This window comes from Musa acuminata, chromosome BXJ1-9 (genome assembly GCF_036884655.1).
Source record: "Musa acuminata AAA Group cultivar baxijiao chromosome BXJ1-9, Cavendish_Baxijiao_AAA, whole genome shotgun sequence".
Lineage (NCBI taxonomy): Eukaryota > Viridiplantae > Streptophyta > Magnoliopsida > Zingiberales > Musaceae > Musa > Musa acuminata.
Window position 1 is genome coordinate 14,860,456 of NC_088335.1, and position 71,597 is coordinate 14,932,052.

Consider the following 71,597-nt stretch of genomic DNA (forward strand, 5'->3'; position numbering starts at 1 on the left):
ACAAGCCTATGCCACTCAACTTCAGACTCCCAACATTAGAAACATACGACGGTGGCTCCAACCCCACGGAGCATGTCGTCACGTTTCAGGCTCAAATGGCCCTTTACGGCACTTCCGATGCCCTGATGTGTCGGGCATTCCCGACCACCTTCAGAGGACCGGAACGGGTGTGGTTCAACCGATTATGGCCATCCTCGATCTCTTCCTTTGATCAACTCGCAAGGGAGTTTGAGCAAAACTTCTGGCTAGCGTACAACCTTGGCCTTCCATGGCCACATTGCTCGCGTTATCCCAACGTGAGGACGAATCACTTTCATAATTTGTGGCACACTCTACCGCTGAAATCCGAGGGTTCCCAAATGCTCATCCCTCTTTGATCATGCAGGCATTTTTGATGGTCCTGAGTGTTAGAACCCTTGCAGATTCTAAACTTGGGGTTGATCTCTTTAGGGGATCGGCCTCCTTGGAACTCTATAGGGGTTTCTCCCTCCAAGTTGCTGCTCAAAGGCTGCAGAAAAGATTCATCTATTGCTTATGAAAATAAGAGGAATACATGGCTATTTATAGGGCTTCTAAACCCTAACTCCTAATATGACTCCTATTCCTTTACAACTCCTAATTCTTCTCTAAGAAACAAAATCCTAACCCTAGTCGGTTGTTAGGACCCTTTTTTTAAGCTTTTGAATAATGTTTATTGAGTCGGTTTAGTCCAGTTGTTTATTAAGTCGGTTTGGTTCAGTTAGAGTCAAGTAGATGTTTATTTAATATTTATTTATTATTAGAGTTCAAGTCTGTCTTTGGACAAACCCTAGGAGGCCAATCCCCTCGAAGTGATCAAGGAGGATCGATCCCCTCGAAGTGATCAAGGGTCGATCCCCTCGAAGTGATCAAGGGCCGATCCCCTCGAAGCGATCAAGGAGGCCGATCCCCTCGAAGCGATCATTATCATCCCCATTTCTCCCCTTTCTTCCACAATAAGACTTTAGGGTCTTATCATTTGGTATCAGAGCAGTGATCCTTACGTTCTCGCTGCAACGAAGCTACAACCGCAACCACGCACCCCTGCTTCCCCTACTTCTGGCCAGCCCACCCGCCGCCCGTCGCTGCTCTCCGGCCAGCAACCGACTCTGCCCCACTTCCGGCTAGAGTCCACCGCCGCGTCCCACCCGAGCCACCATCGCTGCCAGGAGACGATGCTGCCAGCATCCCACTCCGTCGCAGCCCTGCTCCTCTTCTCTCCGCCGCTGCAGGGCAACTCCTTCTCCACCGCCGCCGCTGCTTCCCGGCCGATCGATCACCGCCGCCCGCCTCCCAACCGCAACCCTAGCTGTGCCCCGCCCCTTGTGTCGCAGTCGTAGTCGCTGGTTGCCACAACCCTTAGTCGCAACGGTTGCAGAAACAGAGTTCCTCTGTTGCTGCAACCCCTCGTCGATTGCAATCGCGCCGCCTCCAGCACTCCTCTTCCCCTCCAGTGTCGTTGCCGCCCAGCTGACCCATCACCGCTGCGGGCCACCGTGCGACAATCGCCGCACGCCTCCCAGCAGCCGATCCTCCTTGCTCTACATCCGTAGTGCCAGAAACAGGGCAACTCACCGGTTGCCCTAGTTCCCAACCGTGACACCGCCGACTCCTCCTTCTCCACTGTTGCCGGTGCTTCTCGGCCGCACGATCGCAGCCGCAGCCGCCGGTTGCCACAGCCATCGTTGCAACGGTTGCAGAAACAAAGCTTCCTTGTTGCTGCAGCCCCCGTCGATCCCGACTGCGACCCTCGCTGCTGCCTTCTCCACTGCCAACGCTGCGCTCCGGCCAGTGACCACCGCTGCTGCCAGCCACTGCAGCCTTCTCCTCAACCGCTCGTGATCCTTCCGGCCAACTCCTTTGGTGGTGCAACAAAAACATAGTACACAGCAACCACCATGCAGCAACAAAAACAGTGGCACCCTCTGCTGCCGCAACCGCCGATTGTAACCACCGTCGTCACTCTCGGCCAACGACCAACCCCACGTTCTGCAGCAGCCGCCCTCTAACAGTGAATGCAGCAACCGCAGCAAGTACGCTGCCTTGCCTCTCACCAGCGCCTCCTTCAGTAGTGTGACAGAAACAGAGCAACGCTACCTTCCATCCGCGCCGTCGCAGCCATCGCAGCAGTGAGCCCTTGGCGGTGCTGCCCCAGCTGCACCACCATCGCTGCCTCCAAGCCCTCAGCAACAGTGATCCCTCTACGTAGCGACCGCAACAAGCATCGCTGCCTCCCACGCGACGACCGCGGCTACATCCTCGCATCCTCACAGCAACCTTTCATTCCCAAAGTGTTGCCACCGACTGCGTCACAACAATAGCACCGAATAGGGCAGTGATTGATGCCCTTGACCAACACCAAAAATAGGAGTGGGGATCAGGATCCAATCAGCGTCTTAGTGTAACCTCGAGAGACTCGACCAATCACACTAAGCCTAAAAGGTAGGTAACTCTTGCTAATCACAACTCCTTGTGATTCCTGTCCTGTTCGGCCTCCGAATCACCATGGTTTCGAGGGACTCGACCAACCATGATGCTCGGTTAAGTCAACACTTTCGTTACAAGATGAGTCTGATTTGATGATATACCCTCGAGGGACTCGACCAAGCATACCATGTCCTCAGGTCACCGGTGACATCTCTATGTCGTAAGCAAGATAGCGAATCGCGATATAGGTGAGTCTCGAGGGACTCGACCAACTCAACCTACACCGGGAATCGATTCCTACTTATAACGATGGAAGGCCACATGGGTCAATCTAATTGCCTCACATTTACCGACTTAATATTATCGAGAGAGATGTTTCTATGATTTGGTCTCCTAATATGGCATGTCACACATATACATATTTAATATATATCTACATCGCATGGAAATATATATACATATCTAGTATGTATATAAGCAATCACACCAGATGATCATGGACCACAACCTAATGTGATTAGGCCCGAGCCAGTAGGCCAAATCACTCACATCAAGATCTATGTGTGCAACGGTGCATCTCTATGCCCTGTGATCGTCCATCTCGTCCTCGTCGGTTCTGTCGATATCTCGATGCATCTTCATGCATCACGATCGTTCGTCTCATGGGTCCCGCTATCGCATCCACGCTCTCGCTACGCCTCCTCATGTGATTACAACTTAATCATAGGCACGCAGGCCCGACAATAAACAAGAAATATAATGGAGGCTCGCAGACCCCAATAATAATAATCACAAGTACACACATCACATGGTCCATGATCATCCGTCCACACAGCATACATCACATGTATAAATAATCATCATCATGTAGGACTACTAGATAATAATAAAAATAATAATCAACTAAACTTTTTATTTAATTAGTATTTTATGAAATCAGGGACATATAAGGAATTTCTTAATTCTTAGGGGTATTTTTGTAATTTAGATAAAAGACAGAAACTGAAATTTCTCAAATTTCAAGGGGTAAAATTATCTTTTGCCCAGAAAACCCTAATGCCCTCATCCTCACCTACTGCTGCCGCCACCGCCGCCATCCTGCCGGCGGCGGGCTGTGCGGTGGAGGGCGGAGTCGCTGCCCTCGCTTGCAGGCGGCACGCCCGCTGGCGGCGCTAGCCCTGCAGTTGGGCACCCCCGCGGGCGGTTTTGCTCGGGAGGCAGCACCCGCAGGCGGTGCTGCCTCGCCGGGCGGCCGCCCCTGCGGGGTTTTTGCCCGTGCGGGCGTAGTGCCCGCGCAAGTGGCCACTGTGCCTACGGCCCTACTTGCGAGCGCCGCTGCAGGGGGCTGCTTGCACGCGCGCGGCCTTGCGGCTGCTGTTGCAGGCTGCCTGCCTGCATGCAGATGGCAGTGCTGCCATCTACGACGGTAGCGAGGGCAGCAACAGTTGCTACCCTTTTTCGCTTTTGCATCAACGATTTTGACGTCAAAAGCTTCTCCAAAACATAACACACGCAGTTCAAAACCAATCTATCACACGAACAACCTGGCTCTGATACCACTATTGGGAAATCTTGGGGGCGACATCACATGCGCAACGGAAGAATAAGAAAACAAAATCCCCGATTCCCAAAGAGATGTTCGTCGTCGTGCGAAGATTGGTGCGCAAAATTCGCGAAACTGAAAAACTAAATATAGAGTAGATTGTATTACCTAGGGAGATCGTATATCCCTATTTCCTTGCAGATCTTTAGGAGAGAGTGAAGGAGGTCAAGCGTCCTCCTCTCTAGCGGTGATCCACACTGCAGGACAGCGACGACGCTCCTCAAAACTCCAGGCCTGCTTTGAGATGGAGAGGGGAAGGAGAATAGGAGAGGCAAGCAAAGGCTCTAGCCTATAAGACTCTGAATCCCTCCTATTTATAGAGGTCCCCTATCAAACCCTAATGGATCCTCCCCTAGTGGGTATTGGATCTGCATCCAATAACCCAAGCCTTTTAGATTAGTGGATCTCTATCCAATAATCTAAAATGGGCTCTTATTGGATCTCGTTCATGGGATCCAATAATTCAAGGGGTTATTGGATATCCAATAAGACAAGGGCTCCGTCGGATATCTCATATCCAAACCTCTACTCATCGCAATGCCTACCATATGTGTGTGACCCTCTAGGCCCAATATCGAGCTGGCCGTGAGTTATACCTGTCAGAACTCCTTTTAACTTAATGAATTATTATCTCTGTAATAATTCACTCGACTCATCGACTACGGATGTACTAGGCCACTACGCCATAGTCCCCAAACGATACAGGGGAATCCAATCCATTGGACCTATCTGTCCTCAGTTACCGTGTACCTATAGTCCCTCATCCATCTAATATCCCAGAGACCGTATATCGAGCATGGTGCTGTCAGACCCATACGGTTTCTACTCGAGTCTCGCTCTAATCGGATTCTCCCGGAGAACTCTTTCTCTCTCAACCCGAATGACCCTGGCCAGGGATTTGTCTAAGCAAGAACACATGGGATATTCCTCTCATGACGCTGAGAGTGGATGATCCTCTATCGACACTCAATAGCCCTCGTAAGGTCGACTACCACTCCCAATGACCAGTTGTACTAGATCTGGGACAACCAAACCTATAAGTCTGGTATCAAAGAGTGGAGCACTCATACAAGACATCCTTGGTGTCTCAAATTTAAAGACCAGATACACCACTAGAACTATGAAATCGCTGTCTGACAATAAGGCATCATCAACCATCCAGCATTCCGTAAGCGGATCAATCAGTGAACTCATTCTCCAATGAGCACCTATACTATATCCCTAATGTCCCTACATGAGCAGCTATGAGACCAACTGCATCCATCATATGGATGGGTATACAGCACACCAGTCTGTCCGGTTATCACAATGTCCCTCTCGAGTAACCTATGACCGGGATTATTTAGGATCTGTGTTTAAAGGTGAATCGATCTCATTATCATGATCTCATCACGATCCGATTCCCATTGCACAAATCCAAGGACATCACAATATATATATATGCATATATGCAATAGTTATAAAGTGATATATGCCAAATATAATAAGCAAAAAGATTCTGTATTAAGTCACACGTGCCATCACTCACACGATTGGCTTGCTAGGCACCTATGACTAGCAGCTCAGTCCCCCGACCAATGACTCGTCAGTCCCAAACCTGAGCCCGAGTTCAGTCACTCGGCCAACAGGTTCAATATTTGCCCGAGTCGCGTCGGTCCCTCGACCAGCGGCTCGTCGGTCTCGAACCTGACCCCGAGCTCAGTCGCCTAGCCAATAGGTCCAATCCCTCCCTGAGACACGAAGCACGACTCGCCAGGCAGCCCCACGACAAACCAGCTTGACTACCCCTCACGAGTAACCAATCCACACGTGGCACTCTTATAAGCCAAACGTGCCCCTTGCCCTCTTGCAACCTCGCCCTCTTGCAAGGACCCGTGGCACACTTCGGTGGGGGGGAGAAGTGATAAGGTATATTTTGGGCCCCAGCCACATCACAACCAACATCGCATCATGCCCCTACCAAGTCAGCACGAGGAGTATTTCTATGCACCAAGACAAGATCCGTACCGAGGCACCTCTCGGTACATCTCGTCCCGGAAAGCTTAGGATGGCGCCGTATGGCACCGTTCTATGCATTCCGGGATGGCGGTCGCACGAAGGTACCATCTCGCCACTCGGGGAATGGTCGTCACGCCAAACCCGTGTATAGCCGATCCTCACACAATAGTATAAAAGTTCTTGACCGACATCCGGCCAGGGAGAGAAAAAAAAAAAGAAAGGAGGAAACCAATCACTAATTTAATCGTCGAGGGGCCAAAGTCGGGAAGTTCCCGACGAGGGCCTTCTGTGCAGGAGCGTTGCCACACCTGAAAGTGTGACTACCCTGATCGAGAGATGCTCTTCCCGACGACGACGCCCGTGTCCCGACCAAGAGGCGTTTCCTCTCAGACGGCATCGATATCCCGACTTGTGGACGTAATCAGTCTCGGCGTCTCGTCCAACCAATCGTGAACTCTCGACATCGACCCGTGGACCAAGCCGTGCTGACGCATCGACCACGATACACTCGTTCATCAACAAATTGTTCTCAACTCCAGCTTGAGTTATATAAACGAAAGGATCTTCTTTTTCTTTTTTCTTCTTGCTTATAAGAATTTAGCTCCGGCTAAGAAAGAGGGGATAAAAAACAAATTGACTATCACCCGCCAATGTCTCTGTCACCGTCGGCAGATTTTTCGAAGACATGCAGCGATTTGGAGCCACACACATACTAAGATAGCTCTTTTTCTTTTATCACCCTCCTCCACCTTGTTGTTCTTCAACTTCGTCCTCCACCTTTTATCTCTTCTTCTGTTTCCTACCTCACTTCTCCTTTACAAAAGTCACAAAAGATGGCCAAGAGATGACGGTCGTATACAAATAAGTTTGACCCTCTTCTGGTGTCTGACCTCCACTTGCATGCAGCGCCTGCAGGGTTCTTCCGCTCACTCATGTCTCGGCCGGGCGAGCCACAGAGAGCTCAGTGCACGGAGGCGGTGGAAGTATTCCGCAATGGCTAACAAGCATCGCGCCATCTGCCGGGTCGTCAAGATCTGGTAGAGCCGGTGAAGCGTATGCTGCCTCAGGTTATCTGCCTGAAACCATTGATTCGCAGTGTTATATGCTTATCACAGCAAACCACTTGTTCTCCATATATTTTGCTCATAACATTATTTTCTATGATATAAGAATGTCGATGTAGATTGCAGAACAAAGCTCTATCGTTTTACCACCAAACCATGATAACAAGTACCTTAGGACTAGCCATGACAGTGGCATGATCAACCTAATTCACCCTGAAAGCCGTCGTCCCACGTACGTTGACACTCACAACATTACCCCACATTGTCCCCACATTTTGGTCAGGATGCTAGTGCTCGTAAAAGTAGATCTACCAAGTAAACGGGGTGTTTGATGTAATGCTCATATATACCCATATTTTTCAATTTTATTCATGCTTTACATAGCATGTAAAGAGTTGATAGTAGACTTAATAGCCCAATTTTCTTTGATTTTGATGGTCATCTTAGACTTGCAAACAAATATTATGTCATGTGGGTACTTGTGGAGATTTTGATCTATAGTGGATTATTTTGGACCCTTTGTTGTGCGACCATTCGGAGCTTGTGAAGTATGTTTGTAATTTGCATTAGCTATAAAATGTTTACTGAAATGATTGCTTGTGGATCCCGAATAAAATGTTTTTTCTAACCCGTTTTTTCTTTTATAAGTTCTAAGGGACCATAGAAGATTTTGGGGAGGCTGACCTTTGCGGACAGACACGCATCGGTGCTGCACAACTTAGGTAAAACCAGCTAAGTGCATTACATATGGTATCAGAGCAAGATAAGCATACATAGAAATACTTGGCATGCAAATATAAGGGACCTAGCAGGGCTACGTTAAGGGCAGCCAACATTTGTGACAGTTTAGGGGAAATGGGCATGGAGATGTAAGAAAAAAGAGTTACTTAGAGGAGCGGCCATTTAAGATTGACATTCAGATGAATGGTCAACTCATTGCACAAGAGGCACCACGAGAACAAGTAAGTTGGGAAGAATGCATAGCACACAAAAGTTGAGATGGTTGAGTTCGAGCTACGGCTCAACGTTAGCAACCATATTTGATGGTGCTCAAGGCAAGCAAGACACTTAGTAAAGGATGAGTTCGTTCAAAGTGAAATGGGTTGCTCAGTGATCAAAAAAGTTATGCAAAGCTCACAGAGGTGAGGGGAATGTTCGTGGCCATCCCAAGGCGACTGAAACTTAACACCGTGGAGCATTGAAATTTTCTCTTTGGCATGAGAAGGATACATCTATAGGAGGCTGAAGTGTCAGCGAGTTTAGCAAATTGCTAGGACTTGAGGAGTGCAGTAGGAACTGTATTGGCAAGGAGTCTCAATCTAGCAAGTGTATTTGCGGGGGTAGAACAATGCACTGTTTGTTCAGCGAGGCGGAGTAGTCCAAGGGGATGGTGGTATCTAAAACTTCTAGAGGGAAGGATACGAAGAGAGAAGTTACTCTAACGAGACAGATACCTTGGATGGATAAGTCTCGAGTTCTCTAGAAGGAGAATCATGTGCAACAGACCATACCTGTTGAGGAGTACCTCAAGACAATAAACCTACAAAGCTCAACGGACTGAGCAAGTGGCAAGGAGACATCGTATGATCTCATATAAGGTAATGCATTGGTAGATGCATTGTGAGATTAAGTGGGGGAGCAACCCAAGGTAACACAAGATGAAGGCACACTTGAAGCCAATATAGAGATCAGACTCAACGGAAGGTTGACCCATGGAATAGTAGGCACAAGAGCCACCATCAACTCAATGCAAATCGAGGAGCGGAATAACTTGGGTATAACTTGGTGAAGGGCTAAGCCGTATGAAGGGAGTTGGCATAAAAGATAGAACATGGAGCAGAGGCACGAAGCTTTCCTTAGATAGAGGTCAATGACATGAACTCTTGTAGAGGCAAAAGCGGGATCATGTCATTCCATAGGTCCTTCATTCTAATGGAGCAAACTCATCTTGTATGGTTCCAAAGACGAATGAAGCTTCGAGACACATGCATCTTATCTTGGAAAAGCATTTGACGAATGAATCAAGGCGACTCAACTTGCGGAGGTGAAGTTAGGTTTAAAAGGCCTTGACACTAGGCAAGAGGATATGAAGGCGGGTACTCTTGAAGAATACACCATAATATTGTCATTCGAGTTGCTATGAAGACAGTGGTGCATAGTGGAGATTGTGCTGGTGAGGATAGAGGCATATGATCAAGACAATAATATACCAATTTCAATAAAGCCGATAGACTTCAAAAACTACTATGCGATGGACTATCTTAGAACTGTGCTTTGTTTAGGTGTAACCCGAGAGCGGGTGGACGAAGGTCAATTATCGGTGGAGCAAACATAATCGAAGGTGGAAGAGACTCTGCGATGTGATGGCAGAGGCCACACGTGGAGGAATCATAATCCAAGTTCATCCCATAATGATCAGAATGTAATGTAGATGTCACCAGGAGGCAACATGGTACAACAAATCATGGTGGAACAGTTCGTGACAATGCGATACATATGAAACTAGTCCCGTGAGGGACTAGATCATACGGAGGTATGATCGAGAGCTATTAGGAGCTCCACTTCGGTGAATAACATGATTGCAAGAAAAGCTATGGATTCAAGGAGTAAATGTCATAGTATCGCAAAAGTGGGTCTTTTATGCGTGTATTGAATTTTATATCAGATAAAAGCTTTGGTCATCAGCATATAAGGGTTGTATACCATCGAGGGAAAATTTTGAATGCAAATACTAGCGAGTCCCATAGGGGGGAGGGGGTGGGGGGAGGTGGTAAGGGACTTGATCATACAAAGGTTTGATTAGAGCGGTTGGAGAGTTGGACTACTCCAGAGCTTATATTTGCTTAAGGGAACTCGATAAGTCAAAGGACAAAGCCGAGTAAAAGAACTTTGCTACCAAGGAAGATAAGAAAAATAGAATCAGTGCAAATCCTATAATATGATGGCAGAGGCCATACATGGGAGTTGCAGTCTATCTTTCTATCGACCAAGGAGAACTACTCAGAGAACACAGAGGTATTGAAGTAGGGGGTCGAAGAGGGCGAGGAAGCGATGACGAGTCTAAAGGGACTTAGCTACCCAAAACTAAGCATTGATTAGAATGGAGGTGGACTCGGAGGAGTACTACAGTGCCATAGAGGCAGATCTACCGATCGTGAAGAAAGGGACACAAATGCGAGATGACGGATAGTAGAGCCATGGGTATGGCAGCGCTATGGTACCGTAGAGACGGGACTTCCAAAAAGTCATCAATCCCTTATTCTCATAGAAGAAGAGCGCTTAGTCATGAAAGGGGTCGAGGAGATGGAGAATATAGAGGAAAACTCTAAGTACCGAAATAAAGTTGAAGGGTAGAAGCCAGGGAACTTCGTAAGACCAGTATTAATGAACTTCTCATCAAAATAGCTAAAAGTTGAGGACTTCGGGTCGATGCAAGAGTGCTCAACCAAGGATCGAAGTAGACAATATACAGTGCTATACCTTTGTGACTCAAAGGAGTAGGTGGCAAAGATGATAGAGAAGACGGTACAATCCTAAAGGTGACTAAAACTATTAGACTGGCTCTAAGTTGGGATGAAAACTTCTTGCATTTTAGAAGTTTGAGCAAAAGAGTGGGTGAAGGCTAGTAACAACTCGATGCACAGAGTATAATCCTCAAGAAGGTGGGTGAAGTCAAGTAACATTTGTCTTCTCAACTCTTAAGAGAATGGGTGAAACCGAGTACCCCAATTCTCTTATCTATCTAGTAGAGGAGCTCTACATAGGTTCAAAGATTATTCAAAGAAATCTAATGGAAGACAATAGTTGTCAAAACCTCACCAATAGTGATCAATGCTACTAGGAGTAGATTATCCACTTCATTTCCTAACAGAATACTAATCGAAAGCAAAAGTAATACGAACATACTTAGAAGTGACGACTAATTGAAAGAAGAATCAATATGCAAATTTTACGGAGGAAGGACCCAAAAACTTTAAAGTCTGTGAGGCGATGCTCGTCAAAGCTCCAACAAGCATCCACCTAGTTCAAGCAGCATGAGACATTTGAGAGACTAGCATATAATAAGGATGATATTTTTCTTTATTTGAGAGATCCGCATAAAACAATATGGATCATCACAACTCAACCGACCTTACACTAGAGTCAAAGTCATTGACAAGTTGAAGCAACATGGTAGATCAAAGTTTAACTACTCAACAACAATGGAGGAGTGCAGTTGAGAGCCAAGAGACACATTGCAATTGGAGTAGAAAATTGAAGACTCAGCAAAGGCAAGGAGATGTAGCGTCTGTAAAGGCTTCGATGAGGACGTCGAAGGAATAAGTGAGGGAGAATGCCATAGACAAAACTATAAACGGGGTGTTTGATGTAATGCTCATGTATGTCTATGTCTTTCGGTTTTGTTCATACTTTGCACAGCATGTAAAGGACTGATAGTAAGCTTAGCAACCTATTTTTCTTTGGTTATGGTAGTCGTCTTAGGCTTGCAAATAAAGATTATGTCATATGGGCATTTATGAGTATTTCGGTCTGTAGTGGACTATTTTGGACCTTTTGTTGTGCGACCGTTTGGAGCTTATGAAGTATGTTTATAATTTGCATTAGCTATGAAGTATTTTCTGAAATGTTTGCTTGTGGATCTCGAGTGAGGCACGTTCTCTAACCCGTTTTCTCTTTTTTAGGTCCTAAGAGACCATGAGAGGTTTCGGGGGGATTGACCTTTGCAAATGGACACGCAAAGGTGCTTGTGTGTGCCACACGACTTGGCAAAACCAGCTAAGTCCGTGATAAAGTATCCACCTAATTCAAGCCGCATGAGGTATTTGAGAGACTAGCACATAATAAGGATGGTCTTTTCCTTCATCCAAGAGATCCGTAGGAAACAATAGGGATCATCACAACTCAACTGACTTCACACCAGAGTCAGAGTCATTAGCTAGTTAAAGCAGCATGACTGATCAAAATTCGACTACTCAACAACAGCGATGGAGTGCAGTTGGAAGCCAAAAAGTGCATTGCAATTAGAGTAGAAGATTAAAGACTTAGCAAAGGCGAGGAGATGCAGCGTCTGCAAAGGCTTCAACGAGGATGTCGAAGGAATAAGTGTAGGAGAATGTCATAGACAAAACTGTAAACAAGGTGTTTGATGTAATGCATATGTATGTCCATGTCTTTCAGGTTTATTTATGCTTTGCACAATATGTAAAAGGCTAATAGTAGGCCTAGCAGTCCCATTTTCTTTGATTTTGGTGATTGTCTTAGGCTTGCAAATAAAGATTGTGTCATATGGGCACTTGTGAGGATTTCGGTCTATAGTAGATCATTTTGGACCATTTGTTATGTGACCGTTTGAAGCTTGTGAAGTCTGTTTATAATTTGCATTGACTATGAAGTGTTTGATGAAATGATTGCTCGTGGATCCCGAGTGAAACGCTTTCTCTAACTCATTTTCTCTTTTGTAGGTCCTAAGGGACCATAAGAGGTTTCGGGAAGACTGACCTTTATGGACGGACACACATCGGTGCCGCATAACTTAGGCAAAACCAACTAAGTATATGACGTTATGTCAATCATAGTCTTGGGTGGCTACCAGTGTGATTGCAAGGTGACGTTATGTTTTCATTAGTATATGCAGATCTGAAGCTTACTTGTCCGATGAAGCCCTCCAATGTGGCAAGCTTGTTCACGGCGACGGCCATCTGACCCATGTAGTTGTCCATGTGAGAGAGGCAGCTCAGTGCGTCGGAGGTGATGGTGTCGGAGAGAGATAGGTTCAGGGCTTCCAGCCCTTGGCTGAGAGCTTCCTCCGTCTCCTGCGTCGACTGCTGCAGTCCGCACACCCCTAGTATCTGCTGCTCCGTCAATGGTTCGATGTGTCTCGAAAGCATCTGAGGAAGCATAATATACCGTCAGGAACGGTTAAGATCTTAACACAGCTACAGCTCTCTTGTAGCATGCAGTAACAACATGATGCTCTCTCTACACAAGAAGCTATTTGAACCCTTCTACGTATGCCAAGTTCCAGGAAGCACCGTATTTGAATGATATCATCATTCATGGAAATACGAAGATAATGTATTGCTTTCACGGTTCAGCAGTCGTGTGACTTTTATTTATGGTCTGATTCAACGTAACTATGTAAGGTATATGAACAGAAAAAAGCCTTCTTCCAGACATTTTTGCCACTGAGTGCCCACCACCCCTCGAATTGTTCTGCAACATTGTGGCACTGCACTTGATCCTTCCATCAGCACACGTCCTCCGAGCCCATTCCTTGATGAAACTAAGCACCAACTCCATCATCCTATAACATTTAATATGCAAACTAATAAACCTCGTCGCCCATTAATGGCTGTAACTATTTCCCAAGTGCAGTTGTTCGCCATTAAACAAATGGCAATGGAGTAGACGTCGGCAAGACCATATGATTATTCAAATGATAATTTTATGCACTGGGGTGATGTCAGTCTTAGTATCCTATGCTAGTGGTCCTTTTCAGCTCATTAAACAACCAGCATCGTCTATTCAAACCCTTATTATACTAGCATGTGTTCTATGTTAGGTTTAGAATGGCAAAGGGCACATTATTGAGAGGTCAAGGGTTTGCTGGATCTTGGCCAGTCCCAAAATAAGAGGATGCGCGCTTTTGAGTGCTGGTTTTATGTACCCATGCATGCATGCAAGAGATGTGTGAAGGACCTTGATGAGCTCGGAGGGACGGAAGCCGCCCATCCACATGAAGCAGCGCTCCGCGGGTGTCATCCACACGCCGGAGATGAGGTGGAAGACGTCCGACTTCGTGACGACGCTCTTGAGATACGCCATATGATCGTAATGCGCGAGGCAGCTGTCCACAAACATCTGCAACTTGTTCTCCGGCTGCTGCTCTTCCACCGCCGCGCGCAGCTCGCACATAAGCCTGTGGTGCTCCTCCAGCCACCTCGAGTACTCCATATCGAACACGGCTGCATCTGAAAGCAAATTATATGGGTTAGGGAAACAATTCACCCTCATGTCAGTTTAGCGTACGTAGGATGATACCTGAACTTAGCCCACCGGCAAATGTGGGGAGGCCTTGATCCTCGAGGAGAGCTCCGCCACCATATAACAGACCCTAAAAGAAGAGCGTCAGTTTTAGTAAGAGATCGAAAGAGGAGTTGAAATGGTTCACTGGCGCAAATATATATATGTAGAAAGAAGTGTGCATGACTGTAAGACTAATTGTTACTTGTCCTCTTGCCCTTTGAATCTCTTGTTCAAGCTGACTAAGTTTGTTCCTACTGCTCTCCAGCTGTTGAATATAAGCCTGTAGCACGAAAAGAGAGAGGAATACATCGACACACATAACAGGTTTTGGGTGAAATATTGTTGTTGTTAATTGACTGATCACCTTCTTCCTGAGCCTGCTTTTCCTGGCTGCCTCCCTATTCTGAGCAAGCCTTCTCAACGTCTGCTCACAAAGAAAACAAAACACACAGTTGGAGAGAACTTTTATTTGTAAAGGATAAAGGGGAAGGATATATATGGGAAGCTTTCGATGAACTCGCTTTAGGATCTGTTGTCTTGGGCCCTTCACTTTCTGCAACACATGTGCTCTTTCGGCTCCCTTCCTTCTGTTGCCACAGAAGAGAATGAAGAAAATAATATGAACATGACCATACTAATGAAGTTGTTGCCTCTCACCTTGACTACTACTTTGGTGTCCTTCGACGACTTCTCAGGCAACTCTGGGAGATCATTGGGACTGTTTCCTAGTTCCATGGTCTGATCTGACGACTTCTTGGAACCACTGGTTGCTGGAGAAGCCAAGCTTTTTCCACCCTATGCGTATTAAACATCATATGAGCTACCGCCCAAAGCATGAGCAGCAAGAAATTAAAGATGAGTCCTAATTTCGCGTACCTTTGTCGAAGTCTGTACATGCATGGGCTGCGAAGGGAAAATGTTCAGAGTCTCTGCACGTATGAACCGCTGTAAGCATCAAATCCCCTCATGTTGCACCTCAACACCATAAATGGAGAGTAGTTCTTCTTTAAGAATAAACGTGACAGCCTCTAGATTCCAAAGATACAACCACGACAGAGAAATGACACTTCTTCAAAGAAACTCGTGGGGGATTGTGTAAGTGCGACGGAGAGATGAGAGAAAAATTGGAGTTGGAAAGAGACGAGGGCAAATGATAGAAAGCATATGGAAAAAGAAATCGATTTCTACACCTTTTGGGACAAGAATTTCCAGGGCAATCATGACTTGTTTGATACATGTCACAGTCTCCATCAAGAGGAGAGGAAAAAAAACCTTCAAAAAAATCAGAAAATTGAAATTATTCTTAGATGTCAGATTTCCAGTCTTATCAGCAAAAATCCGGTCAATTACACAGTACGACAAGATCTGTCAGACATGGTGTTCTCATGACCCCGCCCCCCCCCCCCTCCCCCTCACCGAGAACCAAAACAAAAAACTCTTCCGAAAGGAATCTAAACAGCTATCTGATTCCCTCCCTCTTCATCCTACCCTACCAGTTCTTTTCGTGTGATAGCCTTTCTGGCATCGGATCGGCATGTGACACAAGAGGAGATCGAGAAAGCCAGTATGAGATAGAATTAAAAGAAGCCAAGTGTAATCGAAAGGGACTCACGTCGTTGTTCTTGACCTGATATCGAATGATCCTGCTCATCTAAAGAGAAGAATAGAGCTTGGTCCAGCTCTCCCAAGTCATAAGCTCCAGCCTCCTTGCTCCTCCTACATCATATCAGTACAAGATTTCGAATAAGCAAAGGATGACCAATTTCGTTCGGTGCTGCTACTGAAATGAAACTTGAAGCTAATTAAGGACCAAGAAAAAGAAGCCCACTCTCCTTCATTGAGTTTTACTCAATATACTCGTATTTCTTATGACATGATGACCAGGCAACCTAGATTCTTCAGCTCATCTGAAATTTTAGTGCTTGTGTGCTTAAGCGTGTTCCACTTAATTTGCTCTATGACAATTCTACTTCGCGTTTTAAAGTATACACCGATAACAGGACAACCACCAACCTTTCATTTCCTACCAAAATCAAGGCACCTCAAACTAATTGTACACCCACGTTATATTGAAACTTCCCTAGAAAACCAGGTTCCTGTAGAACGAGCTTAGTGTTCTTTCAGTTTATTCACATGGAATACTAGGATTCTAAAGGATGTATGAAGTTTCACCTACCGAGAACCAGAAATTCTCTCCGTTTACTCCAAATTAATTCCTACTGATCGATCACTTATGAAAAGAAGGGCCAAAACAAAAGACAAAAAAAAAAAAGCACGTGAAAGAAAGAAAAGAAAAGAAAAGGAATTTTTTGGGACATGGCAAGTCTTCAGCTCCGACAAGATGGTTACTACATGAGGCTTCCATGCATGGAGGAAGATGAAGAAGAAGGATGAATCATGGCGAAGGAGATCTGCTGCGGCTGCTCCTTGCTGAAACTCCCCTCGTTTGCCATCAAGATCCTCCTCGCAAGAGCCTCCCTTTTCCGGATCTTGATCCTCTCTCCATTAATGGCTCGTTCTCTACTCATTGGCCATCTCTCTGCGCCTCCAAAATGGTATGAGAAAGCCGATTCTTCTCCCCCTCTTCTTCTCTCTCACTCTTCCCCTCCCCGGGGTTCGTAAAATTAATCTGCTACTCCCAGCGATAGTGGCAGTTTTACCCAAAACATGAAGACTCGAGAGGCGTGAGTCAGGTTGCTTCGAGAGAGATAAGACGGGAGGGAGGTTGGTAAAGTGACCGCCCAAACGGACAATACCACGCAGACAAGGAACGCCGTGGACTAATTGAAAGTTACTCCCGACGGACCAACGTGAGTGCCACGTCCACAGGTGACCTGATCCCAATGGCGGTTGACGCTCTTATATGTGGACCTAATTGTCATCAAATCGAATAATCATAAATCTGATAGGCCATACCGTCCTCAAAAAGAATAAAAAAAAATAGTGATCGTATTAGGAAATCTTCGCTCGACGCATGAAATTTCCGTTTAATTTCTCTCCCTTGTTACCAGCAGCAGATGCAATTGAATTTTTCAGGCAATATATACATTATTTAATTCAAAGGATCTGGTCGACGAGCTGACGCACGGACCACGCGAGCATGACCGTCCTCAGACGTCCACGTGTCGCTGTGACAAGGCCAAGCCCCGCCGACAAAGATGGTCCCCGCTCGGATCCGATGGCAGCCCGGGAGTGGGACCAGAAAGAAAGGACGGCCCAGATCTTACCGGCCGCTCGTACTCGGCGCACCCAAATACGTGGCCCACTAAGGAGAAGGTAGCAGACAATGGGCGCCGTATGTATGTCAGTTGAACCTTTAAGCCTCTCCTTGCATTCCAACAACTCCCGTGACACGGACTTGGCCTCTCTGCAACTGCCGCAGACAATAAATATATAGAACATGACAAACGACACTAATCGTATTGTTCTTACTCGATCAAGATCAAACTTGACAACCAGAGCGGCGAAGGAGAGAGGGTCGTCTGTGTTGTACATACCGGTGTCTATACGCTGCTGCGGTGGGCCGTCAGCAGCATGCATGTTCCTCCTTGTTAGCCAAGACGAGATGACGATCGATATAAGCTTAATGGTACGAATGATGTATTTAGTTAAGAGGCTACTAACGACACGAGGGGAGTAGCAGCAAGTACGAATGGGGATCATCGACTAAATATTATTGGAAGAACAAGTCCGACATCAACATCCCCATTTTCAAATCCGTTTATTTATTCCTTGAAATTGTCGACATCAGAGGAGCTCCTCCACTATATTGATTATTATAAAAGGAAGAAGATAGGAAATTGGAAGCGTCCTCGCGGTTTCTGCTTGGCCTACAGACCATTGTTTTGTCCACGTCCGAGAAGAGGACTGGATTTGGTACATCGAATGCAAATCTTCTGCCATGTTCCTCGAGACAGAATAGTTTTTGTGGACTTTGGATACACAACTTTGATGCTACGGAAGAACTACTCTCTCGAGCTTGGCTGCATGCGGATTACACGCGGCAGCAGTAGATAGGGTAGCGGCACTTACGTCAGGCATGCACGCGACGGCTTACGTCGGTGACACGATTGGCTGACGGCACTGGGTGGCCGCCCTCGCCGAGGTACCCTCTCCGGGGTCAGACCTAACACAACGCGGATGTTTGTTTATCCATGAGAAAGAAAAATGATGATGATCACTCGAAGATCAATCACTAAAATAATGATGATCACAAAGGACTCCAGCAGGTTAGTGGGGGACTACGGACCACTCCCTGTCCCTCATCCAACACCATTTGTCTCACATGGCCCAGCCGGCCCATCTGCAATTCAAATCTTTTTTGTATATATATATATATATATATATATATATATATATATATATATATATATATATATATATATATATATATATATATATATATATATATAGGTTGTGCAAGGTCAATAAAGATCGTGAATTTCCTAATGGGTCAATAATTTGCGTTAATAGTTGTATAGTAGTTCTATATCAACCAAAATAACAGTGATCTGTGGTCTAGCTTAGGATAACATATATTACAAGGATTCTGATTAAGATTATTTGTCAATAGAAAAGGATTCCTAATCCTGGACGATTACGTTAACGTGAGTGTTCTCTCAAATTATCTTTCTCTATATAATGATAGGACATTTTTAATATCTGATCGTAGATGAGTCTCAAATTTCATTAAAAATTATAATGGCACTATAGAAAATATAAAGAGAGGAGGTCCACTCTTTATGTCCAAAACTACAACTTCACCATATTTGAAATGTTTAGTAAGGTGGTACACGTTTTATTCTTGATATATAATAATTTAGATCTGAATCTTGATTTGAAGGTGGTACACCATATTTGAATGATGTATGATAATTTAGATCATAAAAAAATTTAATCTATTGTAATGGCATCAAATTATTATTATAATTTTTTATTAATCCTTGGGCATGTGGCGCTTCCGCCATGTGATTTATTTGCATCACAATATCTTTTGCTCGTCTTGCTAATGAGCAAAGTATTTTTCCTTGCATATGCATATAGGACTACAGTCGAATCCAGAAGATAAAAAAATATTATTTAATTATGGATGACGACCTACTATCGATAATTGGTTGATCGTGGTGATACAATGATGGCTATCGTGGTCATTGGTGTTGCATGAGATGGCATTACTACGATCGATGATCATTGATGTTGAATTAAGGATTTGATGCATCATAATCATGATTAAGTTTAAGAAAGAGCACAACCCTCATAATATTATAAGAGAATGATACTAAAAGCTTAATATAAAAAAAAACTTCTTATGCATATCTCCAATATAGTTAAAAGTATAAACTAAATCATTTGACTCTAAAACTAATTTAAACATCGGAGATGTATCATCATGTAAGATCTCGTTACTATTGAAGTTTTGATATGGATTAAAATTGATCGAACAATAATATGGAAGAGGTATCTTGATTAGTTTTAAATTAGCATTCAATTCAAACAATCAAATCTTGACTCAGCAAAAATAAAACCCTTTACTCATTCTTGCACATAAATCTTTTTTTACTAAATCGGGAGTAAACCACTCATAATTTAATTTTTTTTAGTCAAATTAGAATAACCATAGGGACTCATTCCTACCTCACCATCGAGATAGAATACAACCTTTGAGAGCCCACCTCGATGCAATAGACTCAAACTTACTGTATATAAAAAAGTTATTTTAATCGTAAAACTCAAATTTGGTTTCAAATTTTGACGATTAAACCATGCTTAGATATCATGTTTCTAAATGTAAAAGACTATGAATAATTCATCTAATATTTTATAAAATGCAAAAATAAATATAAACATTATTAGATCATGTCTAAACATTACAATTAAAATAAACAATATTAAATAGGGAGAGTTGGACAACTTACACAAAATAATTTATATAAACTAATTCCTGTCTTAGCTTCTTAAATTAGAAATCAAGTCCTCTTCAGAAATTAACTTCCCATCTAAACCTATCCCAAAAAGATTAAATAACTTAATTGAAATAAAATTCTGATTAATTTTATTTTTAGTTTAATTTATCAAGAATTTTAATTCATTCGTTGGTTACGGTCATCCTCTAAAAAGAAGTACAACCAATTTCAAAAGCCACATCCGTCTCATTCATCTTCAAATTCTCATACAGTTCCTACCAAGATTATATATCAAATTCAATAAGATTAAAGACTTTTCAAAAATTCTATTGGATCAGCAACAAAAATCACAAGTTTGGTAGCAAAAACAAAACCTTCCATTTGTATATAACGGAACAATAAAAACCCAAACGAAATCTTTTACTTGTAAAAATAAAATCCTTAGATTAAACCAATCAAAATTCAAAATTTTTAATCGAACTAAAATAATCATATCCCCTCAACAAAAGATGTCAACTAATTTAAATGATAAATAACTTGATAATTTATTATAAAATACTCTATTCGAATCTCGTCTTTATCATTTATTTTTTTTTAATTATCGGAAATCCAATTATAAGAGAAAAAAAACCTATAAATGATATATATGATTTGTTGAGGCACAACATTCGGATCTTATTTCTTACATCAACCTGATGTGACTAACATCAAGCCAAACACTTATTTGTTGAGGCACAACATTCACCTGGACTTCACAACCTCTCCTTTCATGGCCAAGGAAAGGGCACCAAGACAACCCCCACTCTCCACCCTCGCCCCAGGCATGACCACAGCCCTGCTTCCTACAAACCCGCCCTCCCCAACCTTAATCTTCCCGTACTTCACTCTCCCTTCTTCCCCTTCGTAGCTATGCCCAAAGAGCAGTGCATCCCTCCCCACAGCCCCACCCCTCCGGATCTCCACCATCTCTGGGTTCAGCACTGCCCCCATGCTGTCCACGTAGACCCCGTCGTCCACCTCGATGCTCGACCCCATGAGCTGCATCCACACCCCGAACAACACGGATCCGGTTATCATCTCCACGAAGTAGTCACCCACCACAGTCCTTAGCGCCTGCCACACCGTGTCCATGAATACCACCCGGCTCCATATCAGCACCGCTTCTCCTTCCTTCTTCCTCCCCACCAGCACCCACTTGGCTCCGGCACATATCAGTCCGGCCATGATCCCCGACGCAACCCAGAATGGCGGCAGCAACCAATGCAGTGGTAGCTCCAGAGTGGACTTGACGATGAGCATCCAACGGAGCAGCAGGAAGATCACCATTCCAAGAACGAAATAAGGCAGCAATGTCTGCAGCAGTGGCTGACAACAGGTAGCCCAGAGTGTTTGACACCTAGTCCTCGCCAGTGTCACTCTGCGGTCACCAAATTCCTTTGTCAGCATCGCCGCGGTTGCTGCCATTGGACAACCAGAAAGGTCCACCTTTGCACCAGACTGCTCAAGGAAGCTCCGCCAGGCCATTGGGAGCGGCGTGCCGTTACGTAGATGTTGACATATCTCGTACACCAATGAGCGGCCATGATCAATAGATGCACTTTGGGAGCACGAGGTTGCTCGGATAATATCGACCTCGTTGCAGCGGAGAAACGGGTTGAATTCCAGTCTCTCGGATTCTTCCATGGTGAGATTCTGATCGATTGTGATCTCGCCGATGTCCATGTACGGGTACTCCGTCTCATCCCATGGCCTGGTGCAGTCGAGAGCCCATTCACGTTCTTCTCCGTCCGATGGAACTGGCCTGCATTGCAGCTGAAATATATAACGGACATGACCTGAGGAATCTACTCGTCTCCGGAAATCATCGGCGAGGAAGAGCAACGGACGGGTGTCATTCTCTTCCCTTGGGATTGCACCGGTTTCCGGAGGAAGGATACCCTTCGGAGCAACGTGACCGGAGACCTCACCAATGTCACGATCAACAGGTCGGAGTTTGAACTTGACATACATCTCCTCGCCACTGTCAAAGCGTAATAGCCTGCAGATGTTTGTATAGTAGTGCAGCTCTGTGTAAGAGTTTGTGTTCCTCAGCGAACTCCAGACAGCATCACGAATGTGGGGACAACGCTCCACTTGCTGCTCTCTTGCAGGAAGGCCACATGAGAGCCAAGTGGCGAAGTCTTCGATGGTGCGTGCATAGAAAGCTTTGCCTGTTTTCAGGGTCAGATCAAGAAGAGGTACTTGACGACTTTCTTCTGACAGAATCCGTAAAGCAGCGCCCCGTGCATCAATCCTGGCATCATCATCTGCACTGAGACTGTTGCTATGTCGGATTACTACCGGGAAACACTTGCCTGGCCCGAAGATGCTGTGATTCGGCAATCCTGAGAGATCCTGGTAGATATTTAGAACACCCTTTCCACCAACACCAATCCGATGGAAGTACCTTGATTTGGCTTTCATCGTCGTTATGGCCAAGTTTCCAGCAAGTTTACCAACGATCTTCTTGTACTTTTCGTCCATCTCTTCGATCCTCTCATCTAAAGCATGCAAGGTGTTTTTGACCAAGATTGGTGTCTGACATCCCATATAGATGCCACCTCTTTCAAGTACAGAACCCACAGGTGCAATAGAAAGGGCTCCCAGGACAACATCTTCGTGGATGTTTGAGCCTGAGAGGATGAGGCTTTGGCTTCCAACTACCGAGTTCTTCTGCACCTGGATTTCTCCACAAGTAAAACCATCAGAGGAATAGAATCCAGTTACAACCCGGCTGAAATCACCAAGATGGACGCCATCTCCAATGGAAATCATTCTGGGGCTACAAACTGGATTGATGGCTCTGATAGAACAATGACGACCCACTTTAGCCCCGAAAAGGCGTAGATATGTGCAAAATGCTTCTGTTCCTGTCAGTAGTTTGGCAAACCTGAGGTGGCAGGCGATGTTTACTCGATAGAGAAACCATGTTTTGATGTGGGATCTTTGAGTTCCTCGATCTCCAGCAAGGCAGCGGTTAAGAATACCGCTGAGGAGGCTGAGGACTAGACCATGGCAGAAGTAAGCAAGGGCAAGGAAGGAAGCAGAAGTTGCTGGACCGGATGAGATCTCAGTAATTATGGAGGCACATGCTGCCACAACAGCCGGCAACCAATGGAAGGCACCAGCAACGCATGCCAACATGAAATAATGCAGCAGAAACGAGGTTCTGGTGAGGTATACGTATGACAAATAAACAATGGCACCAGAGAAGGAACTAAGGAAACCGACTGCATAGATTCCCAGAAGGTGATAAAGTGTTACCAAAGTCTTTGGAATCTCTTCGTCTAATTCTTTCTGCAAAATAAAAGAAAAAAAGAGATAGAGAGAGAGAGAGAATACTTCAATATGTAGTAACACACTAAAAATTATCAGTTTGCTTATAGAGCATGCCTAATTTTGATAACATCCAAAACAAGAATGGAAACAAAATAGATGTAGAATACCTTGCAAAGTTTAGAGGCTTTCTCTGATCTGATTATAGGATTTACACCCTCAACCTTTTGTAGAGGCCGAACCTCTGCACCATCTCCCACTACACTTCCTTTCTCAAGTATGGCATAGGGGCCGATTGTGGAATTCCGGCCAACTTGGACCGAGTGAAAGCTCAATACTCCATTCTTCACTTCATGGCTTTGAATCATTACACCTTCCGCTATCACAGATGCTTCTCCAAATGACACCAAAAAGGGGTCTGTAATGTCAACGGTGTCGATTAGAACAGATGATCCTATCCGAGCTCCTTGCATCCTGTACCAATGATTCAAGAATGCTGTCCCTCTGAGGTATACAGCCAAGAATTTTGCGGCCAGTTCTTGAGCCTTGCTAAGTGCCCACCACTTTACAAAATCAACGGACCAGATGGAGACCTCTGGGGTGAGAACATAGTTAAGCTGTAAGAACGAGTTTCCAAACAGGGAGAGGAAAAGGCAGGTGAGGAAGATGTAGGAAATCCAGGCAAGAGGTGCCAGGACAAGAGAAATAAGAGAAGATGCGAATGACATTTCCTCGATCAGAATAAGAGGATGCAACTTCATGAACATGGAGCTTGAAACATAAGCAGGAAAAACGAGGATAAAAGAAATATAAGTGATGGCCAAAAGTTGTAGCAACCATATAGTCAGTTTCCAAATTGTTGATGGATTAATATCGTGCCCGAGGAATTCTGCTTCAACCTCTGGAAGGTAAGAAGTAGTTGTCATGGACCCGGGCTGAGACTCAAGAAGAAGATTTCCTGAAAAGCTTGCTAAATCTGAAATGCAAGTTGCAGTGAAAATGTCTACTGCTCCAACAGGAACACCAAGATAATCTGAGAGTTTCTGTGCTGCTCTAACCACTCCAATTGAATCAATACCGTATGAAACAAGGCTTTCAGTAGCAGATATCTTCTCAACTTCTAACCCAGTTTGCTCTGCTACAAGTCTTTTCAGAAAATTGATTATTTCACCAACATTCTTTCCAGCATTGCGAGGTTGAAAATTAGGAGATTTATCCAGTGGCAGGTGTAATCTCCTTCCCTCTATGGAGCTGCCAGTGGTGAAAGATCGAGATAAAATCTTCTTAGAAATATTGGGCTTTTTTACTAGAATTAGTGTGTCATCTGTGAATTGCTTCAGGCATTCAAACCTTCGGATCTTTCCGGATGATGTTTTTGATATAGTTCTAGGCTTAATCAGCTTCACAGAAGCTACAGAGACACCATGTTCTTCTGTTACTCGTGCTTTGATTTCCTCAACAATCTCTTCATTCACTGATTCTCCCTCCTTAACCTCGGCAATCACAACCAGTCCAACTTGATCAGAAGTCTCCGGAACTGAAATCCCTTTTTCTGTCAACGTTTCCTCTGGAACACCAATAACAGCACAGCAACCTGGGCGTAAGGCTTTGGATGAACTTTCTACTGTCTTCTCTACATCGGCAGAGTAGATGTTTCTTCCAGCAACAATAATTAAATCCTTTATTCTTCCAGTAATGAAAAGCTTCCCATCAATTATTCTCCCCAGGTCTCCTGTTCTTGTGTATCTCTTGCCTTTGTGGTTATCGAGCTCATTAAAGAATGTCTTTTGACTCATATCTTTATCACCCCAGTACCCTATACCTGCACTGGGACTGCTAATCCATATCTCACCCTCTTTCCCAAATTCTTCATGCTCTTTGAGAGTTTCTGGATCTATGATCGTAATGTCAACATCCGAATCATTCGGATTGACGTAGCCACAGCAGACTCTACCCTGCCAATCTATGAGGACTGGCTTACCCTCTCCAAAAGCACAGCTTACAAACACACAGTTCTCAGCCAGACCATAGCCGGGAGCCAAAATCTCTTGACAAAGACCAAATGGTCGAGAAATATCAATGAATTTTTTTAGAGTTTTCTGCCTCACTGGTTCAGCAGCAACCATAAGAAAGACAACTGAAGACAGATCATAAGCATGGTTCTTTACTTTATCAGATTCTAACCTTCTAATTACCAGTTCAAATGCGAAATTAGGAGCTGCACTGTGAGTTGCCTGATAGTCACTCATGGTTTGAAGCCACAGAAGAGGATTCCTGATAAATGTCATTGGTGAGAAAAGAATTGAAGATCCACCACTGACTAGAGCAGTAAAAAGGCCACCTATAAGCCCCATGTCATGATACTGAGGAAGCCAACTAACCAAAATAGTTTTTGAGGTGCTCCTATATTTTCTTCTCATTGTTTTGACATTATGAATTAACCCTCCATGAGTTATCATCACCCCCTTTGGATCACCAGTCGAACCTGATGTGAATTGCAGAAAGCATATATCATCTGGTTGAGACTCAGAGCTTATGGCTTCAGATTCCAAGTCTTTCAGTTTCCTAGACTGACTTCTATACTTCTTGATCAATGAATCTGTATAGATCCATGGAAGGTCAGGCCAAAAAGCTGAAGATCTCGAATTGCTATTTGTCAATGATATCACATTCATCACAAAGCCTGTTCTAACAGCTCTGTGGTATGAAGATGTGGATAGAATTGCTACAGTGTTGCACAATTTAGAAATGTTATGAATCTTGAGAAGTGCTTGTCCACCTCTCTTTAGTGGATCAGGAGGCAAAAGAGGAACTGGTACGATTTTTGCTTTGAGGCACCCAAAAAAGGCATCAATAAATTCCAGACCAGGGAGGTAGACTAAAAGAACCCGGTCACCTGGTTTGAAAGTTGGTTTCTTGCTTGTTAACAGATTTTGAGCAATATGACATGCATTGGCTTGGAGTTCACTGTAGGTTCTCTGGTCCACAACTTGACCTTCCTCAGTAATCCAAGTATAGAGAGTTTTACTAACGGTGACTGGATGAGTTCCCCAGAAGCTCAAATAACTATCTAGGGAAGGCAGATCTGGAAATTCTACGCCTGCAAGTTCACCAAGTTCTCTCTGAAAATATGGCTCTTGACTAGAAACTAGAGGAAACAATCTCTGCAACAAATGAACTCACTGTATAAGATGACCATTTAACATATAAATTAAAGGAAAAATGTCTTGACATCAATCTAGCAGTCTCTCAAGATTTTCACTGTCAAGGAAACCAGTTTAAATTACCTTAACATATGGAATCAATGGCATCTCACCACGTCTGGCAAAGTAATTACAGACCAATGCCATGGCATAAGATGAGTTTCGTTCTGTTAGTTCAAAAGCCATCAGCCCTCCCAAATAATAAGTATTCTGAAAACCTTGAAGTTGTGTTTCCAACTTCTCAAAGAAGCCATTTTTCATCTCTGTAAAAGAACTCACAAAATTAAAGTTGTGAAAGAGAAAGGAGCATGGAAATAATTAAAGATGACTAACGAATTGGACCTTCACTATCAACGTGAGGGAAGTATTTGAACCGGCGCTGCAATACCACCTTTTCGATGATTCCTCCCATGGTCCTCACAACATTAATCAGAAGGCTGGTCACAGTTGGACTCCTGATATTACTGGAGTTTCCATAAGACCAAAACAGGAAAATATTTGTATCAGCAAAGAATCTTTGCATTGCTACAGGATGTCCAATAGTTGCAGGATCCTCCATAAATTCCCCGAAGTAATAAAAACCAACAGATATATGCTCAAATCCTTTGATCTTGAGAACGGTGGTGTAGTAATCTATTGTTCGCACCTTACAGAATAGCTGCTTCTCGAGATCATTCAAATCTACCACCTCATTTTCCCCGGCTGTAGAACAGAGAGATATTAGTCAAAAATTAAATGTGTGGCATGAAGGAATAATGCCAAGCTGTTGCAAAGCTACTTACTTGTTAGGAATGAAGACCTGTATGTCCTTCCATTCTTGAATGTCAAATTACCTGAAAAGATAATTTTATCAAACTTCATAAGTTTTTGCTCATCATCAGCATTCTTGACAGTTACTCTGACACCTGAAATATTTCGCTTGACCATCAAAACCTCGGTGTTACACAGGACTTCAAAGGGTAGAGACTGGCTAAGTTTTTGCCACATGCTCATGTATCCTCCTTTAAAACGCCGAATCTTTCCAGCCATGGAAGTCCTAGTGAACTCTTGAATATAAGCATATGGCATGTCTTGAACAAAACCATAACCAGATGCAGTATAACCATATGCTACTGATTTAGGCAAAGAACTCAGGCCGTGCAACTTCAGAAAATCAAGAGTTGAATCAGATGCAATGCCACTCAATGCATGAATTCCAATATGACCGGACCTTGTTGCTTCATCCTGTAAGAAAAGTAAAGTTCTCTGTCACAATAATGTTTTAACGATTTCAAAATGGGAACAAAATGCGAAGAAGCTGTTTAACTTGTAATTTCAATGTCATGGAGATCAGAGAAGCATAATCATCAGCCACTTTCATGTCTTCGAATTTCCCACTACGGCTATCAATAAAAGCAAGCTTGTGTGCGTCCATTTCTTCAAATTCTGCACCTACTTCCTTTGCCAAATGAGATATAACAGGGGCACTGTTTGCAGCAATAACTTGACCTCCCAGATCGTAAATTTTTCCTGAACATTAGCAACTAAACAATTACTCTTTTTTTTTTTCTGCTAATCAAAAGAAGCATATGGAAAACCAATCTGCTACAGAAAAAACATGTCAGTCCAACATCCTCCACCTTCAATATCAACTGATTCACACATTCCAGCAACTGATTGACACTTCTCGAATATGGTCACGTTACCATATCCAAGCTTCGCCAGGGCATAGGCAGCTGATAATCCACTTGGCCCAGCTCCCACGATAGCAATTCTTGTCTGCACAGGAAAGCATGGATGCAACTTGGACAGTTGATCTTCAATACATATTGTAGTATCCATCCTCTGATCTCCAGCAGCAGTTCCTGCTTGAGATTAAATTCAAGGATGAGAAACACTATTTCACAAATAATGAGAAGAAAATATAATTCTTTCATGTAAGCATTATTAGGATAAGAATCTAAGCATAAGTGACAACTTGCAAGTATCAGAATAAGAAACAACCTCTAGGTCAAGTTAAGAACTCGATGAATTTATCCATTTCCTAAATCCAAATGTCAAACACCGATTTGGAGAGAGCTTTCAAAGCTCAAGGGAAGATCACCTACTAGAAGTATTTAATCCTTTCATAGAACTGCATAATATCCAAAGGCATGGTAGAAGATCTTGAACCTTGCTAACAAGAACACCATTTTTGCAGACTATCTAACAAATTTTTTTTAAACATAAAAGATTCTAGACTAGAAGAGCAACTGATCTAAAAACAAGCATACTTAAGTTTGTGACTCAACAGAAGTAGTGCCAACTATGGAAGGACCATAAGCTAGAGAAAAGACACCAGTGATTTTAGCATTCAACAGATTCAGTTATGTCTAGGACATTCAAATATGACAGCCAGTCAGTGAATTGACTTTACCTTGGAAAATCAATGGAAATAAACCATAAAAAAAAATCTGTACCCCTTCCTATTTAACAACTATAACAAATCGAAACCTTTTATGAACAGACACATATAAGCTAATGACCAAGATTTGGGAATGAATAAGCCCCAAAATAAACATAAACTTTCAGATATGAGAGAGCCAACACATAGAATATCACTTCCTCAATTGTTCAAGAAAGACAACAAAAGTTGCACCCGATCGCTTCTGATCACATGTTCACGAACAACTAGGTATGCGTAAAAATCACTGCAGTACAGATGCCCCAACTAATTGATAAAAATCACCATCAGAAACAAGAGATAAAAAAAGAATAGATCCATAATCAAGCAATTGCCCACACCTGCTGTCTTGGACAGGATTCACCACCAGAAGGCAGAGTGGCACTCCGCCCGTAGCCGCCCTGCCACATTGTAAGGCGCAGGTCTTCATGCCGGAATTTAAACCAAGAAGATGTCATCCCCCTCCAAACGAGACAAGACAAAATGGACACGAGGCGAATCAAAGTAGTTACCAGAGGGAAGCTTGGGTATTGATGTTCCCTCAGATTACTACGTTTGGAGGTTAGAAAGAACACCTTCACGTAATACGACTGCAGAAAATAATAAAATAAAGAAAGGGAACAAGACAAAACCCTAGCTTTCCGCTACACAGATATTCCAAGGAATCAAAAACTTTGGATTCCTCAGACCTCGCCAACTCCGCAGCAGAGAGATTTTGATATCCTGGCGCAGCAGGAGGCGGGCACAAGTTTACAATTAAAGAAAGAAAAGGGAACTTTCTTCTCCGATCAATCGACAGAAATGCACATTCCCCAATCAATCTATAGAAGTTCTATCCTGAAGGCGAGGAATCGGAAGAAAAAGGGAGATGATCCTTGGTCTGCAAACCTTTTTTCTATCGGATCGATCTGAACTAAAGTTCGAGGGGGAGAAGGCGGCTTTTACCATGATTAGATCGATAGAATAAGAGTTGAAGGAACGAACTCGGAAGAAGAATTGAAGGCACGACACGATGGAAGTACTCCCACGACGATTGACGATCCCATTCCTTCGGTCTTGTGATCAACTTGTCGAATTCTGTGACATTTTAGTTCTTAACCTCCGATCGAGCAATCAATCTGTAACGGTCACCCGTTTCGTATTCTGAACCTCCGATCGATGCGACCACCGAGCGGGCAGGCGAACCGGATAACAAGTCTTTTTAGTTCGGTCCAAAATTCAGATATATACCTATAAATTTATACCTTTATATATATATATATATATATATATATATATATATATAGTTAAGTTAAACTAATATGTGGAAGATTTTAATATTGAAATGGAAGATACATATTATGCAAAAAAGAAAAAAAATATTTAATTTCCATGAATGGATGACTGGCAAAGGCGACAAGTGTAGCCATGACTGGAAGATGAAAATGCACAATTAGGTGACTTCAACATTGCCAAAGCTATATTAGCAAACACACATCACACCATACTAATGCTGCTTCTTAGTAACATAAGCATTCATATAATAGTTGAGAGGCATAAGATCTTTAGAACTAGAACTAGGCATTATGAAAGCTTTGGTTCGTGATGCTCCATCCAATCCTCATGATTAGGTTCCTTTGACATGAATTGATTATAGAGTCTACAGTTACCAATGCATGCGAAGACCTGAATGGCCATATGCGCTACCCATACTGTGGTCGAGACACTGTCCATTTTCCTGCAGAGCAAACTCTGCCTGACCTGAAAAATGAGCATCAACTGTCGCGGTTGCTTCCACTGATCCCATTTCACGCAGGACCTTGTGTGAGCTAGTCCTGCCTCCATGATCTCTGACCCCCCATAAGCTGGTAACGTAATTGCTAGGGATGACTGAATCGACCGTTCCGGGGCTGTCGAAGATGCTGGTTGCTGGGATTACCGGAGCACCATTCCTGGCAGAGCTGCTACTCCATGGATGTGTTGACAGAAGAGAGAGAGCACAGCTTGAGTCAGAGACGCCTGCAAGACATTCACCTTTTGGAATTTCCATGGTAGAGCATAAGGTTCCTGCTGCAGGTCCTTGAGAGCACCTATGGGTACCATGCAGTGCCACGGCACCAGGTGAAGCATCCAAGCCCCTGTGCCACTCATTAGTGGCCACCCCGTCACCAGCAGTTGCAGTTGGATTTCTTCGACTACTTGAGAGATTTGGGTAACTGAAGTCCATCAGAAAGCTTCTGAATCCACTAGGTTGTTCTGTGAAACAAAACATATTATTAGCATATTAGAAGGCTACAGGTATATAATAATGTGAATTCCGCCACAGTGAGTTGCTTATGACCATGGAAGGATGATGCAAAGCGGCCATACGGCCCAGGAGGTGGCTTCCTTCTGCGTTCATTATGTCCTGCCAAACGTCTGCGACAACTGCGCTTTCCTTGGTCAAATTCAGGTAATTGATGAAACCTGTAATTCAGTAGCCACGGTAATGAAAAAGCAAATGTTATTTAAAGAGTTAAATTTCTCAGAAAACAAACTGCAAAATAAGAAAAAAATATTTACCATCCAAAACAATGTTTTTAGAGCCAGAATGAGCATAATACTGCCTATCGTAATCAGCATCATCACCGTTTTCCAGGCTTTCTACCAAAATGGGTAGGCCATAAAGCACAACTCACATCAAAATGCTTCATGGGGCTTCTGTGAGAATTCCACTACTTGCTTTCAACCTCATGTCAGACCTCTCAAATGTAATTAATCAGAAAGGAAGATGTACTTCATTTATTATATGATAAATAATGAAGAAGATTCTCTCTCTCATTGTCACTGATAGTTAGAAGCACACTTGATATGAATTTGATCAATGAGATAATGCCCGTTAATAACACAAAAGTGTCTTCTCGGTTCCCAAAGTAGGATGTGTAATCAATCCTATCTGCCTATTGAATGCAACCTTGTCACAGAAATTGAAACTCAGAAAGCACCTGAGACAGTCATGACATTAATGTGATGACAGGCTCATGGTAAAGAATCAACAAACTGATCATTCCTATAATGTACGTACCTCATGCACTAAAACTGACAACATTTGTACAAATTTCTACTTAGTGGACATTATTATTGCAGGGAAATTATTGTTCTCGTCAATATCAGCAACTTCGATAATTTTGGCTGTTTTAGTAAAATAGCAACAATAGTTCCAATCTCCTTAAGTTCATGTCTGCCATTTCACTTGTAAAAGTCATGAAAAATTATAGAAATCATGTTTTGGTCAATTTGATCCATCATGCCAATCCATTTCGGTCTATAAATCATATTCCACCAATCAATTTCAGCCAAAAAAATTGGAAATGCACAATCCTGACCAGAACTGAATTGAGATGGAATTTCTTATCACAATATGCCATTCCAAACCGTCTTGTCTGATTGGATTAGAGCCATCTGTAATACAAAATCCTTGTCAATCATACACAAACAAGAATTGTAAATAGGTTACTGTCAAAGTTTCCAAGTCATGTTCAATTAGGGTTTCAAATGTATTTGTGCAAATTCATTTGTATGAGGAGAAGATAATGGACTCCTCATAAATACCAAATGCAATTAGGAATAAGTTAGTGGATACAAGACTTCATAAACATCATTTGGATAATATTTACCATTAGTTTTCTTGTAGAAATCATTGAACATATTATGGTCTTTGAATCACATTGAGAAACGTTGTCAATAGTATTTTAAACACTAACTCATTCCATTCATTACATAACAATCATACAATATGCTTACAGCAGGAATCGAAATTCTGATCTCGTAACTGCGAAACTGACCTTAACCACTCAGACGTCTCCTTGGAGACCCATGGAATACTAAATATTTCTTGATAGAACTTCTTAGTAGTAGACACAAAAATTACAAAAAAGAAAAAAAAAGCAGGTGAATTTGTTTTCAAAACTCTACAAATCAAAGTGTAAAGCGTAGGGGGGGTGGTCCGACCGTATGTGCTTGCTTTCAGCAGTTAGATTTAACCCAAACCAGCGATTTCAATAGGCGCTCGGGCGAGGTGAGACGGGGCCCAAGCGCCTGGGCCCCGCCTCGCTTCATTTCCAGGCGACGTGCTTCAAAGAGGTGCCGCTTGGGTGCTCGCCCGAGCCCAAGTGCCGGGCGCTTCGGGCCAGCGCTTGTGTTAAACCAGGCGGCTGAACCAGCGTTTTAGGTTTGGTTTGGTCTCCGGTACTTTAGTTGGTTCAATCGAACCCTGCTCATCGCTCCCACTCCCGCTACCACTGCTCGTTGCTATCGCTGCCGCTGCCACTGCCACTGTCGCCGCTCCCCACTCCCGCTGTTGTTGCTCGCTGCTACCGCTGCCACTACCACTATCGCTGCTCGCCACTCCTGTTGTCGTTGCCATTATTGTCGCTCGCCGCTCCCGCTACTGCTGCTTGCTGCTACCACTGTCGTTGCCATTGTCGTTGCTCACCGCTCCCGCTGCTTGCTATTACCGCTACCGCTGCTACTGTCGTCGCTCACCGCTCCTGCTCCCATTGCCATTGCTCGTTACTACCGTTGTCGCTACCACTACTGTTGGGAAATCATAGGGGGGGGGCGACATCATATGCGCAGCGGAAGAACAAGAAAACAAAAATCCCCGATTCCCAAAAAGATGTTCATCGTCGTGCGAAGATTGGTGCGCAAAATCCGCAAAAACACAAAAACTGCGTATAGAGATTGTGTTACCTAGGGAGATCGTATATCCCTGTTTCCTTGCAGATCCTTAGGAGAGGGTAAAGGAGGTCAAGCGTCCTCCTCTCTAGCGGTGATCCACACAGCAGGGTTGCGACGACGCTCCTCAAAACTCCAGGCCTACTCTGAGGTGGAGAGGGAGAGGAGAATAGGAAGGGCAAGCAAAGACTCTAGCCTATGAGGCTGTGAATCCCTCCTATTTATAGAGATCCCGTGTCAAAACCCTAATGGGTCCTTTCCCTAGTGGGTATTGGATCTGCATCCAATAAGACAAGGGCTCCGTCGGATATCTCATATCCGAACCTCTACTCATCGCAATGCCTACCATATGTGTGTGACCCTCTAGGCCCAATATCGAGCTGGCCGTGAGTCATACCTGTCAGAACTCCTTCTAACTAAGTGAATTATTATCTCTGTAATAATTCACTCGACTCATCGACTACGGAAGTACTAGGCCACTACGCCGTAGTCCCCAGACGATACAGGGGAATCCAATTCATTGGACCTGTCTGTCCTCAGTTACCATGTACCTATAGTCCCTCATCCATCTAATATCCCAGAGACCGTATATCGAGCATGGTGCTGTCAGACCCATACGGTTTCTACTCGAGTCTCGCTCTAATCGGATTCTCCCGGAGAACTCTTTCTCTCTCAACCCGAATGACCCTGGCCAGGGATTTGTCTGAGCAAGAACACATGGGATATTCCTCTCATGATACCGAGAGTGGATGATCCTCTATCGACACTCAATAGCCCTCGTAAGGTCGACTACCACTCCCAATGACCAGCTATACTAGATCTGGGAACAGCCAAACCTATAAGTCTGGTATCAAAGAGTGGAGCACTCATACAGGACATCCTTGGTGTCTCAAGTCTAAGAACCAGATACACCACTAGGACTACGGAATCGTTGTCTGACAATAAGGCATCATCAACCATCCAGCATTCCGTAAGCGGATCAATTAGTGAACTCATTCTCCAATGAGCACCTGTACTGTATCCCTAGTGTCCCTACACGAGCAGCTATGAGACCAGCTGCATCCATCATATGGACGGGTATACAGCACACCAGTCTATCCGGTTATCACGATGTCCCTCTCGAGTAACCTATGACCGGGATTATTTAGGATATGTGTTTAAAGGTGAATCGATCTCATTATCGTGATCTCATCACGATCCGATTCCCATTGCACAAATCCAAGGACATCACAATATATATGCATTTATGCAATAGTTATAAAGTGATATACGCCAAAATATAATAAGCAAAAAGATTCTGTATCAAGTCACACGTGCCATCACTCACGTGATTGGCTTGCTGGGCACTTATGACTAGCAATCTCCCACTTGACCTAAAGCCAATCACCTATGTGTCTGATCCCCATCAGACCCCTGTGACGCTCAAAGACAATCTGAGACAATGGCTTTGTTAGTGGATCTGCAATGTTATCTTCGGATGGAACTCTTTCCACTGCTACATCTCCTCGGGTCACGATCTCTCTGATAAGGTGGAACCTCCTCAGAACATGCTTAGATTTCTGATGAGACCTAGGTTCCTTCGCTTGAGCAATTGCCCCGTTGTTGTCGCAATATAGGGAAATCGGCTCCTCACTATCCGGCACGACTCCCAAATCTGTGATGAACTTCTTCAACCAGACTCCCTCCTTTGCTGCATCTGATGCAGCAATGTACTCCGCCTCTGTGGTCGAGTCAGCAGTGGTATCTTGCTTGGAACTCTTCCAGCACACTGCTCCTCCATTCAAGGTGTACACATACCCTGAATTCGACTTGCTATCATCGACATCAGACTGAAAACTTGAGTCAGTGTAGCCTTCAACCTTAAGGCTATTACCTCCATATACTAGTAAAAGATCCTTAGTCCTTCTCAAGTACTTAAGGATACACTTTACTGCTTTCCAGTGCTCCAAGCCTGGATCCGCCTGATACCTGCTCGTGACACTCAGAGCATGCGCTATATCAGGCCTAGTACATAGCATGGCATACATGATAGACCCTATTGCTGAGGCATAAGGTATCATATCCATGTTCGCCCTTTCTTCTGGAGTCTTTGGGGACATACTCGTAGAAAGCGATATCCCATGTCTCATCGGTATGAGACCTCTTTTGGAATTTTCCATGCCAAACCTTTTGACAATAGTTTCTATGTACCTGGACTGGGACAAGCCAAGCATCCTTTTGGATCTATCTCTATAGATTCTAATCCCCAAGATATAAGATGCTTCTCCTAAGTCCTTCATGGAGAAGTGTCTAGATAACCAAGCCTTTATTGTGGATAGCATTCCTATGTCATTCCCAATGATGAGGATGTCATCCACATATAACACCAAAAAGCTAATAGCGCTCCCACTTACCTTTCTGTATACACAAGGCTCATCTTCGTTCTTAACGAAGTCATAAGATCTGATTGCCTCATCAAATCTTATGTTCCAACTTCGGGAAGCTTGCTTTAGTCCATAAATGGATCTAAGCAACCTACACACCTTATTTGGGCAGTTCTTGGACACGAATCCCTCAGGTTGCATCATATACACCTCCTCCTCCAGGTTCCCGTTGAGGAATGCGGTTTTCACATCCATCTGCCAGATCTCATAATCATAGTGTGCTGCAATAGCCAATAGAATTCTGATGGATTTTAGCATTGCTACGGGTGAGAAAGTTTCGTCGTAGTCAACACCTTGCCTTTGACGATACCCCTTAGCCACTAGCCTTGCTTTATAGGTCTCTACCTTTCCATCTACTCCGATCTTTTTCTTAAAGATCCACTTGCAACCGATGGGTACAATACCTTCGGGTGCATCAACTAGGTTCCAAACCTTATTGGAGTACATAGAATCCATCTCAGAATTCATGGCTTCTTTCCACTTCCCGGAGTCTATACTCATAATAGCCTCCTCGTAGGTCTGAGGATCAATATCCTCTACATCCTCTGCTCTAATATGTCCCACATATCTCTCAGGAGGATGGGATACTCTATCAGACCTGCGTAAAGTTGAAACTTGTGTATTAGATACCTGAACAGACTCGGGCTGTAGAGTGGTGCTTGAGCTTGGTTCTCCAACCTCGCTCAATTCTATCATTCTCCCACTGTCTCCGTCAAGAATGTGTTCCTTCTCAAGGAACACTGCTCTCTTAGCTACAAAGACCTTTTGGTCCTCGAGATGATAGAAGTAATACCCACAAGTTTCCTTGGGGTATCCCACAAATTTACATCGCCCTGTCCTTGATTCTAACTTATCGGGGTTGTGTCTTTTAACATGGGCAGAGCAGCCCCAAATCTTAACTACTTTAAGATCAGGCTTCTTCCCTTTCCATATCTCATATGGTGTAGACACCACCGACTTAGTTGGAACTCTGTTCAGAAGGTAAGCTGCGGTTTCTAGGGCATATCCCCAGAATGAGATGGGTATGTCAGCGAAACTCATCATGGACCGTACCATATCTAATAATGTACGATTTCTCCTTTCAGAGACACCATTGAGCTGAGGTGTATAAGGAGGTGTCCATTGGGATAATATCCCATGGTCCTTGAGGAAGTGAGTAAACTCTGTACTTAAGTACTCACCTCCTCAATTTGATCGAAGAGTTTTGATACTCTTTCCAGTCTGGTTCTCCACCTCATTCTTATACTCTCTGAATTTCTCAAAGGCCTCGGACTTGTACTTCATTAAGTACACATATCCATACCTTGAGAAATCATCAGTAAATGTAATGAAGTAGGAGTAACCTCCAATGGCATGAGTTGACATGGGTCCACATACATCACTATGTATGAGTTCCAACAACTCAGTGGCTCTCTCTCCAGTTCCACTAAATGGAGAGTTGGTCAGTTTTCCACGAATGCAAGGCTCACAAGTTGCATATGACACATAGTCGAATGGATCTAGATATCCATCATTTAGCAACTTTTGAATCCTTCTTTCATGTATGTGACCTAGCCTACAATGCCACAGGTATACACATAGTGTCTTGCATAAACAAACCTTTATGCAATATTCCTCTCGTCAATCTCCCCTCGGCTTTGCTAGAATTTACAATAAATTGTAGATGTGATAAGCAATATTGGTATCCAATACCAATGCATTATCACAAAAATCTGCCAATTGGAGATTGATCATGAATATACCTGAAGCTTCTCCAAGCTTCTATTTCGCCTTTTCTACAAGGTACTCTTTGTAGTTCCTCTTCCAGTGCCCATCTTTACCACAGTGGAAGCACTGGCCTTTGTCCTTTGTTGGGTCTTTCTTAGCAACCTTTGCTTTACCTTGTTTGCCCTTGCCCTTTCCCTTCTTAAGGGACCTTTCTGCTTTCCTTTTCTTTCTGGTCTCACCAGTGTAGAGAACTGGCTTCTCTTTCTTAATAGTACTCTCTGCCTCCCTCAACATATTGAGGAGCTCTGGGAGAGTCACCTCAAGCTTGTTCATATTAAAATTCATTATGAACTGTGAAAAGGAATCTGGTAGGGACTGAAGCACAATGTCCACACACAAGTTATCCTCTAGGACCATTCCTAGACCTGTGAGTTTCTCTATCCACTCAATCATCTTTAGGACATGGTTCTGAACCGGTGTCCCCTCAGTCATCCTAGAGCGGAAAAGGCTCTTGGATATCTCATATCGTTGAGTCCTTCCCTGTTCCTCAAACAATTTGCGGACATGTAGGAGAATGGATCTGGCATCCATCTTTTCATGTTGTCTCTGTAACTCTGGAGTCATAGAGCCCAACATATAGCACTGAGCAAGAGTGGAGTCATCAATGTACTTCACGTAGCGAGCGATCTCATCCTCGCTTGCCCCTTCTTCGGGCGTAGGCATCACTGTATCAAGGACGTACACGATTTTCTCCGCTGTGAGAACAATTCTCAAGTTACGGAGCCAATCCGTATAATTTGGACCAGTGAGGCGGTTGACATCAAGTATGCCACGTAAGGGATTTGAAAGCGACATTTTCTGAAAATAAAGATGTAGCAAAAATGAATAACATGCAGATTTTGCAAGAAATAAACTATCAAGATATGGACTTCTATCTTAATATGCTCCCACTATTTTACTAACGAGTCACGCGACACCCTCAGCACGTGAAACGGAAGTCTCCGGCAGACTTCTAGTGGGGATCAGGATCCAATCAGCGTCTTAGTGTAACCTCGAGGGACTCGACCAATCACACTAAGCCTAAAAGGTAGACAACTCTTGCCGATCACAACTCCTTGTGATTCCCGTCCTGTTCGGCCTCCGAATCACCATGGCCTCGAGGGACTCGACCAACCATGATGCTCGGTTAAGTCAACACCTTCGTTACAAGATGAGTCTGATTTGATGATATACCCTCGAGAGACTCGACCAAGCATATCATGCCCTCAGGTCACCGGTGACATCTTTATGTCGTAAGCAAGATAGCGAATCGCGATATAGGTGAGTCTCGAGGGACTCGACCAACTCAACCTACACCGGGATTCGGTTCCTACTCATAACGATGGAAGGCCACGTGGGTCAATCTAATTGCCTCACGTTTACCGACTTAATATTATCGAGAGATGTTTCTATGATTTGGTCTCCTAATATGACATGTCACACATATACATATTTAATATATATCTACATCGCATGCAAATATATATACATATCTAGTATGTGTATAAGCAATCACACCAGATGATCATGGACCACAACCTAATATGATTAGGCCCGAGCCAGTAGGCCTAATCACTCACATCAAGATCTATGTGTGCAACGGTGCATCTCCATGCCTTGTGATCGTCCATCTCGTCCTCGTTGGTTCCGTCGACATCTTGATGCATCTCCATGCATCACGATCGTCCGTCTCGTGGGTCCCGCTATGGCTTCCACGCTCCCGCTGCGCCTCCTCATGTGATTACAACTTAATCATAGGCACGCAGGCCCGACAATAAACGAAAAATATAATGGAGGTTCGCAGACCTCAATAATAATAATCACAAGTACACACATCACACGGTCCATGATCATCCGTCCACTCATCATACATCACATGTATAAATAATCATCATCATGTAGGACTACTAGATAATAATAAAAATAATAATCAACTAAACCTTTTAATTAATTAATATTTTCTGAAATCAGGGATATATAGGGAATTTCTCAATTCCTAAGGGTATTTTCGTAATTTGGACAAAAGACAGAAACTGGAATTTCTCAAATTCCGAGGGGCAAAACTGTCTTTTGCGTAGAAAACCCTAATACCCTTTCCCCTTTTCGCTGCTGCGCCGCCGCCGCCGCCACCCTGCTGGCGGCGGCCTGTGCGGCGAGGGCGAGGGCACTGCCCTCGCCTGCAGGTGGCACGCCCGCTGGGGTCGCTGCCGCTGCAGGTGGGCGCCCCCGCGGGCGCCGCCGCCTTCGCGGGCGGTTCTGCCCGCGAGTCAGCGCCCGCAGGTGGTGCTGTCTCGCTGGCGGCCGCCCCTGCGGGGTTTTTGCCCGTGGGAGCAGCGGCCACAGGCGCCGCTGCCCTGCGGTGCCTCAGCCCGCGCTGCTGCCCCGCGGCGCCTCTGCCCGCGGGCTCAGTGGCCGCAGGCGCTTCTACCGAGCGGGCTCCCAGCCCCGCCGGCCGCAAGCCTGCTGCAAGCAGACCGCCGGCCGGTTGCTGCAGGCACAGCGCTTGCGCATGCGCCGGCGCTGTGCTGCCTGGCTGCGGCTGCGGCTGGCTGCAGGCATGCAGATCGAGGGCAGCAACTGTTGCTGCCCTTCCTTGCTTTTGCGTCAACGATTTTGACGTCAATATTCTTCCTAAACACAACACACGCAGTTCAAAAACCAATCATTCGCACGAACAACCTAGCTCTGATACCACTGTTGGGAAATCATAGGGGGGGGGCGACATCATATGCGCAGCGGAAGAACAAGAAAACAAAAATCCCCGATTCCCAAAAAGATGTTCATCGTCGTGCGAAGATTGGTGCGCAAAATCCGCAAAAACACAAAAACTGCGTATAGAGATTGTGTTACCTAGGGAGATCGTATATCCCTGTTTCCTTGCAGATCCTTAGGAGAGGGTAAAGGAGGTCAAGCGTCCTCCTCTCTAGCGGTGATCCACACAGCAGGGTTGCGACGACGCTCCTCAAAACTCCAGGCCTACTCTGAGGTGGAGAGGGAGAGGAGAATAGGAAGGGCAAGCAAAGACTCTAGCCTATGAGGCTGTGAATCCCTCCTATTTATAGAGATCCCGTGTCAAAACCCTAATGGGTCCTTTCCCTAGTGGGTATTGGATCTGCATCCAATAAGACAAGGGCTCCGTCGGATATCTCATATCCGAACCTCTACTCATCGCAATGCCTACCATATGTGTGTGACCCTCTAGGCCCAATATCGAGCTGGCCGTGAGTCATACCTGTCAGAACTCCTTCTAACTAAGTGAATTATTATCTCTGTAATAATTCACTCGACTCATCGACTACGGAAGTACTAGGCCACTACGCCGTAGTCCCCAGACGATACAGGGGAATCCAATCCATTGGACCTGTCTGTCCTCAGTTACCATGTACCTATAGTCCCTCATCCATCTAATATCCCAGAGACCGTATATCGAGCATGGTGCTGTCAGACCCATACGGTTTCTACTCGAGTCTCGCTCTAATCGGATTCTCCCGGAGAACTCTTTCTCTCTCAACCCGAATGACCCTGGCCAGGGATTTGTCTGAGCAAGAACACATGGGATATTCCTCTCATGATACCGAGAGTGGATGTGTAACACCCCTCAATTCCGAATGTTCGTATAAATTTTTGGTGATAATGTAAGCATCTATTTTAATTGACAAAAGAAATAGAGTATGAATCAGAGGTAACTTATTTTTAAGATTTGGGAGATCTGTTCAAAAAAAAAAAAAAAAAAAAAAGAAAGAATCTGAGGACCTATATGTAAACCCTAAGGACCTAATCGTGAATATGATAAAAACAAGGACTAAACTGCAAAATGCACCAAATGACAAATTCCACCGCTTAAGCCTCTCTGCCTTCGTTGTTAAGGAAGCAGAGGAGGCAGCTCGTGGGTGATCAGGGAAAGAAAAGAAGAAGAAGAAGAAGAAGAAGAAGAAGGAGAAGAGAAAGAAAATTTGGGGCTTTTAGGGTTTTTGCTTTAATCTTGTTACTTCGGGTCAAAATTTGCAAAGGCAAGTGTTCTAACCCCATCCTACATAAGTATTAGACTATGTTTTTATGTTGATTCAAAATAAATTGGAAGATTTTTATTTAGAAACTGATATATTCCTCTTTGGACATAGAACTATGGATTCTGAAAGTTTTCGGTAAACTGACCCCTAAGCACTGCTTCGGCCCTAAGTTTTAGTACAGAATGAGAATTCAGGCAGGAACTATTTTTGTTTGAAATTAGACTCGTATGTCTTTCTTTTGACACCGATTTGGTAGATTTTGGGCACCGAATACTTACCCAAAAATTTGTTTCAAAAGAGCCTATAGACGCTGTAAAACAGAGTTCAAGACTTCTGACCTTTCGAAACTAAAACGCCTATAACTCCCTGTTGAAAATTCTGATTTGTACCAAACTGATTTTATTTGAAACTAGACTTGAAATCCTCTCTTTTGACATATAGTTTGAACATTTTGGAGTTCAATTGCTCATCCTATCGTCTGTTGAATCCGATCCTATAAAGTCTGCAAACCAGTGATTGTGATTTTGACCTTACGTTACCAAATCAGAGGTAACTCTGTGTTGGGAGCCCTGTTTCATATGAAATCTGTTCCATCCGAATATAGACTGATATATGGTTCAACCATAGCCTTCTTATGAGTATTGGAGCATATTTGTTATTTTGAAATATTTGTTGGATGTGCCACTGGAATTCTGTCCGAAATCGAGCTTTGGTCGATTTCGCGTATTCTGTTTCATTTCCTTTGGATACTTGAATTCGCCTAACCTTCTTATTGGAATTGAGCTGGTTACGATTGCTTAGAATCCCTGTACACTCTTGCTTTCAATTCTTTCCCTAAAATGAATATTTTTGTGAGAGATTTGTTCCTTGCATCACATTGTTTTTGAAAAGGCACATGTACGTTTGGTTGTTCCGCGTGTGCTTCCGTTATATGCTGCAATTTGTTGAAACTGCCTTCTTGTACTCTGGTGTGTGGGATTGTCTGGACCTTTGCCAGAAATGGTAAAGGGTATGCGCTGATTTGCCCGCTATGTGGGGTCCCGCTATGTGGGATATTCTGGTATGCGCTTATTTGCCCGCTATGTGGGGTCCCGCTATGTGGGATATTGCTTAGAGCCTGCGATGCTCTGCCGGCCCCCTTTGACTTCACCTAGACGTGGGTGGATGGAGCTCCCAGACGTGGGAGACTTTTGTCAGGTGGTCATTCAGAAATGGATGAATCACATTCTGACTGAGATCCCACTACACCCTCTATATGTTTGATATGACATCCAGAGTTTTGGTGAGCTATTTCTGTTCGTGCTCTGGATAGTTATGATATGATTGCAACGTCAAGGACGACGTTTGAGCTTCTGTATGACATATGAGTTTGATATGCTCTGAAATGCTTCATTCACTGTTGATTTTGCTTCGTAATGTTCCATATGTCGTTGATGTGATTTGGAACATTTTAAATGCCATTGATAAGCTCCGATATGTTTCCTTTGTTTCTGATATGCTCCAATTACTCTATGCCCCATCTGTCAGGAACCAAATATGTATGATTAAAAAGGACAATTATGATTCTGCTCCTAATGATATTATGTATACGAAATCGTATATTCTGCTTCGTGTTTGAAAACTGCATCTCTTTGGAAATTGTACTATTTTGATATGGATATGTTAGTCACTTGCTGAGCTCTTTATGCTCACCCCATTTGTTGATAAATTTTTCAGGATAGCGTAACTCTTGCTTAAATGTTAAGAATGGGCTGAGGCAGCGGAAAGTTTAGAAGACGTTGGGCAGAACTTTTGTTAGCATATATGTAGTTGTGTATAAGCTACCTTGCATCTAATGAAATGTGACTATGAATCTAAACCTGTGGATTTTGTGTAAGTTAAAGGATCCCTCATGTATAGGGTTTTGGAATGTTAAATTAAATTGTGTAATGATATGAACTTATGGTAAATCGATGATTGTGGTGACTGCATAGATTTCCCCACTTGTGGATTTATGTTGTGATTTTTTTTTATTTTGATGAGTCGAGTTCAGATTGTATGAATTATCGAGTGATGTGTGCTATGTTTATGAATTGCACAGGGTTATGAATTGATAGATTATAGAAGTGAAATTTTTGATCCGAATGTTTTTCTTAGTGACCTCAAATGTGTGTTTGGATCCTGGGTTAGTTGTGGCGAAAAAATTTAAATATCATGGATATTTTTAGGGGCGTGACAGGATGATCCTCTATCGACACTCAATAGCCCTCGTAAGGTCGACTACCACTCCCAATGACCAGCTATACTAGATCTGGGAACAGCCAAACCTATAAGTCTGGTATCAAAGAGTGGAGCACTCATACAGGACATCCTTGGTGTCTCAAGTCTAAGAACCAGATACACCACTAGGACTACGGAATCGTTGTCTGACAATAAGGCATCATCAACCATCCAGCATTCCGTAAGCGGATCAATCAGTGAACTCATTCTCCAATGAGCACCTGTACTGTATCCCTAGTGTCCCTACACGAGCAGCTATGAGACCAGCTGCATCCATCATATGGACGGGTATACAGCACACCAGTCTATCCGGTTATCACGATGTCCCTCTCGAGTAACCTATGACCGGGATTATTTAGGATATGTGTTTAAAGGTGAATCGATCTCATTATCGTGATCTCATCACGATCCGATTCCCATTGCACAAATCCAAGGACATCACAATATATATGCATTTATGCAATAGTTATAAAGTGATATACGCCAAAATATAATAAGCAAAAAGATTCTGTATCAAGTCACACGTGCCATCACTCACGTGATTGGCTTGTTGGGCACTTATGACTAGCAACTACTACTGCTCTCAGTCAGTAGCTTTGGTCTTCCTCTTACTCACACTCTTCTCACTTCGATAGTATACTGTTAACAGTATATTAACAGTATACAGCTAACTGTACACTAGTAACAATATTTTTATTTATTATATTAATAATATATTATTTTGATTTTAATACTATTAATTTTTATTTATTTGAAATTATTGCTAGGTTTCAGGATAAATGACAAGTGTACAGAGTAACTCAATAGATTCTCCAATGACATCAAAAAAAGATCCTACATGAAAGTATAATTATCTAAAGGATCCGAAAGATCCTAATGTAGTGACTTGCATATTCTGCGATAAGACTACTAGAGGTAATATTTTTTGTACAAAACAACATCTAATGAGAAATTTAAAAAATGCAACAGCTTGCAAAAAGTGTCACGTAAAAGAAGAGTTTAAGTTATATGAATGAAAAAAGACACAAAAGAATGAATCTTACGGGAATTTACCAGAAGATAATATTGAACATATCAGGGATGAAGAAGAAGATTATTCTATCAGTATTAACCCAAGTGGGAAAAAAGTATACGATAAAAAAAGAAAAGAAATTATGAGTACTAAGAAGGGTAAAAAATGACCGATGGATCTATAAATCTTTCAAGGATCATAGAAGCAACAAAGGCAAGTAGAAGACTCCAAATTTTGGCAAACAAATATAAGTGATGCTTGTGATAAAGAAATAAGAGGAAGAACAATTCAGCACATTGCTTGCTTCTTCTGTCGGGCTGGTCTTCCCCTTAGTACAACTCATTTAGATAGTTTTAATGAAATAATTAAAGCTATTGGAAGATATAGTATGGGATTAAAACCTCCAAGTTATTCTGAGTTGTGAGTTCTATTGTTGCAAAAAGAGTTGAATTATACAAATAACTTATTAAAAGGTAATAAAAAATCATGGGCAACACATGGTTGCTCTAATATGTCATATGCTTGGACTGACAGAAGAAGCAGGAGTATAATTAATTTTATGGTTAATTATTCTTTAGGGACTATGTTTGTAAAGTCAATAGATGCTTCATCTTTTGTAAAATCTGGAGACAAGATATATAATTTACTTGACAAGTTCATGAAAGAAATTGAAGAACAAAATGTCATTCAAGTCATAACCAACAATGGAAGCAATTATGTATTAGCTGATAATATTCATCTTTTGAATTTTTGAATTTTTAATTACTTTATCTTCAATGAAATATGTTAAACTTTTAAGTCTTATCTATCCTTTCTCTCAAGTAAATTACTTGAAACAAAAAGACAACACTTATATTGGATTCCATGTGTAGCACATTGTATTGATTTAATGTTAGAGGATATTGGAAAGATCTTAAACATCAAAACAACTTTAGAAAGGGCAATTTTTATTGTTGGGTTTCTTTATAATTATATTGGGGTTTTGAATATGATGAGAGAATTCACAGGCAATAAAGAATTAGTGAGATATGGTATCACCTGATTCGCTACTTCATTCCTAACATTATAGAGCGTGCATCGTCAAAAACATAATCTGAGAAACATGTTTACCTTTGAGAAATGGGTGACAAACAAATGGACAAAAGAAGCAAGAGGCAAGAGGACAACTGATATCGTCTTAATGTCATCCTTTTGAAATCATGTAGTTTATACATTAAAGGTAATGACCCTCTTGTTCGAGTCATTCGATTGGTGGATAATGAAAATAAGCCTACAATAAGATATATTTATGAGGCTATGGATAGAGCAAAGGAGACGATTAAAAGGTCTTTTAATGAAAATGAAGAAAAATATGAGAAAATTTTTACAATCATTGACAAAAATGGAATTATCAACTTCATCGTCCCTTACATACAGTATTATTATTTGAACCCTGAATTCATTTATAAGATTAAATCTATTGGGTTTGATGCAGAAGTTTTGGATGGGTTATATCAATGCGTTATAAGAGTAGTTCCAAACATTAAGGTGTAAGATATCACGACCCGAGTCTGATGAGCCAACTGGCCAATAACTCCATTTTGGTCCTTCAACCACGGACCAAAATATTTAAGCGAGAGTTAACGTAGTACACTGATCAGGCCCTTATAAGCTAATCATACACATTGTCCACTTCCGATGTGGGACTAATGGGACATTACACAAGATAAGATTATTCGTGAATTATCTCTATATAAAAATGCCGGAGGTCTTTTTGGAATTCCAACGGTAGTTCGATCCAGGACAACTATGTCTCCAGGAATTAATAATTTGATATAATTAATTTCATATATAGTATGTTACTATGTTATTGCTAATAATAACATAAATTTTGCAACTGAATGGTGGAGTCTATTTAAAAATTCCACCCCGAACTTACAACAATTTGCTATCAAAGTACTTAGTTTGACTTGTAGTGCTTTGGGTTATGACTGAAACTGGAGTATCTTTGAGCATGTAAGGATTACTAAATATTTTTGTTTTAATTAATTAATTAATTTAGATAGATGTATTAATATATTTTTAAATTATATGACATGATAGATTCGTTCAAAGAGAAGAAATCGGTTGGAACATCAACGATTACACGATCTTGTTTACATAAAGTATAATCAAGCTTTGAAGGGTCGTCATGATTTGCGAAATAGAATTGATCCAATCTCATTACAAGATATTGATGATTCAAATGAGTGGTTGGTGGGAGAAATGGGTGCCAACTTGCAAGATGCCGAAGACAAGCTTGCATTTGAAGATGATAAATTGATATGGGGAGATGTGACAAGAGCTTCAGGTACCGGAGAATTACAAATATATACAAAATAAATGACAAAGAGAAAAATGAGTGCAAAAGCATCAAGCTCGACTCGTGCAATTGTTGAAGACATAGAGAATTAAATATATTTTGATGAAGAGGAAGGACAAGAGGAAGAGGACGAATTCAATGAAGATGATTTATGTGAAAATAACGATAATATTGATTATGATGAATGACTTTGATATAAAATTTTATTGTTTTGAATTTTGAGACTTTTTTTTAATGTGACATTGTGATTTTGTACCTTAGATTTTCTTAATTTAATAATATTTTTTATTTAAATAATTATATTTATTAATTATATTATATATTTTTATATTTTAGCGCCTGGTTTCATTCGGGCGAGCGCTTAGTACCTTGGGCGTTTTTGGACCTTGGCGTCTTTTGATGCCCAACGCTTTTTAAATCACTGACCCGAACTATTAATAAAATCATTAAATCGGGCTAAAAAGATAATCACACTAAGAATTGTCCATTCTGGAAACACCTATCATACTAACTTTTCCTTTAAATCAACAGCTGACTACGGAACTCTCACAACAAGTACAGTTCTTTAATTGACACACAAAGAACTCATAATATTCTTCTATGGAGTATTATGGATCATGTCCGTAACAGCAAGAAATGAAATGGATTTCAAGCTACATTTTGAGTTTCTAAACTAACAACTCAAGCACAGAGCAACAGATGTTGATGAAATCAGCAAACAAATACTGAGTCATGATATTTTGCAGAGACAAATATAGAGGTTGTTTCCCAAAATAATAAATATCGAGAGAATATTTCTGAAGCTTAATTTTCCGAAGAAGATGGCGGTCATAATTACGAAACATGGAACTCTCAGATCCAAAGATATCGCAAAGGATATAAACCCAGTAGTTGTACACATCAAACAAATATCAAAAGATGAAGAAAATTACAAAAGACCAACCTGTATAAATGATATTAAACGCGCTCGCAAAGTTCGTCCAGCATTCAACCCAACAAAATCACTTATTCACTATCTAATAAACGATATTATCAAATGGGGATGACCTCTTTTACAAACAACAGCATGTTCCTCACTATGATCATTTTTGTTTTTTTTGTTTTTTGCTTTTTACACAAGGCATAATATTACCTTAAACAAAGCCTATAGATAAATAAAATAGATTAGTAAATCCCATTCCTACACAAGAAGACCATAAAACAGGACTCTTTATTAGCATTCACAGGCAGCATGGTTTAGCTCACAAATCAAGAACAACAACAACAACATCTATTTCACAAATTTCTATACTCAAAACCAGATTCGGAAGGGGGCGTACCAAAAGAAAGAGAAGAATAATAATATTGGCTTTAGGGAAAGAGAAGGCCTACGAGAACTCAAAGAACAAACTAAGAAGCAAACTTTACCTGCTACACTGCTGACAGAACCTCTGCTCCAATCCTGCAACCATAACCTTAGGTGCCTTGGAGTGCATCCCACAAACTTTGTGCCTACAGTAGTATGCCTTAGCCCCCGTCAGATCGACATTACACCCCTCCACCTGGCACCTAGGTGGTTGGTGCTGACCTCCCTGCGCCACCCCCTTCCCCTTCTTCGTCGGAGGCGGTGGCGTGGCCGCCTCCGTCGCCGGAGCCGACGGTGTCTCGGAGGAGCTCCCACTCCCGCCGCTGCCACCATCAAAGTAGATCTTTCGCCCAAACTTGAGCCCATGGGGAGGATCACTGGAGCTACTCGAGGTCGCAGAGGCCTTGAGAGAGCTCGAGTCCATCTTCACAGTTGCAACCCTCTCTACAGCCCATCCATGGACTCAGAGACCAGGAGGCGGCCTAAAAAGGGGAGTTGGTTTCTCCAAGGAAGAGCGGGCCCTGACGGCGGGGGCAAGTGGGCTAGAAGAAGGGGCTTTTGTGTCTTTCTGCTGCCTCACAAAGCTGCCACTGCCACATTGAGCTATTTCATTTGCGGCATAACACCATCAGTCTGGAAAGCATTCAGGCCAAGAGATCGTGCTTGGGGATACCTCTGTACTACAACAGCTAGAGGATGAACGGTGACGACGGTCCTTCTTTGGTGCCCTCTGAATAGGATTTCCTCTTTCTAATAAAGACCTTCATCTTGTACAGTTCCTTGTGACATGGAGTTGGGGACATTCTGCTTTCTTAAGATATATACATTTATGTATCTGTGTGTGCATGTCACGGAAAAGCAACTTTTGGTGTATCCATCATCAGTTTTTTGCTTTTGCTTTGATGGAAGAAGACGTGCTTCCTTTTCCGCTTCTTTCTTTCCTCTGCTACTGAGTCGTGCGACTGAAGAATCTCACTGGGGGAGAATCTTCTTGGAAGGAGCTTTGGATTTGATGGGAGGGCCCTCCTGGGTCTTCATCCCTGGCTTCTTGGGAACCGACTGCAAATATAGGAAACTGTCTTAATGGATGCATTAATTTGAGGATGAGGGAATTAAACTCAAGAAATCACGCAGATGGAGGCTTGCTTCTGTCAGAACTGAGCAACTATTTGATGGATTCAAGGGTTGTGCAGATCTTTCTTCGTTTAATAAACATCGGACAGTATCCTCCTCAATGGAACTGGACTGGCTTGCCGACACAGTTGATTCATTTTATTCAGTGTTGTGTGTTTTTGGGCATGAGAGACTTGAGATGTGTTCACGGAACTCCGGAGGAAACCTACTGTCTTAGTGAAAATGGCTGTTAGTATGTATGATATCAGGCACGGCAGAAGAATCAGAATCAGGCGATGAGGAAGAAAGAATTCCAAATCTTCATCGTTGCAAGAGATTATATTAGATCGGTGGAACTCTTTCTTTTGTATTTTTGTTGGTGATTGTTAGAAACTTTTTCTCGGTCTCTTCTTCTCTTAGGTTGTGATTGCAAGCATCATAGAAAAACGTACGAGCCTAAAAGTTGGAGTGAAAGTCTCATATGGGGGGAGACCAAAGATTTTGACGTTACACCGCCGACCACTTTGACCCCCTTGGCCGCCGCCTCCTATTGTCGTCCATTTCGTGTCGGAGGAACTTTAGGTGTCGTCAGTCGAGACGTGAAGGGCCGTACCAAAAATATGTGCAGAATAATAGCCCATTTGTGGGTTAAGTCAACTCAACTTGGTTTGCTGGATCGGAAGCTTATGGCCATCAACTTTGTCTCCCACCTCTTCTACTTTGCTTGGCTGTGATCCGAGTTTACTGTAAATGATGCTTGCACAAGTATGCAGCATGAGCCAACTTTGGGGGTATCCTATGAGAACTCTTCTCTCTCTCTCTCTCTCTCTCTCTCTCTCTCTCTGAGGTCGAGCAAAACACAAACCTCTTCCTTTTTCTCTTCAGCCTTGGATCTTCAAGCTTGACATATTTATCAGGATGAATAAGAGAGGACGAGGGATTGCAGACCCCAAAGCAACGAGAATTCCCAGAGACAGGATCGCACAGAAGACATGGATGATATGGATGTCAGATGGATCACATGTTATCCCGAGGCGGAAAAGCTGAAGGCAGCAACTTCTTCATCTGACATAACCTTATTTGCCTTGTGATCAAGATCGTCCGTGTGATATAATTTGTGTTGCCTCTTGCATCTGTCAAAAGGAGAGGAAGTGTAGGATGCATCAGAAGAAACCTGCGCAAGGTAATCCCAACTCCAGCACTTGACTCTTCTCATCTCTTCTACCACAAGGGACCAAATTTATGACACGATGAGACATAGCTCAAGATATCTAGTTATTATGTTCCAAGTACAGTAGAGAGTTGGTCTACCTAAATCCTCCTCCTGCCCCTAACTTTTGAGTGTTGTTGTTTGAAACCACGCAACAGAGAATTAAATGCAAACCATGTGCATGTAAGTGGTCTCAAAAACACTAGTACATCAACGAACAATGATGACACATTTCTCTCTCTAGCAAGAAACTTTAATGGCCCTTGTCTGGCTGAACTTGTGAGCAGAAAGAAAGGCTGTCAAAATTCAAAGAGTACATGTGATGTGCACCGGTTCAGCAATCCACTACCGAGTTAGGTCGAATGTGCTGGAGTTGAGGTTTCTTCTACTAGTGCGCTCCATTTGCAATGGATCCATCCGCAAGTCTCCTAATGGTATAAATCTCCTAGCTAGATTTCATGGACTGATGTAATGAGGTCAGTGTGGAACAGAGGAGGACGGCAGACCACATTATAGTAGCACTTTGCACATCTTTCTGGGTAGATTGCAGTTGTGGACCAACAACGCCCCTGCGTCGCATGGTGTCCTGTCTCTCTTTCACATCTCTACAGCTGCAAATTCTCAATAACCATGCTATCGACGAACACAAAAACTGGAGCAGGATGAAGTTAACGATGGTCTCATCCGATCATGGAGCAATAGTTGTGATGACGCACATCCAGGGTTGAAATCTCCGGAGCCTTGGATTGCTGTGCATTTGCCTACTGGCATCCTGCCGTGCTTGACCCTTGTGGCACGGCACAGGAAGTCAGATGGATCCTCGTACCAAAGATAACAATTCACCAAGGAACAAACTACTCCAGCTTCAAGAAAGGTGCAAAGAATCCAAAAGGCATCGTAGCCTGGATATGTTCTCTGCTTGATCAACAGAAGATGATCTACCTAAATTACCCGTCCCAGGGTAACTTCTCTCGTGTTTCCATCTTTGCAACAAATCAAACTTCCATGCCAGAAGCTGGGGCTACAACATGGGGTTATCAAACACCCTCTGTAAAATCACCTAGGATCGACTTAAGATATGTTCTGGAAGTCGGTCTTGATGAACCAAACAGGAGCTTCATATGTCAGCGCCTGAAACGTGAAAATTCAACACAAACAATTTGCAGGGATGAAGACCTCAAATGCAAAAAAGTCAACACAGAACTATGTAAAACAAAACAAAAAACTACATCAAACTAATGTTTCTACTGATGTTGTCTGCAGATCACGATTAAGGATAAGATCAGAGAACACTAGAAGAAACTACAACCGAGTCTGAGCTCAAAGGGACATCGGAAATGATGGTCCAGCAGGGCATCATCACAATTGATTTCATGGGAATTTTTTCACCTTTCAGTCCCATGTACACCAGAAAAGGAAAATGCCCCATGGGTCAGTACCTGATGGATATTCGTCTCTTGATACTAAGCCAGTTTCTAATTTCATGGTATTCCCAGAAGCAAAAAGGAGTAATTAGTGATTCTTTTTAACTTTTATGCATTAAAATTTCACCTCAAAGTACCTTTGTATATATTTTCGTATATGGTATGTACTAGTGGTTCAAAAAACAGTTTAGTTTTGCTCTCAGTGTGCAGTTCTTAAAGTAATAGGAAAAGAAACAATTCATATCATTCAGATTCAGTTTATTTCCTATTGCCTCTTAAATGCAACTTATTATTGGCAAAACAGATAAATAATTCAACAGATGAGTGTCCTTCCTCAACTTCTGCATATTTTTGCACATATACAACTGAGTAATAGTTTATCTGTGTACCATTATCACCAAACAAATCAAATTTTCAGTGCAATCCTTCATCATATTTTATATTATCATGTAGCTTTACTAAATTCCACAGCATTTTCTTTTGTCTATTAGTATCCTTTAAATATATTGACAGTGCAATCCTTCAGATTGTCTGCTCCCCTATCCTTTGTAGACCATCAAGAGTAAACTGATAATAATTTATAAACTCCTTGCATGTCGAAAGCCAGTACCTTAATTTCATGCACTCTAGGATATACATGAATGTGAAGAAGAATGCAGCCAAAAGTCTGGCTTCAAAATTATTCTTTATGTAAATTTCAAGTAATTCTACATATGAAGAAATCTGTCCTCGGAAAACATAACTGAAAATAGCAAGACCCGACGGTACACCGTAAGTCAGAGATGACGATGTCATAGAAAATGAAAAGGCCTAGGAACTCTAATATGAACAAAGGTTTATACTTGTTCATTATTTTCATAATGATGGACACATTCAATCTGCTCCTGTCAAATTATCTTAGCAAGAAAATTATCAATCTCTAGAAAATGTAGTAGCTACAAGAGTCCGCAGACAGTTTACTTGGTATAATTAGGGCCTATTCCCTGCCTTATGCAGGAGATCTGTAGAACTCTAGGCTCTCAGAAAAGGCTGACTCGGTCAATAGAAACTAGGATGGAGAATTCATTTTAACTGTGGTTTCGTTTCTTGATATCTGTAAACAGATACCAATAAAATCAGAATGACAAACTAGAAAACTAAGAAGAATACGAGTATTAGCATTAAAAATCAGAATGACAAACTCGGACCCTTGGCAGCAGAAAGGCAGGTCCGAGTTCAACTTAATTAGGCAGGACTGAATTTCTCTGCTTCCATTAATTTATATCAATGAGGATTTTTTTTTGGCATGTATTCATGCAAATTCTAAACTCTGTTATAATGCAACTTGTTTATGATAACTCATTGGATCAGGTTGAAATCAAAGATTGATCAAGGGTGACAAAGTCCAAATTAGAACTTGAATTTCATTTTCACATGCCAAGTATCAGATAAACTATCATGACAAAAGTAGTTAAAAATTAGCCACCTAGCATATCATGTATGAAAGTGAAAAAGGTGCAAATTTGAGATAAACACATGGAGTTTTCTTCACCTAGACAGTTGACTTTGTTACTCATACTGTTGTACCGTCTGAAGCATTAGAAACTACAGTTATGAGGATATCCTATCTAAACAAAACAAGCTTTCTACTATGTACAGGCTAGTCTTTCAATTATAACTCATCCGTTCCTTATCTTGTTTGCAGCTAGCAACAGTGCCATGAGAAGACTTTTTGTTGATCTTGTTTCAAAATTTTAGTTCAAGAATGGCGTTTTCTGTTCCTATATAATACAAGAAAAAAATCATCTCATACAACTACAATTGAAGGACGACATGGACTGAAGCACAGATCAAACAAGTCACTGAATCACTTTCCAAGTATCTCGCTGGTATTCAGACCTTAAGTAATTGTGTTCAGAATCAAAGTTTTCCCAGCTACATCATCACAACAAATGCTGAAGTGAGTGATTTATCCTAAAGAATCACAAATCTAAATAGGAATGAGAATTCAAGCATATCTAGATCACTTTTCTTATTGAATATACGCATTAAGTAATATTTACAATGAGGTTAAATAATCTAACAAACTAATGCCTAGAAGCCAAAGTAGACTACTAACTGTGTCACAATAACCCAAAGGACAAATTAAGGGACTGCAAAGTACATAACCTACTAAGAAAAGCATATAAAATCTTTGTTGTCAGCAAGATATAAAAAGATGAATGATCTCTTTTGGGGAAAAAGAAAAAACTATGGCCTTGATAGTCCTTCCATGTTTCTCAATTGTATATGCAACATGACCAATCATGATCGAACTAACATCAATGTTCTACTGGGGCAAATCCCCAAAACTTAATAGATACATGTGTAAAACTAGAGCATGTAGTACACAAATAACCACCTTGTACTTACAGTGTACAAACAGACACAAGTAGGAAATGTCCAAAGAGCACACAGGGAATCCATCTTTAATGCAAATTTCACTGCCCAATAATACAAACATACAATGACAAGACATATCCAAGTATAAATCTAATGCTTGGAACCAAAATTTCCAGAAACGTAATGCAATCAAAATTTTCATTAAGAAATTAAGTTACAGTAGAAAGAGATAAGGGAAAGGCTGACATCTAGAAATCCCCCATATAACTAGCATATGCATAAAATGCCATGTATGTAAACCAAGAAGCTGAAAGGTATCCCACGAAAATATTGAAAATATTGCATGATAAAAAAATAAAATAAAATCGCATGTAAAAGAAGCTTTATGTTCAGAACTCTCGTCAAAGAGAAACTAAAATTAACCTAAAGTTCTTTAGTGATCATAGATGGTCACAAAATATATCTAGTCCCTAGCCTCTGGTTAATTCATGAGCAAGATAAGAATTGAAACAAAAGAAAGACAGGCAACTAAAACAAAAGAAGTGCACCATAAAGGATCTCAACCATCAGCAATGTCTCACAATGGAATGATAGAAACACAACAAAATCAGTTTCTCACTTGCACTCAACTCCAGCTTCAGCAGCCCGATGAGGCTTGCTCTTCCGCCGGCTCCCACTATGCCGAAAACCATTGGACCTTGTTAAATCCTCGTTTCTGGATTTTGATCCAACACCATTTTCCTCTATGATCGCATCAGAGTTCTCTTTTGCTTTTGAATATCTCTTTCGTTTCTTCCCAACCACCACTGTTGAACCCTTAAGCTCTTTGTTTGGTGCAGTAAGCTTCATATCATCTTTCCCTTCTACCGTTTCAGTGTCATCTACATCAATGTCATCCTTCAACGGCTTCTGAGGCCTTCCTCTTCTCTTATATACAGGGAGCACCTCTTGATCACCACTCCCTGGGTCCTCGTTACCAGTGGCCACTGCCAATTTCTTCCCCTTTCCTCTGCCTCGACCCATTAAACCCAAACAAGCAATTAAAACAACTCAGATGATTATCTATGCTGCAAAAGGAAAAAAAAAGATTAAGGGGAAATCAGCTTAAATCCTAGAAGAATTATATTGTTGTCGTTATATCTACAATAGCCACTAATAACCGAACTGCAATCTTTGCACCTTTAAGCTGTTATGCTACAATTTCCAGTAAGAAACCACCGATTGCAAGTTGCAGCAGAGAGGACATTAGCCAGGATAAACCTAATTACCAATACGGCATACAGAAGAACTCAGATCAAGCATCAAAAAGTCATATGAAGAAGCATCAAAGAGGTGAAATATGCAATGAAAATAAGAAATCCCATGTAAGAAACTAGATCAGAGACTTGATTGGGTGAAGAAGCAGCCAAGGAACTCAAGATGGACTCAGAAATTTCAAGAAAAAGAATTAAATTAGCAAACTGGGTGATAATAACGATAAAGCCGTGTTGATGACCATCAGAAACCAGAAATTAGACGACCATATCGCATGCAGAACAAAGAAAGACTGCTCTTTTCGGAGAAGTACGATCCTCGTCGACTCCACCACACGAGAGTTTCATCTGTGGATAGGAACATGCAGCTCCCAAAGAAGCACTTCCACAAGCCGCAGAGCAAAAGAAAAGAAGAATCAATTTTCAAGAAACATCTCGGATGTTCACCATCGAAGTATGCCAAATCCTCTCCGTCTTATAAGCTGAAATCAGAGCGCGCTCTTGAACCCCTAAAGTTGTAGTCTAACATCAAGAATAAAGGGAAAGAAACAATCTTGGGCATCCAAGTAGGAAAAATCGACGTCTTTGGGCGTGAGAAGTCTTAAAAAACTGACCTTCTATAACCATCCGCTGTTCACCATCACCCTCTAGCATCCATTTCCTCCGCATCTGATGAGTAACTAAGAAATCAACGTAGGAAGAATCAACAAGATGGGATTTTTGTGGTTCGACCAGCATAAAGGTGGTGAAAGATAGGTTCTTGGTGGAGAGAATGGAAACTCGATTCAAATTTGATGGAACAGGGGCTGCGATTTCCAGGAGGACGGAAAGGATCTGAGAGAAGCTGAGCAAAGAAACCAGCGGAAGAGAAGTATGTGTTGAGAAGATATTTCCGTTCTTTGGTTGGCCAAAGACAACAAGAATCTACCATAAAACAAAAGTGCCCACTCGTTTCTTTTATATATAAAAGTAAAAAATATATATAACAGTAATAAATATAGAAGCTTGATATTGGGAAGCTTTTTCATATTGACAATCCGTTCCTAATTACCATCTCTCTCAAAAAAAAAAAAAAAAAAAAAAAAAAAAAAAAAATATATATATATATATATATATATATATATATTTTAATAACTTAATTATCAATCATATTTTTATTTTTACAATAACTTATTTTATTCATCATAATCCTAACTGTATAGATACCGCTCCCTTACTTGGAATCCTAAAATAACTATTAGGAGATGACTATCTATGATCTCCTGCTATTATTTATAATCTTATTTTAATTTTTTTAAATATTTCTAATTTTTTTTTATAAATAAATATAAATAAATATATATTTTTTAATAATTCTCCGCTTCTTTCTCCTTTCTCCTACACTTATAATTGAAGAGTGGTTGGACGAAGCAACGACGAGAATGAAATAAGAGGGAAGAAAAAAAAATGATAATCATTGTAAATAGTAAAAAAAATATTTTAGCACGAGACAATCGACAACAAAGAAATTGTCAATAGTCAAAGGAGGGCCGTAAACAGTACGTCATGAGACTAGTTGATGAAATTATCAAAATAAAAACACCCCCCCCATTCGGATTCGGGTTGACGTGAATCAACCCACTCCGTTCATCGGTCGTTACGTAACGACAGAATTTCCCTCGGGGCCCACGTCGTTGGTTGCCTCCTGGCGAGTGGGACCCACGCTCGTGGGGAGATACCCCGTGGTAGGCACTGGAAATGGAGATCCGACGCGCCGGTCTCGAACGGATCGGTCTGGTGTTTTGGATCAAGGCGGTGAGCTCAACTCAACTCAACTCGGTGTTCCTGCAAAAAGAGAAAAATCCACGTTGCTTGGCGTACGGACGGCTCTGATCGCAATTAAATGTGGGAAGGGTGACGTTGGTCCGGTGATGCGTTCTTACGTACGGACGGAATAGGTGGCATGGGTTCCCACTCTACCGAACATATGATGTGGGCCATCGTGGCAGCTCAGCACCCTGACGCATATCGCTATCCCAGCAGAACCGAGAACGTAGAGATCCCCCCATGTAAGGTGGTTTGGAACTTGAATCTGGTCGAGTCCCCAACCCGTTCACTCATACATAACCTTCAATTTTTTAGTTGAGGAATCATCATTGCCTATTCCATAGAATGCCGCCATTAATTAGATAGATAAACAAATTTATGAATAATTCGATAGAATGTTCAGTAAACAAATGAGGTGCAGTTAATTTTAGCTAGCAGCTTACGAGTTAGTCGTGTGGCGGCGCATGCATTACCGAGGAAGGAGAAGGATCGCTACCTCTGCGACCGTCAAGTATATCGAAAGATTAAGAAACGGTAAAAGTATCTATATATATAAAGGTACCAGATAAATGATCGATGGGTTGAAGAAGATTAGTAAACGTGATTTTACTGCAAATAGCTCAACAAGTTTAATTCAGAAGGTCTAAAGGAAATAGACACGCTTCACGATCATCTGACATCTGCACATAACACATACTCTTTCACATCTTCATCCCAGAGACAAAAAAAAATCACCTAGGCTTCAACTTATCCAAGAAAAAAGGTGTCTTTGTTTTCGCACATATTCAGAGTTCTCAACGAGCTTCATGCTATCTAATATTTGAACAAGTCACCCTAAGCAGTTTTACTAGCATTCAGAGTCCTTGAAGATGGTGATTTCTTCAAGGTCTCATAAAAATCTTAGCGGAACATGCAAGGATACTGCCAAGAGCTAATCGTATGCTTTAACCCTTCCTCTATCGCTCAGCCAATTGTAATTGTACCTCGAGTACCTTCGATTTGTTCTCTGAACAGTGTATGACATGTATGATGGAAATATGCCTCTAGTGAACTTAAGGGATAACCCAAATCAGTTGTTACAAGAAAGGAAGGAAATCTTGCTCTCTTCTCTGGGACATGTATCTTCTGATTTAGGATGTGCAGAGACAATTTGATCACATGGGATACGGAGTCCAGTCCCAATTTTCACCGACGACAAGTCCTGGAATTCATCACCATTGAGACGGAATACTGTTAAGAGTGCCAAAGCCGCACTAACAACTTCCTTCTTATCTCTACGTGACCATTCATTATCATCACAGTTTTACTAAGACCCAATCCCTCATAAGCGCAAAACTTTTTGATTCCAAAATTCCAAAGTCACACCTGAAAACCTCAGCGGCTTCTTTGTACATTTTTCCAATCTTCCCACCGGCAATGCCATAATTGCAGAGAACATGATAGCTCTCAGTCAGTTCTTCATCATCGGAAAGGAACATCAAATCCTGGCGAAGAAATTAGATAATTTCACTTGGTTTCAGACCGATGCTCTCAAAGAACCGAGACGACATCGCCCTCCCAATGTTCTCCTCGTTCTCTACATTCTTCAAAAGCTTGGAAAGAAAAGAGAGTGCCTGCTCATGTGCTCTGAGTCAGTCAAGTCTATGCCTCTCGTGCCATGAAGGTAATCCATAAGAGTTCCCTGGACCTCGGCGATACCACGAGTAATACGATTACTAGTCTGTGATTCTCCAGAAGCTACATCAGCGCAAAAACCCCTGAAACCAATCAAAGACACGGAGTACGGTGATGAATAAGTGCTGCCATGGTCAAATATCGGATTTTTCGTAGAACGAAGTATATTTTTCGTATTAAAAGATGGGTTTTTGGTAGCAAGAACTCTGCTTGTCTCAAAACAACAAAGTAATCTGCTTGGCGATGCAGGGAGTTCCTCCAAACGAAATCGGCGAAGCCATCTGACAATCGAACTTCCAAGGGCGTAATTTGCAGAAAGAACAGAGAACAGAGCCAACAATCGAACTTCCAAGGGCGTAATTTGCAACAAAAAATGGAACGGTTACCTGAACACCCAAGGGATTTGAGCGTCTTCTGCGTTGCACATCTGCTCTTTCTTGCCTCTTCGAGTGTTGGGCTGACACCCATGTTCAGCCAAGATTTGTACATCCCATATCTCTATCTTCTTTTTTAATCTAATCTTAATTTATATTAGGAGGATGTGAGAGCTATGGAAAAATAAAAAAAAAACTATAGTAACGAGGGGAATACTGTAGCTAAATGATTCCAAAGAAAAAAAAGAGAACAAGACAGAAAAACAAGAGAAAGAAATGGAAGAAGACAAGAATAACGCAGTGAGACTGTTATCAATCATCTAGCAGTGTTCTCATCTCAGGTTAAATCAAATCTGCAGTAAATTCTTCCTGTGATTACTTGGGGGAGAATTTAGATATTGTGCACAGTAATGTGATCCTTGTATCCTAGTTATTCTTTTGTGATTGTTTCTAAGGTTTTGGCAAGAGATTGATATTTATATATTCATTATTCTCATAGTGGATTATCTTTAGTTTGCCCCGTGGTTTTTACCTTTCACATTGGAAGGATTTTTCACGTATATCTTGGTATTCTATTTGATTATAATTTCGTTTAATTCTGCTGTATGTTATGGCCCGCTAATATTTGTTCATATACAAAAGTTATTTCACTTTATATCCCATCAACTGGTATTAGAGTAGGGTTGTGGTGATTTAATTTTATATTAGAACATGAAGGCCAATAGTATTTTTCGCATGATTAGTTTAAATTAAAACAATTAGATGATATGGAAACCAAGAATGGAAGATCTCTTGTATTGCAAAGATTTGTATAGATCTTTGTAGGAGGATAGTGCAAAACCTACAACTATGACAGATGATGAGTGGAAGAGCTTAAATCGAAAAATAGTTTGGTTTATTCGACAGTGGCTTGATGATAATGTCTTTCACCATGTTTCTATTGAAATTTTTGCATATTCTTTTTGGAAAAAGTTGAAAGTCTCGATGAAAGAAAAACAACTGACAATAAAGTTTTTTTGATAAAAAAACTTGTGAACCTAAAATATAGAGAGGGTGTTTCTATTGCTAAACATTTGAATAAAATACAGAGTATCATTAACCAGTTATCCTCTATGAAAATGTCTCTTGATGATGAGTTGCAGGCATTGTTCCTTCTCAGTTCATTACCGGAAAGTTGGGAGACACTAGTGGTTTCCCTCAGTAATTTTGCGCTAGATGGTGTTGTCACCATGAGTCAAGTAACAAGTAGTTTGTTGAATGAGGAATTGAGAAGAAAGAATTCAGCAACATCTCAAAATGATTCACATGCACTTATTGTTGATCTCGGATTTTGATGATGAAATCAATTGATGGGTTAATTGATCTAATCCATATTATTGAGTTAAGTGTGCAGGATTAACTACGATAACTAGAAAACATAAAGCAAGAATACCGGAGTCAAGATCGATGGACGTTTAAGAGTCCGAAGAATCGTCGGAGATGCTGCCGGAACCCACCAAGAAGAAATCGGGAACCTATCGAAATTTTCGGAAGTTCGCCGAAGAGATCGTCGGAGGTTCACGGAGATCACCGAGAAGGCTCGGCTACTCGTTAAAGTCATCACAAGATCGGGAGCTTGATGGGAGTCCGTCGGAAGAAGTTCGTCGGAAAGCTTGACTCGACGTTCGTTGTTGAAAGCTTGCTTAGGATGTGTTTTTGTTATGTAGTTCACTTGTAATTAGGATTAGGATTAAGAGACAATCCTATATCCTGGTTAGGGGCCAACTGGGCCCAAAGTCAGATATGGTTTGGGCTAAAATTAAGCCAAACCAATGAAATCGGAGAGCCAGGCGGTGGCACCGCCTGGCTGGGCGGTAGCATCGCCCAGCACCCGAGAGCTGGGCGGTGACACCTCCTGGGTTGGGCGGTTGCACCTCCCAGCACCCGAACGCTGGGCGGTGACACCGCTTGGCTGGGCGGTGGCACCGCCAGCATCGGGAACCCAAAGAGAATTCAAATTTTGGAGCCCAAAATTTAAATCCTCTTGAGGCCTATAAATACCCCTCAAATCTCAGTTGAGATTACAACTTTTGAGAAGCATTTTGATTGAGAGAAAAGTCTTAGAAAGTCTTAGCAAGTCTTGTTCTCAATTTGCTAGAGAGTTCTCCTCCTTCTTTCTTATTGAAAATTTGTAAGAGGTTGAGCTGTTTGTAAAAGGTTGTAAGAGGGGTATTTACCCTTCCATTTCAAGAGATTTGCTAGTGGAAGATGGGAGCCTCATCGAAGAGGGGCCTCGCAAGTGGATGTAGGTCATTTGACCGAACCACTCTAAAATCGGCATAATCTCTGGTTTGCATTTCATTATTGCTGTTTACATTACTGCAAACCTTCTTACATGCTTTAGTTCCTTATTACCTTTGCTGTGCAACTTCAAGAATACGCTTTCAAGTTAAGTCTTTCAAGTTCCGTTCTTATCATACGAAAGATTTTTCTAAAACCGAAGTTTTTAATCCGCTGCACTAATTCACCCCCCCCTCTTAGTGCCGCTCCGATCCTAACAAGTGGTATCAGAGCAAGGTTATCTCTCATATTTGGTTTAATACCCAAGAGAGATGGCTTACTCCGGCATGCACTAATTCACCCCCCCCTCTTAGTGCCGCTCCGATCCTAACAAGTGGTATCAGAGCAAGGTTATCTCTCATATTTGGTTTAATACCCAAGAGAGATGGCTTACTCCGGCATGCAAGAGGGCCACTCTATTGCACGACCACCTTTGTTTAATGGGTCAGATTACACATATTGGAAGACTCGCATGAGGATCTTCCTCATTTCTATGGACTTTGAGCTTTGGTCTATTGTTGAAAACGGATTTCAAAAATCTTCTCTTCCGATGAGCGAATGGAATGAATCGGAGAAGAAGGTTTTTGCTTTAAATGCAAAGGCTATGAATGCATTGTTTTGTGCACTAGACAAAAATGAATTTAATCGTGTTTCAATTTGTGATTCAGCCTTTGATATTTGGAGAACTCTTGAGGTCACTCATGAAGGCACTAGCCGAGTGAAAGAGTCCAAAATCAACATCCTTGTGCACTCTTACGAACTTTTCCGAATGAAACCAAGTGAGTCCATCGGAGACATGTACACCCGGTTTACGGATGTCATCAATGGACTCAAAGCTCTTAGTAAAGATTTTACTAACTTTGAACTAGTAACTAAAATCTTAAGATCTCTCCCTAAAAGTTGGGATCCAAAAGTTACGGCCATTCAAGAGGCCAAAGACCTTAAAGCATTCCCTCTTGAAGAACTCATTGGGTCTCTAATGACCTACGAAATGACATGTCAAGCTCATGACGAGCTCGAGAACCCCCTTCCAAAGAATAGGAAGGATATGACACTCAAATCACAAGAACACCACTTAAAAGGAACATCAAGTGATGAGGACAGTGACAATGACATTGCACTTTTGACTCAAAAATTTAAAAAATACTTAAGAAAGAACAAATTTAAAAATAATACAAAAAATAAATTTGAACAAAAGAAGGACCAAGTGATTTGCTATGAATGTAAAAAACCGGGACACTACAAGAACGATTGTCCTCAAGCCAAAAAGAGAACATCAAAGAAGAAGGCGCTCAAGGCAACGTGGGATGATTCAAGCGCATCCGAAGAAGAGGAGTCCAACACCGAGCAAGTTGCTCATTACGCGCTAATGGCTTTAGGAGAAGAGGTATGTGATTTATTTAATGAAGATTTATCTTTTGAAGAACTCTCTATCGCTTTTCATGAATTATTTGATGAATGTAGAATTGTTAGCAAGAAGTTAAGTATCTTAAAGAAAGAGCATGCTTTACTACAAGATAAGTTTGAGAATCTTCAAACTCCTCCATGCTCTAAGTGTGAGCATTTAGAAGCAATAAAAAATGAAAATTTACTTCTTAAAGAAACCTTAAACAAGTTTAAGGTTGGTAGCAAAGGATTAGATATAATCCTTGCACACAAGGGTCACATCGCAAATAGAAATGGAATTGGATTTGTAAAAGGATTACATCAAAATCCTACCACTTTCATAAAAGGACCTACATTACATGTTTCCTCTTATATGAAATGCAACTTCTGTTGTAAATCCGGACATGTTGCCTACAAATGTCCATTTAGGAAAATTAGTTCACAAAAATTAATATGGGTTCCTAAAGGAACTATAAAGGATTCAATAATAAATAACAAAATTAGTGGGTCAATTTTTGAGGCACCCAAAATCAAATGGGTACCTAAAAATCATCCTCTTTTGTAGACAAACCCATAAGCTAGGAGCAAGAGATGGTATCTCGATAGTGGATGCTCAAGACATATGACTGGAGATCCATCTCATTTCTCTATGCTCACTAGCAAAGAAGAAGGGTACGTCACCTTCGGAGACAACAACAAAGGCAAAATCATTGGCAAGGGAACTATTGGTAACAAATTTAGTTTTTCCATTGATGATGTTTTACTAGTTGATGGATTGAAACACAATCTCTTAAGTATTAGTCAACTATGCGATAAAGGTTATATCGTTAGATTTGAATCAAATATGTGCATTATTGAAAAACCAAATCATAACATGACTATGATTGCTTTAAAACAAAATAATGTCTATACCATCAATCTTGATGAACTAGGTAATGAAATGTGTTTCTCCGCCGTAAATGATGATGCTTGGCTTTGGCATAGGAGATTAGGTCATGCAAGCATGAAAACAATATCTAAAATCTCATCTCAAGAATTAGTACGAGGGATTCCGAATATAAAGTTTATTAAGGATAAGGTATGCGATGCATGTCAACTAGGCAAACAAATAAAAACAAGTTTCAAACCAAAAAATCAAATTAGCACCACTAGACTATTACAATTGATCCATTTGGACTTATTTGGACCAATTGATACAACAAGTCTAGGTGGAAGCAAATATGTTTTTGTGATTGTGGATGACTACTCTAGATACACTTGGACCTATTTTTTAGCTCACAAAAGTGATTGCTTCAAGTGTTTCTCTAAGTTTTGTAAACTCACTCAAAACGAAAAAGGCTTCATGATTTCATCAATTCGGAGTGATCACGGTGGTGAATTCCAAAACCGTGACTTTCAAAATTTTTGCGAAGTTAATGGGTACAATCATAACTTCTCAACTCCAAGAAATCCTCAACAAAATGGAGTAGTTGAAAGGAAAAATAGAAACCTACAAGAAATGACAAGAACTATGTTAAATGAACACAGTTTACCCAAATATTTTTGGGCCGAAGCCATAAATACGACTTGTTACATCATGAATAGGGTCCTAATAAGACCATCTCTATCAAAAACTCCCTATAAATTATGGAATAACAAAAAACCAAATATTTCTTATTTTAAAGTTTTTGGTTGTAAATGCTTTATTTTAAATGAAAACGATGCCCTAGGTAAATTTGATGCTAAATCCGATGAAGGCATTTTTCTTGGTTACTCCTCCATTTCTAAGGCCTTTCGTGTCTTTAACAAAAGGACCTTAGTAATACAAGAGTCTATTCATGTAGTTTTTAATGAAATTTCTGATTTAAAGAAAAATGATTTTGATGATGATCTTGGTTTTGATAATTTGAATTTAAACGAACCCCCTCCTTAGCCATTTGAATGCATCTTCTTCCGAAATTTCTTTACCCAAAGAATGGAAGTATGTAGATGCTCATCCAAAGGAGCTAATTATAGGAGATACAACAAAAGGGGTTCAAACTTGTTCTTCTTTCAAGAATTTTTGTGCTAACGCCGCTTTCCTTTCTCAAATTGAACCTAAATGCATTGACGAAGCCTTAAAAGATGATTTTTGGGTCATTGCAATGCAAGAAGAATTGAACCAATTTGAGAGGAATGAGGTATGGAAGCTTGTTCTTAGACCAAGTGACCACTTAGTCATAGGTACTAAGTGGGTCTTTAGAAACAAGCAAGACGAAAATGGTATCGTGGTTAGAAACAAGGCTAGATTAGTGGCCAAAGGTTTCAACCAAGAAGAAGGTATCGATTACGAAGAAACCTTCGCTCCCGTGGCTTGATTAGAAGCCATAAGGATGCTCCTTGCCTATGCTAGTAGTAATAATTTTAAACTATTTCAAATGGATGTCAAAAGTGCTTTCTTGAATGGTTTTATTTCCGAAGAAGTATATGTCGAACAACCTCCTGGATTTGAAAATTCTCTTCTTCATAATCATGTATTCAAATGAACTAAAGCTCTCTATGGCTTGAAACAAGCTCCTAGAGCTTGGTATGAAAGGCTTAGTTCCTTTCTTATTTTAAATAATTTTACCAAAGGCAAGGTTGATACTACATTGTTTATTAAACATTTTGAAAATAATTTTCTTATTGTGCAAATTTATGTTGACGATATTATTTTTGGCTCTTCGGATGAATCACTATGTGAATCATTTGCCAAATGTATGAGTCATGAATTTGAAATGAGTTTAATGGGTGAATTAACTTTCTTTTTAGGATTACAAATCAAACAACTTAGTGATGGTATATTTCTTAACCAATCCAAATATAAATTAGAATTGTTAAAACGATTTAACATGGATAATTCAAAAGCAATAAACACCCCTACGAGTACTGCGACTAAGTTAGATATGGATGAAAATAGTGAAAATTTCGATCAAAAAACATATAGGGGAATGATAGGTAGTCTACTCTACCTCACCGCGACTAGACCAGATATTATGTTTAGTGTAGGACTTTGCGCTAGGTTTCAATCTAATCCTAAATTATCTCATCTAAAGAGTGTTAAAAGAATATTTAGGTATCTTAAAGGAACTCCAAATTTAGGATTGTGGTATCTAAAATCTGAAAAATTCGATCTAATAGCTTATGCAGATGTCGATTTTGGCGGATGCAGGATAGATAGAAAAAGTACATCCGGAACATGCCAATTTTTAGGACATGCACTTGTTTCTTGGACTTCCAAGAAACAAAATTCAGTTGCACTATCTACGGCGGAAGCCGAATACATTGCTGCAAGTGCATGTTGTGCACAAGTCATTTGGATGAAAAATACATTAGAAGACTATGGAATTCACTTTAAAAACATTCCCATAAAATGTGATAATACTAGTGCCATATGTCTTACTAAAAATCCAATTCAGCACTCTAGAACTAAGCACATCGACGTTAGGCATCATTTCATACGCGATCATGTCCTTAACAATGATGTTGTTCTAGAATTCATTGACACAAAGCATCAATTAGCAGATATATTTACAAAAGCTTTGAACGAAGATCAATTTGAATTCATTAGAAGGGAATTAGGCATGTTAAATTGTCCCTAAAATGAGCTTCACGAAAAATGACTCGTCCTTTTCCTTTCTTTTGTGGATTTGATTTCTTCCTTTTTCTTCAATTCAAAATGATCCATTAAAGTATAACTTATGATCTTGAGGGAAGAAGTTAAACAAAAGGGAGGAAGAAAAATTTTTTTTCTTTCCTCCGCGGGATGCCAACGGTGGCACCGCCAGATCCGGCGGTTGCACCGCTCGGTTTGGCGGTGGCACCGACCGAGCGACCCTTGTTAACCCGAGGGGTTAGGGCCGGCGGTGACACCGCCCCCAACTCGAAAAAAAGGCTCTCAAAACCCTCTCCCATTCCCTCTAGACCTCATTCTAACTCTTAGAAGCATTGGAGAAGGATTCTTGGTGGTCCAAGCTTTCCATCTCTCAACATAATCTCCACAAGGTAACACTTGAAATCCCTCTTTTTGGTATCCCATTCCCTCTTTTCTTTCCTCTTTCCCTTGCTTATTTTTCATAATTTCATCATCATCTTGTCTAGATAATGGCTCCTAAGAGATCAAAAGGAAAAAGGATTGAAGGAGATTCATTTGACCATGATCTTTTTAGATCAAAAGGGGTAGCCTTTAGCTTTCCAAAATTTGAAACACGATGTATCCATAAGGGAAAATACGTTGATCTGGATGAACTAGAGGACTTAGAACCCATTAGGTGGTTTGCATACCTAGAAGCTCTACCTCTACTACAAATAGATGAACCAATCTATCCGCGATTAGTTAGATTGTTCTATGCTAACCTATATGAGGACAACGATAGCCTAAGCACTTACCTTCTAGGAACACCCATTAGAATATTTGACAGCACTATTTGTGAGCTAATTGGCATAACTGAAAAAGATAGGGGATGCTATTTTAAAGGTAAATGGGACGTCAACACAATAGGAGCAACCTATACCGAAGCCGTAGAAATAATTTTTGCAAATCCAAACCTTGACTTCCTACCCAAGAGCTGTGAACATTTACTGCCTTTCAATTCTAAAATTCTTCATCACATTATCACAAGCATCATATTCCCCAAACAATTTCATCTTGACGAAATAAGTCAAATAGAGATAGGAACCATGTATTGGATTATGACCGGTCAGCATAATTGTTTTGGGTACTTAATTCGCCAACACATGCAGGATATTATGGCTAAAGATACTATATTGCCATATGGGAGGTTAATCACTAGATTTCTTCATGCCTATAACATTTGCATTCCACCCGATGAAGAATCTATTCAAAATGATCGATATAACATAATAAATAAAAACCTATTGAAAAGACTTAGGTGCACTTTTAGCAATGGCATATGGGTTAGGCAACCTAGAAGGACGGATCCAATTCCTCAACCAATAGAACACCCCGAAACACCAATTCTTATGGGAAATGAATCTCCTCCTCCTAGTCCCTTTGGCACAGCACCTTCAGCTCCTGTTTCCTCCTCTGAAGATCTCATTATGGCGGAACTGTCTCAGATCAAATCTCAGCAAGTACAAATTCAAAATCAACAAGTTAAAATTTTGAAGACACTACGACAAATGAATGAAAAAATAGATATCCTGTATCAGCACTGTGGATTACCTCCTAAGGATTAAATTGATGTATCTTTTTATTCTGTTCTGTTTGCTTTTAACAACAGGTTCAAAGTTTGTCATCGATTGAACGATAACTGATCCTTCCTTTTAGATAACTACTATTTTGATCTGCATAAATGATGATGTCTTTTAGATAAACTATTTCTGGCAAATTTGAATGATGAACTTTGGTTCCTATTAAATGCTAAACCTTTTTTCTATAATCATCAATTAGCTGGCTTGTCTCTTTTTGTTGATGACAAAGGGGGAGAAGTGATGACTAAGTGATGACTTACACCATAACAATAGCATGACTTATATGAATTACAAAAACTTGTGTGATATGAATGTCTTATATGCCTTCCAAAATCCTTGAAAATATCGCAAGATTAATTGATCATATTGAAGGCATGCCTTACATTTACATCATGAAATTCATGTTGAAAATCTTTATCTTCTATCATAGTAAAAATTGTCTCTTATCATGATTTTCATCGAAGTTTTGTATTTACTATTGCTTAATGAGAATGACGATAAGTTCTACGGTTAGAACTTATCGGTTTATGCTTGAATTCTATGGATGGAATTCAAGTGTTTTCATCTTCTCATAATATGGCATATAGATAGGGGGAGTTATGTTTAACTCCGTTATCAATTGATTATCATCATCAAAAAGGGGGAGATTGTTGAATCTCGAATTTTGATGAAATCAATTGATGGGTTAATTGATCTAATCCATATTATTGAGTTAAGTGTGCAGGATTAACTATGATAACCAGAAAACACAAAGCAAGAATACCGGAGTCAAGATCGATGGACGTTTAAGAGTCCGAAGAATCGTCGGAGATGCTGCCGGAACCAACCGAGAAGAAATCGGGAACCTATCGGAATTTTCGGAAGTTCGCCGAAGAGATCGTCGGAGGTTCACGGAGATCACCGAGAAGGCTCGGCTACTCGTTAAAGTCATCACAAGATCGAGAGCTTGATGGGAGTCCGTCGGAAGAAGTTCGTCGGAAAGCTCGACTCGACGTTCGCGGTTGAAAGCTTGCTTAGGATGTGTTTTTGTTATGTAGTTCACTTGTAATTAGGATTAGGATTAAGAGACAATCCTATATCCTGGTTAGGGGCCAACTGGGCCCAAAGTCAGATATGGTTTGGGCTAAAATTAAGCCAAACTAGTGAAATCGGAGAGCCAGGCGGTGGCACCGCCTGGCTGGGCGGTAGCACCGCCCAGCACCCGAGAGTTGGGTGGTGACACCTCCTGGGCTAGGCGGTTGCACCTCCCAGCACCCGAACGCTGGGCGGTGACACCGCTTGGCTGGGCGGTGGTACCGCCAGCATCGGGAACCCAAAGAGAATTCAAATTTTGGAGCCCAAAATTTGAATCCTCTTAAGGCCTATAAATACCCCTCAAATCTCAGCTGAGATTACAACTTTTGAGAAGCATTTTGATTGAGAGAAAAGTCTTAAAAAGTCTTAGCAAGTCTTATTCTCAATTTGCTAGAGAGTTCTCCTCCTTCTTTCTTATTGAAAATTTGTAAGAGGTTGAGCTGTTTGTAAAAGGTTGTAAGAGGGGTATTTACCCTTCCATTTCAAGAGATTTGCTAGTGAAAGGTGGGAGCCTCATCGAAGAGGGGCCTCGCAAGTGGATGTAGGTCATTTGACCGAACCACTCTAAAATCGGCGTAATCTCTGGTTTGTATTTCATTATTGCTGTTTACATTACTGCAAACCTTCTTACATGCTTTAGTTTCTTATTACCTTTGCTGCGCAACTTCAAGAATACGCTTTCAAGTTAAGTCTTTCAAGTTCCGTTCTTATCATACGAAAGATTTTTCTAAAACCGAAGTTTTTAATCCGTTGCACTAATTCACCCCCCCCTCTTAGTGCCGCTCTGATCCTAACACTTATCTCAGAGAACAGAGGAATGTCAAAGTCTAGAAGCAGTTCACGCATGGATAGAAGCAAATCAAGATCAAGAAAAGATATTGTTTGTTATAACTGTGGTGAGAAAGGACATTATAAGAACCAATGCAAGCAACCTAAGAATAGCAAGAAAAAGGAAAAAGAAGTGGAGTCTACAGAGTCAAAAGATAATATCACAACTACAGTGCAGGGTGGTGATTATTTGATTTTGTCTCCTTCTGATGATATTTTTTCTTGTGTGTGTTAGGATCTTGAATTGGTGATTGATATATGTGCTTCTTATCATGCTATACTATGGAGAGAGTTTTTTCTACATACAAGTATAAAAATTTTGGTGTTGTCAAAATGGGCAACTATGGTATGACAGACATCATTAGCATGAGTGATATTCATTTAAAGACCAACCTTAGCTGCAAGTTGGTGCTTAAGGATATGAGGCATGTCGTTGACTTGAGGTTGAATTTAATTTCAGTTGGAAGGCTAGATAATGAAGACTATGATAGTAGATTTCACAAAGGGCAATGGAAGCTCAGTAAGGGTTCTCTAATTATTATTAGTGGAAAGAAATATCATACTTTGTACATGTTACATGCTAAAGCTTATGGTGAGTAGTTAAATGCTACAAAGAAAGACTTCAGCATGAAGTTGTGGCATAGACGATTGTGACACATGAGTGAGAAGGGGCTGCAAGCTCTTTCTAAGAGAGAAGTATTATCATATCTCAAAGATATACATTTGAACCATTGTATTGATTGTTTGGCTAGTA

General features: G+C 41.6%; 4 protein-coding genes and 1 long non-coding RNA gene across 12 annotated transcripts; 1 reads left to right on the forward strand and 4 right to left on the reverse strand.

Moving 5' to 3' along the window:
• Window positions 1-6,666: 6,666 nt before the first annotated feature.
• On the reverse strand, window positions 6,667-16,855 carry LOC135586558 (bZIP transcription factor TGA10-like). Of its 2 annotated transcripts, XM_065083347.1 has the most exons (11): window positions 16,489-16,848; window positions 15,749-15,852; window positions 15,013-15,065; window positions 14,794-14,931; window positions 14,658-14,723; window positions 14,501-14,560; window positions 14,339-14,416; window positions 14,152-14,224; window positions 13,810-14,081; window positions 12,759-12,998; window positions 6,667-7,122 (listed from the first exon to the last, which is right to left on the reverse strand). In XM_065083347.1, exons 1-11 carry the CDS (start codon window positions 16,662-16,664, stop codon window positions 6,973-6,975), a joined length of 1,410 nt encoding a protein of 469 aa, XP_064939419.1. In that variant the 5' UTR covers window positions 16,665-16,848; the 3' UTR covers window positions 6,667-6,972. The 2 variants fall into 2 exon arrangements, with proteins under 2 accessions (XP_064939419.1, XP_064939420.1); XM_065083348.1 differs by lacking the exon at window positions 12,759-12,998 and having other exon boundaries at window positions 16,489-16,855.
• A 3,808-nt stretch (window positions 16,856-20,663) lies between these two features.
• LOC103998490 (uncharacterized) lies at window positions 20,664-30,161 on the reverse strand. 2 transcript variants are annotated; one of them, XM_065083350.1, is made up of 8 exons: window positions 29,321-30,161; window positions 28,177-28,401; window positions 27,864-28,066; window positions 27,340-27,781; window positions 26,900-27,259; window positions 26,642-26,820; window positions 23,525-26,518; window positions 20,664-23,375 (listed from the first exon to the last, which is right to left on the reverse strand). In XM_065083350.1, exons 2-8 carry the CDS (start codon window positions 28,376-28,378, stop codon window positions 20,781-20,783), a joined length of 6,975 nt encoding a protein of 2,324 aa, XP_064939422.1. In that variant the 5' UTR covers window positions 28,379-28,401; window positions 29,321-30,161; the 3' UTR covers window positions 20,664-20,780. The 2 variants fall into 2 exon arrangements, with proteins under 2 accessions (XP_064939422.1, XP_064939423.1); XM_065083351.1 differs by lacking the exon at window positions 29,321-30,161 and having other exon boundaries at window positions 28,177-28,410.
• A 230-nt stretch (window positions 30,162-30,391) lies between these two features.
• Window positions 30,392-50,922, reverse strand: LOC135593372 (squamosa promoter-binding-like protein 14). Its single transcript, XM_065083352.1, has 3 exons — window positions 48,873-50,922; window positions 31,300-31,424; window positions 30,392-31,214 (listed from the first exon to the last, which is right to left on the reverse strand). Exons 1-3 carry the CDS (start codon window positions 49,232-49,234, stop codon window positions 30,625-30,627), a joined length of 1,077 nt encoding a protein of 358 aa, XP_064939424.1. The 5' UTR covers window positions 49,235-50,922; the 3' UTR covers window positions 30,392-30,624.
• On the forward strand, window positions 41,225-43,823 carry LOC135593374 (uncharacterized). The gene is made up of 2 exons (XR_010479557.1): window positions 41,225-41,853; window positions 43,570-43,823. It is a non-coding gene; the product is annotated as an uncharacterized LOC135593374 (long non-coding RNA).
• Window positions 50,923-51,021: 99 nt separating the features above from the next.
• LOC103998483 (uncharacterized) lies at window positions 51,022-57,113 on the reverse strand. 6 transcript variants are annotated; one of them, XM_065083355.1, is made up of 6 exons: window positions 56,786-57,112; window positions 56,619-56,680; window positions 56,098-56,178; window positions 55,538-55,985; window positions 54,949-55,019; window positions 51,022-52,264 (listed from the first exon to the last, which is right to left on the reverse strand). In XM_065083355.1, the coding sequence occupies exons 4-6, from the start codon at window positions 55,939-55,941 to the stop codon at window positions 52,251-52,253; spliced, it is 489 nt and encodes a 162-aa protein (XP_064939427.1). In that variant the 5' UTR covers window positions 55,942-55,985; window positions 56,098-56,178; window positions 56,619-56,680; window positions 56,786-57,112; the 3' UTR covers window positions 51,022-52,250. The 6 variants fall into 6 exon arrangements, 5 of the variants coding, with proteins under 5 accessions (XP_064939427.1, XP_064939428.1, XP_064939426.1 ...); XM_065083356.1 differs by having other exon boundaries at window positions 56,619-56,693; XM_065083354.1 differs by lacking the exon at window positions 56,619-56,680.
• Window positions 57,114-71,597: the final 14,484 nt, after the last annotated feature.

Bases quoted from the DNA above. Each gene is read 5' to 3' on its own strand.
- LOC103998490 (XM_065083350.1), bottom strand. From the start codon at position 28,378: ATGGATACTACAATATGTATTGAAGATCAACTGTCCAAGTTGCATCCA. The intron at 28,067-28,176 runs GTGGAGGATGTT...GCTAATGTTCAG, and splicing joins TGAATCAGTTGATATTGAAG to GAAAAATTTACGATCTGGGA. The intron at 27,782-27,863 runs GTTAAACAGCTT...CTTTTCTTACAG, and splicing joins CCATGACATTGAAATTACAA to GATGAAGCAACAAGGTCCGG.
- LOC135586558 (XM_065083347.1), bottom strand. From the start codon at position 16,664: ATGAGTAGAGAACGAGCCATTAATGGAGAGAGGATCAAGATCCGGAAA. The intron at 15,853-16,488 runs GTAGTAACCATC...GATATGATGTAG, and splicing joins TCCATGCATGGAAGCCTCAT to GAGGAGCAAGGAGGCTGGAG. The intron at 14,932-15,012 runs GTACGCGAAATT...TAATACGCATAG, and splicing joins ATGTACAGACTTCGACAAAG to GGTGGAAAAAGCTTGGCTTC.
- LOC135593372 (XM_065083352.1), bottom strand. From the start codon at position 49,234: ATGGACTCGAGCTCTCTCAAGGCCTCTGCGACCTCGAGTAGCTCCAGT. The intron at 31,425-48,872 runs GTAAAGTTTGCT...ACTGAATTACAG, and splicing joins TTCTGTCAGCAGTGTAGCAG to GTTTCATCAATTACCTGAAT. The intron at 31,215-31,299 runs GTCATAAGCAAC...TTTGTTTCACAG, and splicing joins CTTTGCATCATCCTTCCATG to AACAACCTAGTGGATTCAGA.
- LOC103998483 (XM_065083354.1), bottom strand. From the start codon at position 55,941: ATGGGTCGAGGCAGAGGAAAGGGGAAGAAATTGGCAGTGGCCACTGGT. The intron at 55,020-55,537 runs GTGAGAAACTGA...ATTATTGGGCAG, and splicing joins GAAGCTGGAGTTGAGTGCAA to TGAAATTTGCATTAAAGATG.